Source organism: Colossoma macropomum, unplaced genomic scaffold (assembly GCF_904425465.1).
Source record: "Colossoma macropomum unplaced genomic scaffold, Colossoma_macropomum, whole genome shotgun sequence".
NCBI classification, from domain to species: Eukaryota; Metazoa; Chordata; class Actinopteri; order Characiformes; family Serrasalmidae; genus Colossoma; species Colossoma macropomum.
This window is the reverse complement of record NW_023494787.1, coordinates 19,069,806-19,130,753: the sequence shown is the minus strand read 5'-3', so window position 1 is coordinate 19,130,753 and position 60,948 is coordinate 19,069,806. Positions and strand designations below refer to the sequence as shown.

Here is a 60,948-nt window from a genome sequence, read left to right as displayed (position 1 = left end):
CTCCATTTGCACTACACAAAGGACCGGAAAAGAAAAAAAAATGTTTGTGTTAGTTTTTCGTCCCCATGCCTGCAAATGTGGAGCTACACAAGTGAGTTTTGATGTCTGGAGTTCAGTCCTGTTGGCTGAACTCACATCTCTGGATGGTTTAATTATGGCCTGAACTAAGAGAGCCTGAACACACAGTTAGCTCTTTCAGGCAGCCTGGACCCCCATGAACAAGGATGTGCAATCTTCACCTGAAAGTGGGCATGAAGAGGGCAGAATCTTGAGGTCAGGTTTCTAGAAAGCGTCTTTGGGCATATTTGGTTATTTCATTAATGCTCACAAGGACGTTATTTTATTTTCCACTTCTTCTGTGTACGTTTTCCTTTTTAGATTTCTGCTCCGGAATGCTGGTGGCCTATACCTGCACTGAATCTGCCTTTTTGTCCATTTACATTGTGCGAATGGATAAAAAATTCGAAAAGCAAATCTTTCAAGTTTTTTTAAGTTATAGTAATACATGTTAAAGGGGTGTTCCAGTCTAAAACTAGAGTTTAATATATTACCTGTCATGTTATGCTGTATTCCATCGCATAGCTGTATCTCAGCCTCATTAGCTTGACAGTATTTACAATTTTACATTGTTTTCATGTTTTCGTTCATCAGTCTTCTTGTACTACAATACCCAGCATGAATTGTGCAAACATATCACACCAACCAGTGATGAAAACCAATCCCAACTGCTAATCTAGCCACTAAACCAAGATAAACATGTAAAGAAAATAGCATTTTTATTTTCATTTCGCACAAAATAGAATTTCAGCCAGACAAAAAGGGCCAAACTCAAGCAAAGTATTTTGATAGCCAGGTAGCTTTTAACTTGTTGTCCTCCTCCTCTGGTGAGTCATTTCTGTTGTTTGTTTAATCCATTTTCTCTATTGTGATGAGTGATTTAAAATTGCTACATTCATGCAGTTGTAATGAAATATTGGCTTCCTAGTTCTAACATTAGCTTCTCATCTGTCTTCGCTGTCCTTTGACAGATAGCAGAAATAAAATCAAATTACCCACCACCAACAATCCACCCTAAAACAGCTGCAGTTTTTCAAAAGTACCTCCCACCTACAGGATACATCATCAGAAGGGGGTTTTCTTAGTCTTTAACCTGGAAAATCTTAATTATATATTACATTTAGAATAAACTCACAGAATATTAAGGCATTGCTATATGATATAAGAAAGCTTGTTTACCACAGAGCAATGATTCAATTTTTCATTTTGGCCAGAGTGTATCGTTAAGTTGAGAGCATTTTTTGTTCTATTATAAAGTTACCATTCTGGACATACAAAGTTTTCTTACAACAAGCATGATCTGTAGATTGGAAAAGGTTTTTTGAAATTGGAAGACACAGTGGATTTGAGCTATTCACTGGCTTGATCTTACTTGAACTGTTATTCACTGTTTGAAGTGTTACACAAAACTGTTTAGCCAATGGAAAGCCTCAGTTCTTGGACAGATGAGAAAGGTGCAGGTATTTGGTGGATCTGGCAGTCCTAGTACTGCCAGGCAGAAGTAAAGTCTGCAGTGTGATGCTTTGTGATCTAGTCTTCTTTCTACTATTGTTCTGTGATTATGACATTACAGTAAATGGTAGGTTACAGTACAACTCAGACAACACTGTTCTTTACAGCTAGTTATTTCTCTCATGCCACATGCCTGACACAAAGTATTTTTAGGTTCAGAATTTTAGCACTAACAATTAAATGACATGTTAATTCATTGTATACACACAAAATGTCTAAATATACTCTTTTACTGTGATGCAGCAATGCACTCACTTGTTCCCACGTCTCTCAGAAACACAGCAGTTGAGAGTAATTCTATAACCATGACCTATGACAGGGTATGACAGGGCGAACTCCTGTGATTTTGTGGCAGTGTGGAGGAGTGGCGCACTGGTCAGTGAGTTTAAGTGTAAAGTCAAGAGCATGGAGAATCTCTCTGTGCTCTGAGGTCAGGGAGAGGCTTTTCCGTCAGGCTGAAGTGAGTTATGGCTTTGCATGGTAATTCTCAAACATGGGCCTAGTAATTACAGATCTACCTAACAGCCTCTTTTGTGGTGCAGAAGCAAAGCAGTCAAGAGTGACAACTCAAAGTGAAAGCTGGGAGGGTGTATTCCTGACTCTAAAAGGCCATTTATGTGCCCATTAAGCTGACAGCACAGACACTGTGCATTTTTATTTGTTCCCCTTAAGGCATCTGTAATCAAAGTAAACCACAAAAGCTATATGTTGCAGCATCTTTAAGTAAAAAGATATGTATGTGAGTGGATTTCAAGTACTCAGTCTGCTTTTTTGTAACCAAGAGTTAGTCCAGGATGGAGAACACTGCCAAGCTCTGAGGTTGTACTGTGTAAAGTCCAGGAACATTTAGCTGGGCAGTAAGTCAGACACTCATAAAACACTACATAACATTGGAATAGATTTAGAATAGATACAAATAAATATTAACATAATAAAGATAAATCAGAAAAGAAGAATACCGGATTGGTTTGTCTTCTCCTTGATGTAGCCCAATCTCTGCATGTGTTTGTTTTACATCTGAACTTGAAGGGCCCATACAAAGAAAAACTGTGAAACTTACATTTAAAAAAAATGAATTTCAAAACAACTTTAATGGAAAACATTACATTTATTTAAATCTTCTTAAATTTAAATGTTTCAGCCCTGAATACTTTCGAATGAGGCTCAATACAGGGCTGCAAATCAGAAGAGATCATTTACACATATTTTACATATTTTAAAGGCACAGTAACAAAAACGGCCAGTTTAATTCTAAGAGGAATTATGACTGTATGTGGTACATAAAGCACAAAGTGAAGCAAAAAAGTTAACTTCAGAAAAAAAATGGATAATATTATGTCAACTATAAATGGTAATTACAAAGGTTTGGAAGACATAAAATGAATTTTATTAATGCTTATTTGATTTGTATTAAGCAGTTTTGTCCCAAGAAAGTAATCAGATCCATAAAATAAACAGGTACACAGCTTTCAATATAATATTCTCTGGTGGCCTAAGACTCCTGCACAGTATCTCTCTGTGAATGGCTGTGGAACAGGGGACTGTAATGAAACGGTGCGTGTTGTGGCTCCAGTAGGGTGTGGCTCTGTTGTTTTGGATGTCTGATGGTTCGCTGGGGGATAGGATGGGTTTTCCATGTGCTCCATAGCAGAGCTGAGCAGCACCGCTCACAGTGAAGTCATGACCCTCTGGCAAGCAATACTGAAGGCATGTCCCTAGAAGAGATACACTGCAGCTGAAAGGGAGGGAAAACACAGACACCCATTTGATGTCAGTATCTCTTGAACAAGGCCTAATATTCAATCATTAAAGGGTAATTCCAACAAAAAAAACGGTATATGTGACATTTTTTGTAGAAATCATATAAGCATAGTATGGCAATGTTTAAAGCCCTGTATTTAAAAATAAAAGATTCACAAAAAAGTGAATAAAGCATCATTTGCCTTTTTAATTCTCTAGAGTGGAGTCTTTCACATCTAAACAGTTTAAATGACTTTGTTTACTTACTTACGCTCAATGATTTAATCACGCAGATATTTTGAAAAAATTCCTCTTTCAGACTTATTATCCACTATCTACTGTGCATTATTTAGTAACTACTACAAAGCTACTAGACACTGCTGGACAGCTATTCTGCTGATTATTTTGACCCAAAAGTTTGCCAACACACTATTTTCTCTTTTCTGGTGCCCTGTGGTAACAGAGAACCAGAGAGAGAAAGAGATAGAGAGGATACTTGCTTGCATAATGACATAATTCAGTGTCACAAATCTAGTATATGCACCTCATGAACATGTAAGCAGTTTACTCCATTTTAGTCTGCTATATAAACAGTCTGTCGTTTTATAGCTGTGCATCTTCATCTTTAACTATTACTGCACACAGTTGTCCCAAGCTTTGTTTATTGTAAATTATTCTTTTGAAGACTAAAATAAAAATGAGTTTTCATTGCATTTATTAAATTCAATATCAGTTAGATATGGCTTTGAAAGCACAAGGCCTTAGTGATATCTGCACATTGCACATCTCTCTCCAGGTCCTTTAAACTCATAGGTGGCAGAGATGCTACAAATGGCTACTTTTTATTAGACTGCAGAGAGTTGGTCAGTTGGAATGCCTGAAGACCAGTCCCATGTCTGGTCAAATGAAACAAATGAAGCTAGTAGACGAGACCAAAGGATGTTGAGATGTTTATTAAGTGATTCTAGAATCATCCCATTTACTCATATTCAAATCGACATATCCCTGCTCCGCCCACAAAAAGTCCATAGCAAATGTGGCAAAGAACGTTGATAAAAATCATATGCAACCTAATTGAATATTGTAACACACTTTGCTTAGAGTCACTACATAACGTTGAGTGTTCAGGTTAAGATGCTATGCTGCTAGATTTCTTCTATTTTTGCTAATTTGTCACATTTAAATGTTTCAGATCATCCAACTAATTTTAATATAAGATAAAGACAACATGGGTAAACACAAAATGCAGCTTTTAAATGATCATTCCACTTATTGAAGATGTAACCTATTTAAAACCTATAGCACCCATGTGGAAAAGTTATTGCCCCCCTAAACCTAATAACTGGTTGTGCCACCCTTGGCAGTAACAACTGCAATCAAACATTTTCAATAAATTTAGATGAGTCTACATCACTGTGGAGGAATTCTGTCAGAATTCTTGTCTGCAGAATTGTTTTCATTCGGCTGCATTAAGGCAGCTTAGCATTCGTTCTCCTTCAGGATTTTCTGATAGAGAGCAGAATTCATGGTTCAATCACTTCAAGTCATCCAGGTCCTGCAAAAGCAAAGCAGCCCCTCACCATCACACTACCTCCACCATGTTTGACTGCTGGTATGAGGTTCTTATGGTGGAATTTGGTGTTAGTTTTACACCAGATGTAACAGACCATGTCTTCCAAAAAGTCCCACCTTTGACTCATCAGTCCGCAGAATATTATCCCAAAAGTCTTGGGGGTCCTCTAGATGTTTTTGGAATACATGCCTTTGTGTTCTTTTTGATCAGCAGTGGTTTGTGCATTGCAACTCACCCATGGATGCCATTTTTGCCCAGTGTCCTTCTTATTGTGGAATTTTGTAAAATGACCTTGACTGAAGCAAGTGAGGCCTGCAGCTGGTCTGGGTTCTTTTGTGACCTCTTTTGTGAAGTTCTCCCCATATGTGGCTAGTGAAATTGAGTGCAACAGTCAGCTGAATTTGGTTAAATGGTTGATTTAGTAGCTAAGGGGTAATTGCTTTTTTTCACATAGGACCAAGTAGGGCTGAACAGCAAGGAAGTAGTTTGATTTTCTGAAGCATTGAAGTGTGACAAACAAAAATGCAAAAACAGATGAAAACACTTTTTCACTGCACTGGAGTTATTTGATACTCATAATATGTAGCTAACAAATTACACAACTATTAAAATATCAATAATAGACACTGTCAAGATTATACGTAACAAATATGGTAGCTTTATCTGTTTTATGATATGTGTTAATTACAATATATTATTGATTTTTCTTGAATGTGTAGAGCCTCTCCACAATATTCCACTTCTTTGCCTTAAAAAGTCTTGGGTTGCTTTCTCAGGATGCCTGATTGATGATTGTCTCATCTGTTCATAACATAACAGGCTTTTTAGATGTTGTTTTGGCAAAATCTAGTCTATTTGTCCTGTTTTTGACGCTTAGCAATATGCTGTGGCAAACAGAGTCACTTAATTAACGTTCAAACGTTTATAGTCTTGAAAAAAATTCTTGAAGGTGGTCTGTAATGCGTCATGGAACAAAACCTTTCAACTGTTGTTCTTAACATTTTATGCCTTTCTGTGACATAACCAGCTAAGAGTAAACTTGTACAGCAAGTACCCACACCCCTTATTCACCAGTCTTTTACCCCCACCCTCTCAACACAATGCGCTTTAATGAGATGCAATTTGTTTGTTTTTCTGTTATTGTTGTCAGGGACAGGAAAAAAATTGAACAAAACATAAATAAAGTTTGATTCGGTTCATAGACGTGCATGCCACTTACTGAGCTTGGCTGAATTGATTCAGTGTTTCTTTGTTCAGGTCACATCCCACACAAAATATCTTCACAGAATCATGTTGAAGTATGTATGGCAGGCAGTTATGATGCTTATCGTCTGCCTGAAAGGCTTCTTTATCACTGCCATCATCACTTTTCATGTGTTTCATGCATCAGGTCACATTGTTTCAGAGAATGTCACAAGGTGTGGGTTTTTAGACAACCTTTTCCAGTGCACAGACAGAAATGTGTTAAATAATTCTGAAAGAAATCAGTAAGACAGTCAGTCTTCACCATGAAACATTTGCTTAGCAGATAAATTATCATCACAGAGTACCACTCTAAGGGGTTTGTTTAGACAAGGATTTGCTGATCTCCAAACATCACTGAAACAGGAGATGGAAGACCGAAAATAGATGGCATGTAAACATTCTAATAGAATTATGTAATGTAAACTTGGCAGTAAACTCAGTCAAAATCAGTTTAATACTGAAGAACTTGTTTCAGGTGATTAAAAGAGCCCATATCATAGAAGACTAAGTTTTCCTCACTTTCTTAAATGATAGAGCTGATAAACATAAAGTTTCAAAACATACCATTCACTTTTCAGTGCATACAGGCCATATGTGGGAACTACGCTACTAAAACAGCCTGTTTTTCTTCATTGTTTTTGTGATGTCATCACATTTACATATATCCATCCATTCAGCCTGTTGCAGTTTAGCCCTGTGCTGAAGTTCTAAAGAATATTTCAACCTGGACTGCTTTTTGAATGCAATACAATGCAGCCAGTCAAACACAGCTCATTTGCATATAGCAGTCTTAAAGAACCTTTGAACCTTTGGATTTTAATATGAATACATGCTAAATGGATATTTATCTGATACCTTCTGCATTTATTTAATTAGATGCTTGTTAATGTGTGGGTGATATTAATAAAAGGTCTGAGCTATTTTCCATAAAGAAAAGGTTTAAAGGGGAATTCTGATGATTTTTAAATGTTTAGCATAATTCAGTCATTGAAGTGTAAACAGTATCATTCAGAGAGGTTTGATGTGAAATTAGATTGTAAATCTGAAAACTAAGTCTTCTATTCTGCACTAAAATGCCTGGCATATATCTCTTTGCATATACTTAAAATATGTACTATCATAAAACAGCATTGTATATGTGTTTCATGTAAAAACTTTCTTTGATGTAGTTTTTAGAGAAGCATTAAAACATTAAATGCTTCAGACATCTGGTTCCTATCACTACCACTGTTCCAACTTCCAAATTCCAACTCACTAAGTTTCTCTAGAATGGCACATTTCACATCACGCCACTCAGAGTTTGTTTACCACTGTATTATGCAGAAATTTTGCAAAATTGATGGATTTCCCCTTCAAATAAAGCAAGATCAAAACACCTTGTTCCTAAATCTATACCACATTACATTCAGCACATTTGCAAAGCATAAGCTTCTCCCATACTATGTGAGAAAGTGCTTGTGGACTGCTCAGGCCTTCTGTCTGCGTACCTTGGTAACCTGTATGTTATCATGTTTTATGTGTTCATTATGTGCACTTCAGGACTTCACTTTATATTCTCATGGGAGAATGTAGGAGAGACTGTGTGTTATTACAAAAATCGAAACATTCATTTTAACAAAAGATAATCTCGCTATGATCTGCTGTGATGAATGTGACGTTCTCATTATGAAACACATGGCTTGGATCACTGAGAGCGCTGAGCTCATTCTGCACTTCAAAGACGCAGGTGGCAACTTTCTCTTCACAATGATGGAAATGTAACTTCAGACACAAATCAACCGTTGCAAGAAAAGTACATGCGGTTCTGTACATAAACTTTACAGAGTGAATTCTGCTATGATGAGCTAAATCTTTCATCAGCTTAGCCACAGTGGATATTACTGTGTTAAATCAGCTACAGCGTCACTCAGCGCAGGCTTATTATTATACAGTTACAGTGGCTCTGCATTCCACAGGGCTTTTCATTACTGTGTCTGTCTCAGGGAGAGAGCAGCGGACTCACACAGACTGACCTTAATGTAAAGAGAGAAAAACACAAAAGCTACACAGCTTCTGCTCTCATACATCTCTGCATCTTTGAACGTACTGGGTAGTAGTGAGGCAGTGAGGAGGGTCCGAGACCACCAAGAGATCTGCTATGCAAAGGAGGGGGCACGCTTTTCAAACAAGGCTACATTCTTACAGAGAATGGAACCGTCCTTATGTCTGAATCTCCATGGAGACGGAAAGCAGAGAGGGGAGGACTGAGATTTGTAGTGACTTTTGGGTGGAATGTGCATAGGAAAATAGGAAAGCAAAATACAGTTGGATATTACTACTGCTGTTATTATTATTATTATTATTATTATTATTGTTGTTGTTGTTGTTGTAAATACTTTTTTACTTATAAATGAACCTATGTGTGTGGTTGAATTTGATTATGGATGTCCATGTGACTGCAAAAGTGTGATATTTCTGTTGTCAACTATGTTACAAAATACAAATTCTTTATTTTAATAATAATAATAATAATGTTAATAATAATAAGAATAATAATTTGTATTATTATTTTTTTATATTAGTATTATATGTATTTGTTTTATATTTAACATTATTTTTATTTACATTTATTATTATTCTCACTAATTTTCTTCTCTATTCTTCTTCTTCTTCTTCTTCTTCTTATTATTATTATTATTATTAATTTCTTTATAAAAGCAATGAATTTCATTTTTATATTTTATGTATTTATTTGTTTTTTAATTATTTATTTGGGGTTTTTTTTATTACTATTGTATTTGCATTTTATTTTATGAACAGTTGCTTATATTATCCCCGCGACCCTGAAGGATAAGCGGTTTAGAACGTGTGTGTGCTTATATTATTATTATTTTTTAATTTTTTTACTAATTGTTTTATTTTTATATTTAGCATTATATTATTTATATTTATTATTTTTTCTCACTAGTTTTCTTCTTCTTTATTATTATTATTATTATTATTATTATTATTATTATTATTATTATTATTGCATATTCATAGTTTTCTGAGGCAGTGTTCAGAAAATAGAAGCTAAGCAGCACCCCCTTGTGGTCATGATGCAGAAGCACAGCTGGGAACAAAGAAGTAAAATTAGGTTACAGGAAAGCCCCTGGAAGTCAGTGAGAGCAGTCTTTTCCATTTGCTCATGTACACCTGTTCACTGCTCTCAGCGCAGCTTTTTGCAAAACTTCATACAAGACAGAAGTTGGTTTGAAGTGTTTTTGAGTTTGATGTAAAACATTGCTTTTGTTCAACTAATGTAAAGTTTGCTTTGCATTGTTTCATTCAAAGCATTTATCTGAGTTGAATAAAACTACATTGCTTGTTACTACATGAAGTACTTTTTGAGGTGGAACTGACAAACCATTTTAACAGTGCAGCTCATAGTTTGGAGCTTGGCCCCTGAGAGAATGCATCAGTATGGCTTTGCTATACATGCATGTAAAGGTAACTGGGGCTGCGTTTTGATCTTAGGAATACAGTCATATACTATAAACCATTTCAGGCAGATTTACTGCGACCTGTACTAAAAGGCTCCTGCACAAAATTGTTTCCTGATGGGATCAGGACAGACTCAAGATGTTCTACCTCTGGTCTCCTTACCCTCGGTACTCATGCTGCATCAATCTACACAAGATGACGATGAGAGCTCCCTCTAGTACATCACACGCCGTGCTGGTATTCACACAGTCTGATTCATTTCTCTGCTCAGCTTTGACGAAGAGCAGACCAAGAAGAGTCTTTATACAATGACAAGGAGATCCTTTCCTACATAAATACTGGTGTAACTGATTTAACTGACTTATTAACCGTCTTAACTGCCTTATAAATGAACTTCACTGACAAAAAAAGAAAAGAAAAGAGAACTATTTGTGATACTGCAGTTTAATCAGGATATAGCAGTATGTCTCTTTGTGCAAAGTTTCCCTTCGGCCTTACATTTTCAGTGCTGGCCAGGAGCTTTCTTCTTTCATATTGTACGTGTTGTTAACATACACTCACATATTGAACATCAGGTTGGCTGGTATATGCAATCTATCAAGTATAAAGTAGGCCCAATCCCATCTCACCCCTTGATCCTACCACTTTGCCCTTTCCCCTCCATTTTGAGAATTCATGCCTATAAGGGTAGGGTGTCCCGATTTTTGTTGAGATAGAGGGGTAGGGCGAAGTGTTAGGGCTACATGGCCCTCCAAATGAAGGTTTTCCAGAGGCACACTCCAAACAGAGTGTTATGAGAAAAAGAAGACCCGGCAAAATGGCTGCATAAGCGACCAAAGAAACTCACAAATGTGAATATTTTTTCCGTTAAAATCACAATAATCGAATGATCTTAGTTTAATGTCGTTTCAGTGTATTATGGACCTTTTCTTCTTAACAAGAACAAAAAATCACCAGTAGTATGCTGATGTCTCGGTAGCTAGCTAGCTAAATTTCCCGTTCCACCTTAAATGGTGCAGCAGTTACATTCTGACACCTAAGGCATCAGAACTGCTGCGCCATTTAAAGTGGAACAGGAAAATTCGAACAAGAAGCTGTGAATATCTGACTTCAGCTTCATGTTGTACCCCCCTCATGTTGTATGATTCCCTATATTTAACTAAAGATCAGCAGCAGGGTTGCTGAACTTTACCCTCCTCTGCTTTCACTGCAGACTGGCAGGATTGCCTACAGAACACCGTGAGTAGCCTGTGAATGAAGTAATGTTCTTTTTATTTGAGGGTCCCATTTCGAAGAGGAAGATTTCAACCACTACTCTTTGTAACTCAATTCCAGTGGGCAAGGTGACACTAGAAAACAAGGAGTAGGGATAAAAATAAGAGATGGGATTGGGCCTTAATCAGAGACATACAGAGCCAGAATCTTCTGATCCTCAAAGTCTTCCTACAGGCCATGTAAAGTTCAATGCCTATTTACAGCATGCGTGGAAGTGTGTGGTGGGAATTCAACACCGTTGCTCCCACTACAAAACACACACTGTATGATGTTCTACTTTGTCTTCATGGCTCCTCAGGCCTTTGATTAGCTCTTTGCCCTCATTAGATTTCAGTCTCCCTTACACTTGATGATGCCCAGGCTTTCAGGCCATGCCAGAATATAGGTCAGTGTTGTTTGGAATAGTTCAGAAATGAAGTCAAAGTTGTACAGCTTCTCTCCCTCCTTGGCTCCCATTGGCCAGAATGCAATGTCACTCTCTTTTAACTGTCCTCACTTGAATCCTATTTGGTAGTTCTGCATTGCCATGCATATCAGACCCCTACAGTGTGTTCGCCTATTGGATATTGATCATGCTAGTTTGCATAAAATATTCTGTCAGGAGCCTCATTGGTCAGGTTATCACCCAGTGGGCGTCTCTGTACATGATTAGCTTAAGTTAGGGTCTATGTTTAGCTGGCTCATATTTCCTCCCTCCTACTGTTTATTAATAAAGGTAAACAGATTCTGAGTTGCCCTGGTGACTCAGGGCAGTCTGCTGGAGCTGGAAGACAGAAACCAGACAGGCTCCGTCTCTCCCTCTCTTCTCACACTGCTTGGATATAGTGAAGTCTAAAAAGGGAAGAAACATTATGAGTTCAGTGAGTATTTGGCTTTTTTTATTTAACTTTAGTACAAAGATATACTGAAGTATGAATGTATATCACTACAGTACATGAAGTATATACAGTATGTGTAGCACTGTAATATTGTGATGGTGGTCTTCCATGGTTGTTTTAAGAATCTCTGAAAAGGAAAGTTCAAGCAGAAGCTAGTACAACATATATTATTCATACTAAAGCACTTTTTATTCAGATGCTGACGTGCTGTAGACAAAGATAAGAAAGACAATGGAAGTGTACATTTCAGACGCCCAGTAAAATACAGTGTAAGCACGAGCAGCTGTTCGTAAGCACGAGCAGAGTTTGTGAGAGTGTGCCAGTGTTGGAATGTGCCCTGCCTGTGCCCATGGCTAGCAGCTGCTCTCTCTGAAGTCCCCCCTGAGCCTGTCGTTATAACTACTGACCCTATTTATCAGGGACATGGAGCCTCAGACCATTTAAGGTATCAGAGCCAGTAATATCACATTTTCCCCTAAGGGTTCAAACGAAAAGAGCACTGCACTGCTGATCTACACCCTATAGCTGGGAATCAGGTTCGTCCCAATGTGCTGTGAGTGGTGATGGGTCATTGGTCCCACAGCAGAACAATGGCAAGGTCTTTTTGTAGGCTCTTGTTGTTGTGGTAAGTAGCAGTATGGCAGCTATCCACTGCACTTACCTTGATGTAGTAGTACTCTAAAGCACTACATGGGCAGCAGTTACAAACTATGTTTTGGAAACCTTTACACAAGGCTTATATCTGCTATCCTTCACCTCTCCAAACTCTACAGTAAAATAGGGGACCTACTAACCCCATTTACCCCTTCTATACCCTTCTTAGTTAGTTCAATTAGTTCATTCAGCTATTTTAAGGTACACGTGGTACTGACACAGGTGTTAAAATCCGCAAACTCAGACATAGAATCTCCATAGAAAAGCACTGCCAGTAGAGTGAGGCACTCTAGAAATCACCATGCCCACTGCCAAGCATCAACTAGTGGGGTGTAAAGCTCCCTGGCACTGGACTCTGGAGCAGTGGAATTACATTCTGTGGAGTAATGAAGCACCAACTTTATAAGTGCCATTTGCAAGCCAGATCTAATCAACTAACATCGGTACCTGACCTCAGTAATGCTCTTGTGGGTGAATTCAGTCAAATCCTCACAGCAATGTTCCAACGTCTAGAGTAGCCTACTGGAAAGTTACCCTCACCATTAGTGAAAATGCTTATACTTTGCATTCCTTTCTCATTTAATACAGTAGCTTTTCATTACAAATTCTATTATCAGCATAACACAAAGTGAAAAGTGGAATCTTTGAATATTTACCTGAATGTTATACCTGAGCTGTACATGGACTCCACAAGTTTGTGCAAAAGCTTCTGATGAGTAGATCAAATCCACCTGAGAATCATCTGAATGTGTGCTTTAGTGAAAGGGATGAGACAAAAAATCTGACCTTTTGGTCCAAGAGTTTTAATATGGTCAATGTCAAATTGTTTGCTTAGAAATAGTGCTGAATCGCAAATATTTCTTTTTCATTTACTTGTTATAACTTTTTATTTGTTTTATAGTTTTTGAAATAAAAAAAAGTATTTGTACACTATATTTAATATTAAAATCTTTTTCTACTTTGAAGTTGCATTTTTGAAGCATTTTAGTAACACAATATAGTGCAATGTTATGCTAAAAAAAAAGCCAATCTGATTTCTACCTTCCTTTCTTTATTTGTATAATTTTTTGTCTTTTTGACAATTGGCCTCCACAAACATGCCACTTTGGCCGCCACAACAAAAACGTTGAGCACCCCTGATCTAGTGTAAATCCTTCCTAGAAGACGGGATGGGAAGGGGGACACAATTCATATTAATACCCTTGGTTTTGGAAGAAATTGGACAGTGCAGCTAGGATCTCTTCATTTAAAAATGTATTTGTAGTTCTGTGGTTTATTCGATATATTAGCAGTCCATCAGTTAGTTGGTCATTAGGCTTGAGCAGCTGCTGCTCAATGACTTGCATGCCCTTGAGACACCCTGGAGAGTCCCTCCACTTACCTTCACCATGTACTACACACTGCACAAGAATCTCACACCCACAATGCACTGCACATACAGACAAACAGTAAGGCTGTTTAACAGGGCCTCTTTCATCACTGAAGCATCAAGCAAATGGTTCAATGGCACAAAGTACCTCACTGAGTTCACTAAATTTATAGCTGAATTAATGATATAGAATAGAAAATTATATTCTACCCTTTTTGCAATTGATATTCACAGCAGGTTGATTGACAGAACATGGAAGACGAAGATACCAAATTTGACCAAGCCTATGGGCCTCTCTCAGAGCCTGAGGGAAAGCTTGACCCCTTGTTCATTGAGGAAGAAGATGAAGACTACTTTGAAGACTGCTTGGAGGAGCTCGAGGCCGCCTTTGCTCTTCCCGAGGAATCCTTAGCCTATTCACAAAAATGTCGGGAAGCACTGCAAGCTGAATTTAATGGACTTATGAGGCAGATGTTGGCACAGCTAGATGACTTTGATGCCACCCATGAGACCAAGTCTACTCCATCAGCTTTCTTTGCAGGAAGTGAGCATATGTTAATAAGAAATGGCTTTGAAGACGCTAACAGGTATGAAGACTTTGTTTCAGAGACAGAACTATCCATGGCAATAGATGAGCCTGAAGGCTGCAGTATTGAAGCAGCGCCAAAGCTGTCTGCTGCTACCATGAAGATAAAGGAACTTGGGACATCATTTGAAAGTTGCATTGAAGAGGTCACTCAGTTTGAGCGCAGGAAGGAAGAGCTGGTGCAAGAACTTCTGGAGCTGGAGAAGCCCATGGCGCAGGAAGTGGAGGCTTTGAGGGCTGAGCTAAGGGATGCCAAAAGCCTCCTCTCCAAGGCCAGAATGGAAAGACAGGGTTTGCAAGAGGAGATACGGGTGGTCAAGAGACGCTTGTTTTTCGCTGCTAGGGACTGTGCACAGAGTCAGGTGGCCTTGGCAACCCAGCAGAAAGGAGTGGAGCAGTTCAACCAAGCACAGGTACTGTGAAGTATAAACATTACCTATACTGTTCAAATAAAGATGCAAGAGAGTGTTCTTTTGTTGAAAGAACCTCCACATAATGCAATGGTTCTATATGAATTAAATGATTTTCTAAGAACCATATCTCCAAGCCAGGAACCACTAAGGAACCTTTTGCTGTGCAGAATGAATTCCATCAATAGTACCATTATCTATTGCTTTGCCACAAAAACATTTAGGGCACTATAGTTTTTTTCAGCAATGTCCTCTCTAATGATTCTTCAACCTAGGAAGAAATGAAGGCCCATGTTGAGAAGCTGACTGAAGAGATTGCCCAGCTTCATTCTAGACACCAGGACCAGCTACAAGCCCTGCAAAATCAGAAGGACAACATTACCCAGGAGTCCAGCAAGGACAAGACACGCTCCTACATTTCCCAAGGCCGACGGGCCTCCGTCGACCTACAGCAGTACCTCCAAGACGGAATCAAAGTGCTAGAAGAGTGGTATGAGCCCCGGCTGGTGGCATTATTGAAGAGACGAGAAGGTAGTGCTGATGCTTTAAGCAAATCCAAGGAGCAGAGCCAGGAGCTAAAGGGCCAGCTTGGACCCCTGAAAGACGAAGTGCAGAGGCTGGGGCTCGAGAGGGCCCGACTGGAGGAGCGCATTCGTCTGATGGAGAGGCAGAGGAAAGAAAATGTGGAGCAATACCGGGTATGTATTTTGAAAAGTGCTTATTGGTAGGTAATGACACAACTACAGTTGACTGCATTCGGAATAGCTTTGCATAGTAACTGTTAACTAGATATACTGAATGCATTTGCTTCTAGGAGACCATAGATCTCCTAGAGGTGAACAGCCGAGAACTAAAGACTGAGCTGCTGATTCAGATAAACAAGATCAAAGAGATGGAGAAATTAAAGAACAGCCTGGTCAAGCAGCTATACTTCTATAGGCAAGTGTTACCAACCATATAAAATACTTTTTTTGTATTTAAAGCATTGCATTATTTGCATTAAAAGCATTTATGAAATTTCTTCATGTCATATACTGACAATTACTTCTACATTCTGTTTTATAGAGAAAGGACAGAAGGACATCACCCACAGGAGATCGAAATGATGGAAGAGAAAACCTGACCAGTGAATCTGAATTTGGCAGCATTTTGCACTGTTTAGTGATATACAAAGTCACTTTTTATTTGAATGTTATTTTTGTAGTATGTAGTATAATCACAGCTGTTTTATTCTTTAATGTAAATAGTCTGTCATTAAGCAATCACAAAAAACTAGTCGTGCATGTGGGTGCACTCTACACACAAATATTCAAATAGAGGCAGTAGGCAGCATGAAATAAACCAGCACTCAACCTCTCTGAATGTCACATCACCAAGGTATGTGTGACAGAGACTGCCCAGATTTTTATCTGCCCACTTATACTGCTCAGAACACTCTAGATGTACCTGCAGTGCTGACAGGGAAGTGAGTCAGAGTGGAGGAAACAAAGCTTTTTATATACAATAGTCTGAGTGCTAGCGATTTGTCTTTAGACCCAAGAGGTAAGACAAGAGAGATGGGAGAAAACAAGGACATATTAGGGCATCACGCTGGAACTCTCAGAACATGCTGACAGAATGATGCTGGGAAGGTTTAGATAAGCAGCTATTATAAGATGGATGAAGCACTTTATTATAATCATTTTGAACACAAACAAGGATTAAATCAAATATGTTTATGAGACGGTACCATCATAATGGCTGAGCCAGTTCAGTGAAAAACAGTTTATTCTGAATGTTCTGTACAATAACATGGACATAAAGGAGAAAGACACTGAAAAGCCACAGAAGGATATTACAATATTAAAGACGTAAAACAGATAACATCACCATTACTGAGGGGGGAAAAAAGTACAAAATAAAGAGTACACAAGTTACCCTGTGGACCCCTGACATGTGAATGATGCATTTAGCAGACATGTAAAAATAAATTTATCTCCATATTCTCCATTGACAGCCACCATTATTTGACCATGGCAAGCAAGTACTCAGACGTAAGCTGTTTTTGATGTATTAAAATGAAATTGTACTTTTAGAAAACGCATAGAATATGGAGGGCTCTAGGGAAAAGCATTTCAAAAAGGAGGGAGGGATTATAATTCTCAAATTTCAATCAAAACCATAAGAACAACCAGTTTCTCTTAGAAAAATAAACCTTTCAGAAAATTAAAACAAAAAATATTTTGTCAATTTTTCCTCCTTTTCTTGGGAAAGAATGTCCTTTTGTTCTTAACTTTGAGAATGTGTAGGTGGCCGCTGATGTGACTGATGCAGTTCACAGTTTCAGATATGGAAAAGAACATGGTCATATGGAGAAAGTAAAGTGGTAGAGGCGGGAAGTTCAATTGTTCTTCACCCTTGAACCTCTGTGTCTGCAGCTCCTTCAGGGTCCTCATCATTGTAAATGTTCTCAGCCTGAAGAAAATGAAAAAGGGATGATAGTTGTTACATTAGCTTATACAAAGTTAAGAATGAGTTTCTGTTAAAGTTACTTTTGGAAATACAAGGTTTTGCTCCAACAATGACAATGAGCTGTAAATACAGACACTCATCTTTACTAAACATAGACAAAGAACACCATCTTAGGCTTTATGGTGCACAACTCCTCTTATAGATGCGTAATGTTCACTTTTTTCCTGTCAGAAATTCACAGAATGCGTATTTTGATACTGAATGGTTTACACAAGGCTCAGTGTGTCAAACGTGCAAAGCATATTTACTCACCATCTGCCAGACTTGCATGATGTTGTCCTCAGACACAGAGCAGATCACCCATGGCTCATTGGGGTTCCAGGAGAAGTCAGAGATCTTTGCTGTGTGACCACCATGGATGAACTAACATTCAAAGAAAAAAAATGATTAACTTAAATGATTTGAGAAAGTAAGTATATTAACTCTCTGAATTTTAGCTGTCTCTAAAGCTGGACTTGCACGACCCAATTTTCGCTCTGTTTTAACCCTGATTATCCCCACATCAACCACTGATCACAGACCCTTCGATATTTTCAAACATGGTTGATTTTTATCACTCAAAATACTCATGAGTCCTGTAGTCTGAGATGGTCAGCGATGTACTCAAGCAACAGCCAATGAGAGAGCTAGAAGAGACCCAAAAAAATGCAACAAGACGCAACTGCATGCTGTGAGCACAGCAAACTGCGGAGAGGAGCTGCTTGTTGAACACAGGCAAATAAGAGCCTTTATCATGTTTATGTGTTCGTAGTGAAATATTCTGTGACTCACTGTGCTATTAGCATTTCTCAACCACAGACTCATGCTTACTAGTAGTATTCACTAAGAAACAAAGCACAAACAGGCCCAGTTATTTAACTTTGTGTCACATGAAGATGGGGGAGCTGCTCCCTGTGGAAATTTGAGTTTTTATTCGTAGTCAAAATTAGTTATGGTGTTATACTCTCTCTGCCTTATTGTTCAGCGTGCAAGCAAAATTCTGTGAAAGATGACCAAGTTTGTGATGCCCTCCATTTTAGAAATCTGTTGGGATTTTATAAGTTGTGTAGTGCACGCCCAGCCCAAATGTCTAGTGGAATTTTCAACGTCTCACCAGTAATTCAGGAGGCCCATCTTCTGCGTCTTCTGGTGACTGTTCCTCACCAATTTTACTGCAAAAAATGAAAAGTTAAGATTAACAAATACCCTTGACAACTTAAAAGTGCAAATAATGTATCTCCATTCCTTGCCAATGTAAGCTGAGTTTGAAGAAAATGAGTTAATTCACCTGAGATCCCAGACATTGAGCCGTCTGTCTGTTCCACTGGAGGCCAGGATAGTCTCATTATGAGGTGACCACTGAACCTATATGTACAGTGTGAGCATAAGAGAGGTTAGAGACTTGATTGCTGTTTAGTAATTCTAAACAGCTGAATAAGTATTTATAATGTAAAGGGAGCCATTCCCACACCTGGAAGATTTCGTCTTTGTGTGACTCAAAAGAATGCAGCTTCAACTTGAGGTTCCTCAGATCCCACAATGCTACAGTCTGACAGTGAAAGAGACAAGTATGAAAACAAGGATAAGAACTGCAACATAAAAATGATCACCCTGGAAAAAAAAGCTTGCTTTAACTGGAGACAACAACAGCAAACCACTATGACTAGGCTTCTCACCTTGTCAGCAGAGCCAGTAGCCAGGATGAACTCGCTGTAAGGGTTAAACGAAAGGCAATTGACCTCTGCAGTGTGGGCATCAACTGCATGACTGGGCTTGGATGTGTTGTTGGAACGTGTATCCCAACTAAAACAGGACAAAGATATATAGGTATTTTGGGGCTTGGATGTCTTGTTGCAGCATGTATCCCAACTAAAACAGGACTAAGATAAATTCAGGTATTTCTTTACCTTTCTTTACTAATTTCTTTATTTACTAAAACAACTTCTCCACTACACTTTAGATTTTAATCAGCAGATATTCAATACATGTACAAATAAATCAGCAGTGAGTAAAAAAACAAACAAACAAACAAACAAACAAAACACACCAAGACAAATGTAGACTTACATCATAAGTTTCTGGTCATCAGCCACTGATCCAAAGAGGGACTCATGAAGTAGATGCCACGAAACGTCCTCTACCACAGCAGTGTGACCAGTGAAAATGGTCTTCGCATCAACTATCTTTCCCTCCTTCGGCACTGTGCTAATGTCCCAGAGACAGATCGTCTGAAAAAATGAAGAACTCATTAGGCCTCCAGTATACTACAAAAATCAGCTGCACTGAATACAATTGTTTTCTACAGAACATCTGCAATTGCCAATCACGGAAATCAGCAAAGCAACAACAGCATAGTGAAATTCCTAGAGATACGTTTTCTTTAAAATGGTGACACTCAGATCCAGGAAATGACTAAAACAAATGTCAGGATGTGTCTTACATGGTCATCAGACGCACTTAATAGGCAGCCACTCAGGTTGGGGTTCCAAGACAGGCCATAGCCCTCTTTCTGATGCCCCCTTAGTCTCAAGTCAGGAGTGCACTCACCAGAGGGGTCTACAGGGAAACAAACAGCACAGTACAAAGGTAATAATTATTAGCATCCATTACCAAAACTGAGATAAAACTGCTTGTATGCGTTTCAGAAATAAGAAACAGTAACAAAGCACTGAAACTTTTGTTGACAATTTGTTGCAGGGGACATACACACATAGAACACAATTTTGAAAAGCTTCATACCTGGTTTGGACGGGTGCTTGGTGTAATCAAAGACTAGCACATCACTGGTGGGAGTCTTGGTAGCAATGATGCAGGGGTTTTGCGGCATGTAGCGGGCCCTGTTCACCTCTCCTTCATGGTTAATCTTAATCTCGATCTCAATCTTACCACTCACTGAGCCAAAACCTCCAAACTCTGAAAATAAATAAATAATAAACATTGTAAAGCTGTTTAGACAGTAATTACTCAATAATTCTGTTGATTTTCTGGAAGCTTAGACTCTTGGTAATATCTTTACCTCCTTTCTCACTATCATAATGTGAAGCATCAAATTGGGCATCATCATTCGGGAGCTGAACACTGGCGATGACCAGGTGATTTTGCTCATCAGAGGTGTGGGTGCCGAGGACCAGCCTGTGGACGCTGTAATCCTTACCCTCGGGCCTGCATGAGAAACAGCGGTACCAGCTGTTATTTTCACAGGAGCGAAACATTTGTACTGCACAGTGGTGCAGTAACCATATACAATATAGCGGATACCCAACATTCTTGAGAACTTCAATTCCTGAAAAACCTTTTCAAGAACGTAAAGCTCCTTGTAGCAGTCTATAGCAAGAGTTCTAACAGTAAATCAGGTTATGCTCATGAACAGAAAAAGAAAAAAAAGGGATGGACTTCACACATGCAAGTATTTCAGAGTACCTGGTGACATCTGGTAACCACTGAGCAGTGAGGCTTGGCCACTCAAGTGCATGGGTCATCACTAGGTCGTACAGAAACGGGGTGTTTTTCTTCCATATCTTATATTCTTCGTTAATCACCCTCTCTTCAACAGCATCATCGAAAGCAGCTGCAACACAACGGGGCAGGAAAACTTAAAATCAGCTCTGAAGCAAGTAAACAAAATGAGAACTGTCAAAACTCTTTCAGGCGGACTCAGGAATACCAGTCATCTAGCAAGCAATGTTACAGCTCCATATCTAGTTAGCTAAGTTACAAAAACATTTCCGCCAAAAAGTACAGTACCGGCAAAACAGCCTCCGGGTTAGTTTTCAACTACCGGACTTTTAAATACAAACACACTTCAGTTAAGAAGAAGCGGTTTAGTGAGCGCATCCACAAATTAAGCTATTTGCATTTCGTTTACAGTAACAAAAAAATATCTAGCCTAACTAGCCGCATGCTAACTAACCTAGCTAACATTAATTCATTCAACCGGCTGACGCCAACTAAAGCTAACGCTAGCTAGCCACATTACCAAGCCTGTAACTTTTGTCTAATTAGCTAACGTTATCTATTCGTTTAAAAGTTCACTGAATTCAACATATGCTTCCTAAGGACATTTTCTGTGTAGCTAACGGACGGATTAAACGATCCTACATGACCCTGAAACTCTGCGGCCGTGTTTATGGTGTTGATAATAATATGGCGGGACCCGGCCTGGGCCGATTTGTCAATGGCTGCTAAAAGCTACTGTATTAGCAACGCTAGCCAAGTACCCAAATAAACAGACCGCTCTGGATTTAATAAGGAAAAAACAAACATAGCAGCGTTTTCCGACTACATAGAAGCAGCCGCTTACCGTCTTTATCAGCCATGGTGAGTCGTTAACCGCCGCAAACCAGCCAACTTTCAGGAACGCAGGCGATAACGCGGCTCTTCTTTGTCTCGCGCACAGGCGTGCACGTTCGCGCCAAACTCTACAGCAGAAACTAGCGCGGCCGCGCGCGGCGCCAATGGAAAGCGCAAGACTGCCGAGATGGGAGGGGCGGTTTGTTTTCCTACCCGTATTCTGACAGGCCCCGCCCCATGCGCGAGTCCTGGCGGGTACTTCACTCGCTGAATCTCAAATAGTTCACTATTCCCTATTTAGTAAATTTGGATTTCTTCAACCAACCAGTGCCCCGTGTTTCCAGAAGGGAATAGTGCGCACCTGGCTGAATCCCAAATGGCTCTTTGTTAGACACATCATTCTCTGAATGTGTGTAGGAGTCATTATTTAAAGACCTATGTGGTCCATTACGTAGGAATTAGGAAGCCAATCAAGATTCAGCCTTACATATAAGAGACACTACTAGCCAATCACAGGGCAGGAGACGGGACACTACTAGCAAATCTAATCGACGGCGGCGACATGTTGCCCATCAATCCCAGTGAAGGAGGCGGGGTTTGTCGGAATACAGGTGGGAAACAAAAATGCAGGTTTACTATCAGGAACTGCAAAGAGGGCGCCGTTTCTTCGGCCACTGATTGGGCGACTAAGGTATCACGTGTATTGACAATGTCGGAAGTGGAAAGAGCCCCATCTTTTTTTTTTTTGCGAATAACCATTTCTACAGAGTAACAGTAGGCTGCACAAAAGCTCAACATTCACATAACAAAGTGAATTTCTTTCGAAACATCTACAGAGGAAAAACGAAAAGATTAAAAAAATTAAAAAAAAAACTAAAAAAACGATATCACTGGGATTCAGCGTAGATAATGTGTGTGTGTGTGATTAAGTTTATTATAAAATGCTCCTCGGGGTTAAATAAAGGGTCATCAAAAAATAAAAAAATAAAACGTAGTAGCTTTTAAGAGGAAGTTCTTTACTAATCTTTCTTTCCAGGTCTAAAAGAGATGGTGGCTGCTAACTCACTTGCCTTAGCAGCGCTGATGCTAGCTTCAACGGCAAAAAAGGTTTGGTTTAATAATTCTTCTTTTGGAAATGCTCTTTTCCAGTTTGGTAATACAGTCTTCTACACATTAATGAAGATCTTACATCTGCTCTTTTGACTTCGGTTTGAGGAATAAGTAACAATTTCCACCAGTGTCTCAGGAAATTGGGCAAATTTTCAGATTTTCAAGTATGCAACAACATTTTGTGATTTTTTTTGCAGAGGTATCCCAGGCATGGTTACAGTTGCTTGGCCATGAAGGACCAACTGGTGAAATAGCTTATATGGTATACAGTACAGCTTTTAAAATGTTGTTACTGTATTTTATCCCTCATCAATAAAGTTAGACATTTTTATATAATGTTAATGAAGAGACAGATACTTAAATGAGAGTACATATAAAAACACTTTTATTAATAAAAAGCAATAGCATACATACACACGTGAATTTGATAAAATGAAAATCTACTGCAGAAGCTGATGTATTTCACACAGTACCTGAACAGCATTGGTAAAGAGTGTGTGTCTGTGTGTTGTGTGTTATTAAAAGGCTGTCTATGTGATGTCTCCTGTACTCTTGACGTAGAGCCCAGAGGTCCATGGCTTTTCCCTGGGTTGTGCTTGAGTGTCTTATAACTCCTCTCACTAGGCAATACGCAATGACATGGAGACTACAGTGCACTAACAGGCTGGCCACAAAGAATAGACTGCAGACAGCAGATCTTCAGGTCTCCGACTGCTAATCCTCCTCCTTCTCGGACTCAGACTCTGCCGGAGAAAATGCCACAGTGACTGACCGTTTAACTACTAGAAAATGGTGTATGTGCAATCAAGCAATGCAGACCATGGAGTGGGTTTTTTCTATCCCACTTCTAGATAATGTTTGTCACTGTAATATTTCAGCTTTGTAAAACTCCCAGACCTCTGTAAAATCCCATACCTTCCTCCGCATTCTGAAGCCACTCCACAAACTTCTTCATCTGCTCCAGAAAGACACTTTTCCCTTTGGCAGCATGAGCATCTTTATACCATTTCAAAATGGCTTCCTCACTAAGGACATCGGCTTAAAAACAGAAAAGAAAGAAGGTAATGTAATACACTATTAATACACTAAATAATACTATTTAACACTAATCAATACTATTATAACTACATATTATGAATACTGTCACTACTAAAGATCTTGAATTTTATTGTAATTGAGAAGTACCAGTGTTAATGGGTTATTCTATCACTGGAGTGACAAATGTTGTCCCATAAGTTTAAAGCCATGAAAATAAGCTCAAAATAAGAAACCACAGAAAGTTGATGTCTGTGTACTCCTTTTTCTATTCCTAAATTAGCCAAAAAACATCATAATAATAACAGATGTAAAACAACAAATTTACCTCATGATTTTTAAGTTAACTTGAAAAATGCATTAAAATCATTGTCATCTGGTATATTTTTGAAGAATATAAATGTTATTTAAGATTTTTGTTAATCTAAAATGTCATTAAAAAACAAAAAACAAGCAAACAAAAAAGGAAAGTCAAGAATTACTTCTTGTACATATTTCTCAAAGACAGATAAACCCTGAGAAGTCCACAGTTAGTAAAATCTCTTTTTATAATTCTGATGTATTTGGCTAAAATCCTGTCAGCTTCTTGTGTCACAAAATGATACCGTCAGTGGTGTTACTTATATAATTGAAAGAAAATGAATGCAATATTTGGCATCTTCTACACACAGTGTGACTTTGAAACTAAAGTGTCAGTGAACTATAAAAAAGCTCAGATTTTAGCCATTTTGCCAGTAGTGTTACAGTCAACAGTGTTACAACTTTACTGATGTTGTTTCACACAATATGAGTTTTTCACTTACATTGCATAACATTAAAACTCTGTTTGCAATCACAGTGGTAGACCCTAATATGTACCTTTGTAAAACAGCACCACTATCTTGGAGAATGATTTCATGAAGTGGATGTTGTCATAGCAGTACTCCTGAATCTTCATGAGCAAGATCAGTTCCGATTGGCCCTGAGTACTAAACATGGCCAGCAGAGGAGCGTAGTGCTACAGAGAAGACAGCAACCATCAGACAGTGGCTAACTGTATGAGGAAATCACGATCATTGAAAATACTTAGAATACATATAGAATATAACAGTATCAAATATGACCATTTAATTACAGAAGGTACTAGTGCTGTTTATGTTGAAATGGCATTTTGGGTCTGAGGCCACAATTAATATTAATAATAAAAAGTTCATCAAGACTGTGGCAATACCTTTAGGTGTTTGAGGGCCTGCTCAGTGACCAGCTCCTCCTTCTTATTCCACTCCACAGCATTCATAAGGCAGGCCCAGAGTAAGCCAATCACAGCCTGCTCCTGCAGATCATTCTTCTTCATCTCGTCCTTCACATACACCACAATCTGATAAACAGTGTTGATACCTGGTTAATGCTTGTGTGTGACTGATAGAAGGTGCCTTGCTTTTCTTTCCTTTCATTTCCTTGAAATGTATGACAGTACTGCATAAAGACAGACACCAATTATGCAATCCAACATAAATGAAATCTGAAATCCATCTTTGTGACTGGTGACTGAACACATGTTAAAATCAGATATAATCAAGGAATGAGATGTCAACATTTCATTAACAAGTGAATGAATATGGAGCAATGTTCACTTCTCTGATGGGACACTCCTGAGACAGACGCTCTTGAAGTTCTTTCTGCAGCTCCTTACGGGTGCCCAAAGATTGCTGCACACGCAGGAAGTCTGACAGCTCTTTCAGGCCAGCCTCATTAAAGTACTTAGAAAAGTGCTCCACATTCTGCTTGTTGGCAGGGAAAAGTTCCTAAGCAGATTACAATACAGGATTCATTAGAAGCAGAAATCCATGGGACATCTAGCTTGTTTTAAAACAGAAATATCTCATGAGGTTTAGGAATAAAATTGGATTTTCGTAATAATAATAACCAGAAGTGATGATGCAAACAAATGTATAATATTTTTTTACTATCAAACTCTGAGAGGATTTAACATTTAGAAGTTAACAATCAGAAAATAAGAGACTTTTAACAAAACAGTTAATTTCTAGACAGAAAATCTTCCAGTAGAACATGCCTCAAGGTCATGAATGTTTATAGGTGCTAAAGCATGACAGGCAGGTGATGAAGGTTTCCATGGAAACATCACCACATTCTGCTCATAGTCTCACAAATTCCACACATTTCCAATATCATATATCATGCATCCTCCACAGAAACAGAAGGCAATCTCACATATGTACACAGCATACCAGGAGTTTCTTATCCAGGCTGGCCTTTCTCAGGGCTGAGGTCACTGCATTGGCATCTTTCTCAGCCATCCATGCTTTGAACAGCTTTACCGCAAACGAGGCAGCAATGCCTGCATAATAAGATAAGAATAAATATGAGTGAGAAAATGCACTGAAACATATTAGACCAACACATGCAGACATACGCAGATATCTTCACTACACTAAGCAAGTAAAACTGAGCATACAGCAGCTGTGAGATGCCTTGAATGTCAATTCAGTCCCAAGTATGGAAGACAATGGTTTGCTCAGATAGTTTGCTCAGTCTAGCCAAATGTTTAAGGGGGTACTGAGGCAAACCTTACAGGGAACTCCATTCCGTTATGCAATGTGAAATTTTGAATTTTTAAAGCTGCACTATGTAAGGTTTTCTGTAAAAATTGAAAGAACAAGCATTACTGAGTCAGAAGAAAAGAAACTATAAAATACAGTGTCTATGTGCTGCTATGAATCACCCTGTACTCCCAGATTTTGCAGAGGTTTTTTCAATTTGTCATATGCCACATGCACAGGCTCAACAAAAAGATCTGCCTCGATGTTTAGGTCCCAAGCACAACTGACATTGCATACAATTACACGTTTCCAACAGAGAGGTCTCCAAATCTGCAAAACTTGCATAGTGTAGCTTTGAAAAAAAACTTTCTTGCTAGTCAAACTGCATGAACACCAAACATATAATAAAAGTAATATTGATAGTAACTGAAAATAAGTAAAAATGTCGATGTTTATCTAGCAACTTTAGATGTGTAACTAGCTAACAATGCCAGTGATAGTTTCTAAGATCAGTAGGTCTTAAATTGGTCCTCAGGGCACTCCAGATGGTCCACATTTTAGCTCAATCCTAATACCCAACACATAGAGACAGAGCAAAAATGTGGCCCTCTCTGGGGTGCCGAGGGCAAGTTTGACAACCACTTTCTTAGACTGTAGGAAAGCAGCCCATGACCATCTTTCAAGTCTTGGGAGTCAGCATAGGATCATTAGAGGAAGCAGTCTGATGTTTAATCTGATTTTACAGATTTTAAGTGGAAAGCAAAACACTAATTTGCATAGTCTCAAATACAAGACTTCAAGAATGAATGTAAACCATCTGTGTTCTACAAACCTTCCTTTACTATATTATCACTGAAGAGGCTGGTAAGGATTTGAGGTGGCAGTGTACTGTTTGCCAACAGGATGCCCGTCAGCATGGCCAGCTTGGTCTGCTCAGACTCACTGAAGGCCTTCAGGAAAAGGAGCAACTGTGCGAGACAAATTATACAGAATGCATAAGAAAATGCACCTGGTAAGCAGGATATGAAGTACACAAGTAAGTGGTTTGGGCCCTTCAAACCATCTTTTACTATCAAAGGCAGAAACAGAAATTTCTACCCTCAAAAAGTTCACTTCTTAATCATACAGCAACCAGTGTCATGAAGATAACAACTACCTGCTCACTTGCACATCAACAGTCCACAATTATGTGGTTTGATCATGAAACACCTTATTCTGAAAAGCAAAGCTTACATGTTGGAATTGCCACGCATCTATATTGTACACCACTGTCTGAGTCTGAATCGTGGGGGTTAACTTTTTCACACACCCCACAAACTGAGGCCCACAGATCCAATTCATCTACAGTTTAAACCTAATATATATACATATAAAAATAAAGAGAGAGAGAGAGAGAGAGAGAGAGAGATGGAGAGACACATACACAAACAGTATAAATACTAGGGCTAGCACGTAAGCCTGGCTGTTCTTGTCTACTGATCTGTTGTCTGTCTCTGTATAATATGCTCATTAGCAAGACAGTTGTGGGCAAAATTAAATTTTACTTCAGATGTGGCCAATTTCAGAAATACAGCTTCTCATTATAGAGGGCAAAACCAATATAATTAAAATGACGAGTACACAGACAACAGAGTGAGTCATCATGAAGAATGTGTCTGGTTCTGTCGCCGATGCAGTACTTAAGCTGGTGTATCGTGAGTAATGAAAGATGCAGACAGAACAGTTTTTTTTTCACAATACAACTCCATCTGCTACAAACACAAGCTTAGTAGCACATCGCATCGTGCAAATGAAGCAAGTACCTTTTTGATTTCCTCCTCAAAAGCCTTCTCCAGATATTTGTATCTCCTGATAAGTTTATTGAAAACCTGCAGATAAATGATCATCACCAGTTATTACAAGTGAAAACATATCTCATAAAGGAACACATCCTTCTGACTTTAACTGTCAAAGTGTTACAGCTCTATGATTGGCAGATGTACCAGCACTCTGCAAACCTGGAGTCATACATATACAAAGAGTACATGGTGTTGAAACATCACCCTGGAGCTTATTTAAAATGACAGCATAGTTGGCATTCTGGCTCTACCAAAGGGATTTTGAGGATAAGCAGATCTAATTCCATTCAGCATCAAGATAAGGTGGTAGCGGTGGGAGGGAGATCTTTACCTGAGCATAGCTGCGAAGAGCAGTTTGATTTTCCTCTGCAGTGAACACACAGTGCTCTGTCACCTTGGTCTTGTCCCCGTCATCGATGCGTGTTCCCCCGGGAGCTGGGACAGAAAAAGAGGGGTTAAAGTAGGCCACGATCATGAAATTTTAACTGTCTATGAATTGTCATAAATAATTGCATTTAACAGTTTACTTGTCCTTTTTTGTTCATTGTATTGTTGTCAACTATGCAAGTACTAGCTTAAGTGGCCAAACTGACAGTTTATCTTGCTTCCTAGCTGTCAATACAAAGGCCCTGTTTCAAGACTTCTTTTAAACATACCCTCACCCACTCTGAACTCACTACTTGGATGTGTGTCAGACGTGCAGTACACAAGTGGTCAGTCAAGGCAGAAGAGGAACACCCTCGCTCTCAGCAAGCTAATCAGTAAGCCATGCAAATCATTGCAATGCAAAACATTTTTTTTGAGAAGTTTAAGCAAAACATACATAAAATTTGTGAATAACTGCTTTGTCCGAGCAATGTGAGAGTGTTGTGACTGTTCTTAATTTTTGCTGTTAGCTGTGTGGCCTTTAGCATGTTAACTAGCAAACTAGCTGAGTAAAGTGATGAGGTTGTATCAGCCGTCATGTGTAAGACATCGAGTAGTGTGCATCCTAAGGCCCAGCAAATCAAATGTTTTGTTTTTGACATATTAAATATTTTAAAGTATTTTATTGCTGTGGCTTATAAACAGCTTTGTTCCCCATTTTTTTTTGGGGTGGGGGGGGGCTTATAAGGGAATTGCATCAGATCACAATAATTTCTGGGCATGTTCTGCTGCTACAGTTGATTTGTGTTTACTCTCTCCTCTGAGGGCTCGTCTAATACATTTTACTCTAACTAGTAAAGAATGATACCTAAGTTGGACGAGGGCTTAAAATGGTACTAAACAGTATTAAAATGGGCTGTTTAGTAAAACAGTATTAAAATGGGCTGTTTAGTAGCTCACAACTGACAAGAGAAACAGTCCAAAGTCAATTAAACATTAATCACCACTGCTCTCTAAAGGTATTAGAACTGTTGTTTTCGTAAATGCATTTGTGTTTTCTACCACCCTTATTTATATATATTTGTCATTATCCAACAGATGTTGATGAAGTAATGGTTTTCACTATGAATAGAAAATAATTCAGCACTGAAGCGAACCATTAAAATCTTCATTGCATCTCCATCAGATTAATATTTTAAAGGTCAACTGGACAAATACACTGATCCACTTTTGTAGCTCAGTAGTTTGCAACTTATTTCATCTTTCAATCTACCTCATTGTTTCTATTAATATTTGCAACTTCTTGCAGCATATTTGCAAAATCTGCACTACATTGCTGTAAAACCCTCTATTGACCTAGACACACTCTGATAGGAAATGCCATAGCACTGAATTTATTGTCTGAACATCATAATACATACAAAGAGCTCTCTGCAGGTGCTACAGCTTGAGACAGGATGCGCCAACATATTCTTCAGACTTTCAAATGTGCTCTACAACCAAGTAAAACTGGATCATTGTCAACAAAAGTATATAGAACTGCAACATAGGCTTTGGAAGAGCTGTAGTAGCCCTTCTAATGGCTTTCCTTAAACCAGAGTTAGGGTTAGAATAGTGCCTTTGTTTCATGGTCCACTGTTCCACAGAGTCCTTCTTTTTGCACTTATAGCAACTGACTGTTTAACAAGACTGTTAAACATGGCAAAGCAGAATGTATGGAAGCATGTGTACTTCAGGTTTGCAGTAAATCATGCTACTGTTTCACATGCTTGGTCCATAAGGGAGGTTAAGCATTTGTAGTTGCTCATGGTTCAATAGCTTGTCAGTGCCTGGTGGACAATTGTTACCTTGTAACATGATTATACAACATTACCTGGTATTAAAATGTCTATGATATTAGGAACTAAAATGATCATGGTTATGACAGCTAATATAAAAATATACTGAAAATGTTTAAAAAGCACTGAACATTAAAATCCTGTTAACAGATGTATTAGTAAAATTCTCATTTTTCTTTATATGATAAAAAAATAAACAATTTAAATAGATATTTAAGGATCCATATGATGGAAACCCCCTCCCTGTCCTGAAACAAAAGAGACTGACATGGTATATAAGCATATTTTAAAACATAGCATTTACTGCTCAGTCCACACGGTCCATATATAGAAACTAAGCTGCAAAACAGCCTGTGTTGAACTCACTGTTTTTGTGATGTTGCACAAAGCATCATATTTATGTTTGTACAGGCACCTATTCAGCCTACAGCAGTTTAGCCCTGCCCATTCACACTGCATTTACAAGGGGTGTTTTAGCCTGGACTGAATTTTGAATGAGGCACAAAACAAGGCAGCCAATCAGAACAGAGCTAATTTACACCTATCCTAAAAACCAGCCGGGCATAAAGAGAGGATGAAAAATGGTTATAATATGGACAAAATAATTACGACCATTGTTGGCACACGAAACCAAACAAGTGGACCTCAAGGGAAAAAATAAAATACAAGAAAAATGCAGAATATGGGCCCTTTAAATTATCACCAGCACTGCTACTGTTTACTATTCAGATCATAACTATGTAAAAACGCATTGTCCTGACATTTGTGGTAGACGATATACATACAGTAATTGTACCTGGTTATCAAAATTATTATTAAATATGATTATAATTTAATTTTATACCACAGTATATCATTAAACTGGAGAACCACCCAATCCACATTCAGACAAAAGTTAAACATTTGATTGAGAAATGCTTCAGGTGAAGAAAGATGTGGCTTGAGTGGATTGTCTCGTCCACAAATACCATTTTCCAGGATCGCTGCGCAGTGTGTAATTATACTGTGTTTTCGTAAGGGTATATTAAGATAAAGATTGTACTTTTAAAGAATAAGAAAATTTATACTTCCATCAGACATCCTGTTCACCCTGGTACTTTAGGTAGTGTTGTGATTGCTGATTGGTGACTTGGCTAAGCTGCTCTCTCTGTGTCTCATGTGCTGCCTCTGATTAGTGAGGAGCTCCAGAGGCTTTATATAGACCCACAGTAAACCGTTTAGCTGCAATTGGGTTGACAGAGACTGCCTGGGCAGTGCCTGAATGTGAATTCAGAGACTCCAGAGAGATTAAAGAGGAGTGTACAGTGAGTGCACGCATGCGTGTAATATGTCTATGGCAGATCAGCTCAACAACAACAGTGACAGCGTTCATCTAATGGATAAGGATAATCTAGCATCTAATGAGTATAGGTCATTAGAGGTCAGTCATGCAATAATCTGTCCACCTCTAGAAACACAGGCACATTAACAAGGTTTCTATTCATATTATGCCATGTAGGTGATACTTTTGCCTAAAGCAATTTACACGGGTGGTATGGTGTAGTGGGTCTTCACCTCTGCCTTCTATGCTATAGACTGGGGGTTCAATCCCCCACCTGGTCAGCACCCTATACTAATAAGAGTCCCTGGGCAAGACTCCTAACACTACCTTCACCTATCTGTATAAAATGATCAAATTGTAAGTCGCTCTGGATAAGAGCGTCTGCCAAATGCCATAAATGTAAATGTAGTATAGTTTAAAGGCACAAGAGTGAACCATGTGAGAAGCTGAATTGAATCTATGAACAAGTGCTGCACACAGTCATGTACACTACAACCCATATATACAGTTCTATGCAAAAGTTTCAACATCCATGTTCTGCAAATTTTACATTGATCTATTTTTCTTATTTCTAGTTAAAAATAAGTGAACACATTCTCTACAGGAAACAAATTTAAATATGTCAATTTTCTACACATTTTTGTGCACAGCTTTTATTTATTTGCAGAGTTTAACATATTGGGAACAAAAAACATAAAATATAACATGCTTTTTCCCCATATATGTTAAAATCAGCAAACAAACAGTAATGGTGTATTAAAATCAACAGAACAAGTCATTTGACCAGAGGTGCCCAAACACTTATATCCTTCCTTGAATGTTACTAAACTCAGCAAGATTAAAGCACTGCAAAGACTGCACTCACTACCAAAGACACCTCAGGATGAGACCTATTAACCCACACATTTTGCTAGGACAGAGCACATCTTTCAGAAGAATTTAACAGTGCACCCAAGGCTTTCTTTTCAGACATGATAACAGTAGCAAATGGCAAATCAAAGAGTTTCTCCATCTCTAATGAAGGAAAGGAAATATCTTAACATACAGATCTGAGGAGAAATGGCCATCAAGGTTCTGAATGACACTCCTTCTTACCAAGCATACTCCCAGCAATAAGGATGTCAAACAGGGTGTCAGCATAGCGACGGTAGTCCAGTCTCGACCCGGTGACATCCAGAAATTTGGCTACAGCATCAAGATCACCCCCCGCTTCGTTGAGGCCCTGAATAATTGTGTCTCGGAAAACTGTGGGCTCAAACTTCTCCTTTTCATCTGCAGAAAAGCATTAAAATAATACTGACATCAAAGTCAAAGCCAATTCAATTGTCTGCACAAGGTTTACACTAGAAATGACAACACTTAACACTTTACAATGGGACACAACAAGGACTTACAGTTCTATGCAAAAGTTTGAACATCTCCTGTTAGATTACATGTTTAGTTGACCTTCTAATTGAAAATATTGCATTTTTCCTGCAAATATTAATGCACAAGTTCTATTTATTTGCTGAAATTCCTATAACTTTTGCACTGGCCACATTTTTTCCAATTCAGCAAATAAACAGTAACTGTTCTCGGTAGATGATGTATTAACTTATTTTCACTAAGAAAAGCAGCAAAGCAAGTACTTTGACCAGGTGCACCCAAAATTTTGCATACATCCATACGGGTCCAGTACAATTCAAATGATATCTGACCCCAGTATCAAACCCACAGTGTTCTAAAAAATGCTACCTTTAAACCTATCTTTAAATCATACAGCAAACATGATTAAGAGTCAGAATTGTGATAGTACAGAGTAGTGTTCCCCAAATCGGGACCTGGGATAGTGCAATATAGACTGGGTTAGGAAATAGGTACAGATTTGTAATGTTCATTTGTAAAGTAACTTTGCTTGGTGTGCATTCTTGTGTGAGGAGCACACTTTTCAGTGATACTCCGCAGCTGATGGAGGATTGCTGTACATGTTTTCACAAAAATGTCACACCAAAACAAAAAAAAAAGCACACTAACCATCTTGCTGTGACACCCCTCATTTGAACTGTCAATCACACCTACAGAGTAAACCCTTGAAGTGTGACGCAAATGTCCTGTTATGAAAAACACCCTCACATTTGGCAGTCACAGGCCACTGAAAAACATTTTGCAAGCAAAACCGTTCTGAGTGAACCCATTTCCTTCACTCCACTTGATCTTTGGTAGCACTAATGTATTTAAATCATATGGAATACCCTGAGCGTCACGTCTCTGAACCAGTGTGGGCAGTTTCTGTGCTGCTGCTGTGGCTGCTCTGCATGCGGGGAAGGCGAAAGGCAGTGATAGTGAGGTGGCAGGGGACCTGCACAGGGCCTAGAGTTGTGTAAGAGTCAGTGTACACTGCTGGACACAAGCAGGCTATTAATGGAAAGTAGAGAGCTGCCACAGGCACCTTTGCCATTGCGATGGTGAGTGAGAGACTGCAGCACATGTGTGTTGGTGCATGCCTGAGGGGTTTGTGTGCGCGTGCGTGCGCCTGTGTGGATAAGCTCCCAGATGAACTTGAACAAAAGTCAATTTGTTGAAAAATGTCTGAAATACATTGATGGAAAACAAGTCTTAGTATTGTTTTACAGGGTGGACAGTGGGGGTGTTACAATAAACATAATATCATTTTTTTTCAATAAGGTGGGTTACAAAACAATACCATTAGTTTTTTATGCTATGAATAATATTTGAGACATCAGACATAATGGTATGGTTTTTACTGTTCATGTAAATGATATTCCTAAAAGAGACAACTGCAAAAGTACAAAAAACTTTGGCTTTGTTTTGGCAACTGAACTTCGATCAATAGTGCTGAAATGTTAATCATTTTTATGTCGGAATTGTAATTTAATAGAGTGCTATTTTTAAATTGCAAGAGCTGCAATATTTATTATAATCTACATGATCATATTAAGCGTGGAAATTTAACCTAATAACAAAGAGCTTGTGAACTGCTTGTAGATGAGTTCGACCAATCAAAAGCAACCAAACACCTGTGTGCTGTGATATCACAACCACAGCAAAGTGGCAGCCATTCAGTGTTCAAGTCTTAGGACAGAAAAAGTGGATATGCTGGTCTGGACCTCAATTAATTTAAAACAAATCACAATTTAAATCACAACCACAATATTGGCAACAAAAATCACAGTTAGATATTTTGCCCAAATCGTTCAGCCCACTCAAAGCCAAATGAATGTTGACATTACCTGTATCAAACTGTGACATTTCTTATTTACTTCTGTTGTTAAAATGTAATAAACTGTGTAACAAAATTTACAATATATATCATATTAAGAAATCTGTGTACTGTTAAATTCTTAGTGGATAAACTCTCTGCTAAAGAAGAAAGTAAACTCACCCCTTTTCCTGGTCTTAAACCGTTGGCCTGTGAGCACTGGCTTCTGCTGCTTACCGGTATTCATAAAAGTCCTAAAAAGACAGTAAACAAATAAAGAGATATCAATAAACACAAGAAATCCAAACCTCACAGTCAGACACTGGTAAAATTTATAACAACCCAAAAGAGATAAAGTTGCATTTAAATGTCATGTCATAATCCATCCAAATCTCACAGTCAGACACTGGTAAAATTTATAACAACCCAAAATAGAAACAATAACATCTCATTTCACGCCATAATCCATCATCAAGAGAGTGGGAAAGAGCAGCAGCAGTAGATGAATAACACTGACCCAGTAAGCTAGGTGTTTCCCATGCATTATCACCACAACGCTTCCCTGAACACACAGCTTATCTGAACTAAAATAGTACAGAGAGAACCAAAACTTGCTGTTTGAAAAACTTACCAGCGGTGAGGTCTGCGCTACTATAGAGTTTGTGTGAACTCTGTGTGTCTTGGTGAGTGTTCCAGCAGAAAGTGACTGCTCTGGCTAGGCTCACACTGCACTGTGCTAAATATAGAGGGGCTCATCCCCGACAGTGTAAACTTCAGTCACCCAGGCCTGGGACACGTGTCGTGTTACAGCAAGGACATGTCTGATCACTCACATAGACACTCACATTGAAGCAGATGGCTCAGACAACCATCATGAAGTTAAGGTGCAATCACAGCAATAATGCACTGTCCATCAGAGTCTTAACTTAGCCGCGATGTCTTGATAAAACACAACTAACAAAGATTCTCAAATTTTCTGCCAAATCATCCATTACTATTCTTACATTTATGAAACGTATGTAGCATTCAACTCAATTTCTTTAAGTGTACTGTGGTTCACACTCGCAATCAGTACTCAGGAGAATTTTCCCATTCAGATTCACTTCTTTAACACAGAGAGTCAAAATACAGCCCAGAAGTTATGTCTACGTCTATAGCACGTTGAAGAAGGCACAACTGAACGTGCTGTACTTTGGCTGCCCTATGCCAAACTACAAGAGAGTATCCTGAAGGCTCACTGCGAGTGCAAATCACAGTATGTTGATTTAACAGTTTTGCATCCTGAAATAATTTGCTTTTTTGTGGAAGGTATATTTTTGATTCTGTTTTTTGGCTTATCGTTGCACCTTGGCTTCACATCCAAAGTCTCCACCCCCACAATCAATCCTTCATTGCGCCATTTGAAATGACTACTTCCCACACAGCACAGAACTACTCTAAAATTTGTGGGGGCACAAAGACAGCTATAATGATAACCAAGCTTCACGACTGAAGTAGCTGCCACATCAACAAAGGAAAAATCCTAATGAGCAACTGAAAAGACACATAACTCATATCTTAATAGAGCCATTTCCAGAAATGTTACGCTGCATCCAATGGTTCAGTATCACTAAAGTTTAATGCAATAATTTTCAACTTGGAAAAGCACATTATGCTTCTGTATGCACACACCCCGGAGATACTTCCAGTGAGTGCAAAATGATATCAGTCAGTTCTACACTAACAGCCTTGCCCGGTAGTGCAGCACAAGATGCATAACCTCCACAAGGGATCATTAACCTTGTTTCATCTCTTATTGATAAAAGTTTATCCCCTTAAATGGCCATAAGCCAACAATGTGTCTAGCTTCTATTCCTCTCTCCTACAACTTATGAATAACCCACTGTATATCTATATAGTTACTCAGTAATAAGCCATAAGATATAACAAGGCTGTGAATTTAAGGGGTTAAACAGAACTTTGTCAGGTATGCACAAAAAACATCCTACACACAAGCCTTGACAGTATCCACAAAGGGGGTATTGCTTTTTCCGGAAGATGCTGCGACTAGTGTTAGCTGCAGTTTCTCTATGGGGTGATTTACACAGTGAGAATTAGCTGTGAAGCTGAATCACCCAGAGAGAGAGAGAGAGAGAGATTACACTTCTCGAATGGAAGAGGAGTCAGAGTCGTGCCTCACCCTCAAATTATAGCAGATAGGAGTCCCTAAGCAACACAGAGAGGGACTCCAGTCCTTCACAGGTCACAATATCTCTTGTATTATTATATAGTGCACATCCCTGCTACTGCACTACAGCTTTAACTCTTTTTTAATGCCACCAGCCTTTTTATCTTTAGCTGTGGTAAAGCACAGACCTCTGAAGACATGCATGATTTTGCAGCCTGCGTCACATCTATATTAGGAACTCCGGATAGAAGCTGTTTTTTTCTATGGGAAAAATGAAATGGAAATCTTTCAGAAAAGCATTGCCGTCACACCTCACAGTAAACTAAAATATTGCAAAGCTGATATGTTTTGTCCTGTGTACATTTTCAGTGTCAATGGATTCTCTGATTTATGAGGTTGTTTAGCTGTCTATTTGTGAATAATGGGACATACATGCTAACACTCCTATGCAACGAAATGACATCACATAAGAGTAAGTCTACATTAAACTTTAACACTATTATGTACAAATACTAGCTATTTAAAGTGTGGGCTACTACTGTCAAAGCAACTTAGCATATTTGACAAAACTTGCTAGTTTTTGTGGGGTTAGCAGTGCAGCAGTGTTAGCTTGCAATATTCATATGTTGACTTCCTAATGACCCCATAATTCAAAGGATCCTGTGACATTTGGAGGACATTTTTACATACAGCAAATGTGTCAAGTTTTGCACATTTTTGTTTACCACATCACCACACATTTTGTTTACTGCAGGGTTTATCACCCCAAAAATGTACATTTAAAATTACAACGTACAATTTAATCATGTTACAGAAGCAGGCAAATGTAGTGTTAGGAGTCGTACCCAGGGACTCTCTGTATAACAGGGTGTTCTGTCTGATATAACCTTGATGGTTTACATTAAAATTTGCCTTTCTAATTTAATCATATTACTGAGGCAGGCAGTAGTAGTGTTAAGAGTCTTGAACACAGACTCTCATTGGTATAACATAGTATTTTGCCCAGGTGAGGAATTTAACCCCAGGACAATGTGAGTAGTTTCCCACTACACTACTCTATACCAACCAAGTGCCAGGTCCACTTCAAGTCTATTTCTGCTCTTCGTTGGTCTAACATGCCCCTGCCAGGTGGTAGTATGACTGCTTGATTATGGCAAAAATCATAATCACTGACTTTGGAAACATAATGCATTTATTGAACTTTAAAAAAAAATGTCTTAACAGGATTTCCTTAAAATACACACACATTTTCTAAATCACTTATCCTTCTGGGTTGCAGGGTGTGCTGGAGCCTATCCCAGCAGTCATTGGGCAGAAGGCAGGATACACCCCGAACAGGTTGCCAGTCCATCACAGGGCAGAATAAATAAAATAAATAATATATGATATATAAAAATATATGCTTTCAAATAAATAATATAAAAACAATTAAAAATAGATAAAAAAAAATAAGATCGCACTTCTTCAACCTACTAAAAACTACTAAATATACATAAAAATACTAAATAAAAATAAATTGGTCCAAAATAAATGAGATGAGTTGGGGCTTTTAAGGCAAAAGCACTGCTGTAAAGAAAAGTGGGGGTGTGCTGGATTTATAACAACACAAAATGAGAGCATCATTGTCAAACGGAATAAGGCACAATCATTTTATCTCAATTAACTTGTTTTCATAATCGTTGGAAGCCAAATCTTAATTTAAAATAAAAATTTCATTAACCGCCCAGCCCTGTGTGGTAGCAACATTTAGTCAGTTCTACGTACTTATATTTGTGATACAAATCTACTTTTTTTTCAGTTCTTTTTCAGTCTCTGACGTTCAGTTTCTAATTCCATTTTTTGGGGGTTTAATTTCATTCTGTTGTGTTGGTTCAGCACTTAACCTCTACATTTTATTTTACATCAGGATCCCAAAAAAGAGAGCAAGAGCATCTTACAAACTTCCTATGCTCCAGTTCCTATGCTAAATGATGTTGGACAGGTTCCACTGCAGTTCTACAGGGAGCTCTGTGTTTGAGAAGGTTTTGGCCAGATACTGTTTCACTCCTACTCAAGTAGTTTTATAGTAGCTACTTTTACTTCTACCCACCTCTGGCAGCCACAAAGCAGAACTCCACTCTCCTCACACATACACATGTATCCTTTATCCCAATTTACACCAGCATAAGAAAGAGCCAAAAGATACGAGATGGTGATAAAGGAATGACTATGTGGAAACGAAGAACAAAAAATATTATATTCTTATGAACACGTTCGTAACTGCAGTCCAACTACAGCTGGACACTGACTGAATTACTTCCAACTTCTTGAGTGCACGCCTGGAGTAAACACTTGGTTGCACCAGATCAGGCCAGCTTTGCGTGAGAAGATAAGCACACCTACCGGATAAATGCACAGCGGCTCAGTGAAGCACACATCCAGTCATGTTCCTCTCACAAGCGCCGCAGTACAGCTTGTTACAGTTAATATCAGTGAGTAAAGGCACTCAGTGTGAACTGAATCACTGTTCTTCTGTCCATCAGTACCTTTAGCCTACACACTACTGCATCCTCAAAATGCTGCCTTGAATAACAATAACCTTTATTATAACTGCCCATGCAAGATTTAAACGGATGAGTTTAGGACAAGATTTGTCTGATAACTGCTGCCAAACTTTATGACAACGTGGGTCGTGGCTCAACAGATTCATACCCGTAATGGAACAACATTTAACTGCAACTTAACTTGTTATGCCCTGTGTAATGACTCATATAACATATTTCAGTAATTAAAGTCAAAAACGACCAGACTTTCTTCATTCAAAGCCAAGTGGGCCGACCTTGTGGTAATCTTTTAGTCTGCTGTTTCATTATGGTCAGTCTATACGGTTATAGCCTACTTCATGTTTAATAGCCTAAAACATCCAGTCTGCTATACTCATTTCAAACAAGAAGCTCTGTAGTCTAAATAAGGTGACGAAAAATGAGACAGCAAGAACAAATCGTACACTCATATCATATCTGCATATTCATAAACTCGCTCGTTTAAGCGGTTAAATTACCTGGCAGTGGCTTTGCCTCGTGAAGAGTTTTCAGCTCTGGTGGCGACTGCAGACTCACTCGCTTCAACTTGAGGAGGCAAGTGACATGCAGCAGCCAGCGTGGTCCAAGTTTGACAGCAGTAGTGTAGAGAACATTTTTTTTTACCAAAAAACACTGCGATATTTCAAGAAAGACACAACTATACACAAAGACGCCTGATGATTTACTAAGGAAAAAAATAATGTTGTAATGTTTACATATTTCAGCGCATTTTGAACCCCCTCCCCCTTTTGTGTGCTACAATGGTATGATCCAATGACAGGCTGTTCTGCCATGACTACTGTGATATAAACTCAGGAGCTCTGTGTTTTTTTTTTTCTTTCTAATTAGCTTGGCCTGCGAAATGAATCAACGTGTTTGAAAGGAGGAGAGGGAAAAGGCAAAATACTCTTATTTGCAATTCAAAAAGCAGCTAATCCAAAGAGGGGATCCAACAGCTGCTGGAAGAGAGAGACTGCAGGTTGCTCAGGTATTGTTTTGGTGGAAAAGCAACAGTGTCATTATATATCCAAAAGCAAAAACTATTATTTCAGTTTTCATTGTTTTGCATGTGAAATGTTTTGTATTACATTTAAAATATCATATTCTAAACTGTGCCAATCTGATGTGCACAGTTTGCAATTTACATGTTACATATTTATATTCCTTTCCATGCAGGGGGTGTACGGCTCATTGCTTTCTCAGTAGTGTAGAATTAAGTCCAGTGAAGTAAGGAAAATTCACTCTATAGCACAACTTTTTTGCTCAGTGTTCTGTATTGACCAGAATTTAAACCGCTTTATCGCATGAGCGAATTTGTCTTTGGTAAACTGGTAAATTAACAATATAGAATGCAAATAGCAACAATATAATGCAAAAGTGCTAAACACAGCCACAATGAGTATTACAAATATGTACATGAACATTATTTCTCAACATTTCTCAGTCAAATCCGTGACTTCTTATCTATGGTATACGATTCATTTGATTTAGAGGTCGTAGGTCATTTGTCAATTATGTAATTGCTGAATGAGCAGCCAAGTCATTTACTGTCTGATGGACTGAGGCGACAGCATATGTTCTCCATTGTTAGGCAGGCAGATGGTGGAGACTCCTGAGAGGCGAACATGCAGCTCAAAAGTGTTTCGATAATGCAGAAGCACCACTAATGTAGCCTACAGTACAGGCTTCTTCAGACTCTTTTGTCAGAAGGCAGAACAGTTAAAAACAGCAAATCACAAGAGCCCCCCTGCCTGTCAAAATCAGATGTGCTGCTTGCACTCTGTGCCACCAACGCAGTTGTTCAGCTCTGGCCAAGAAGCAGCACAGATTATGAGTCACACAACTGACGTTGTACGAAAGCATTAAAGCTTGTTATAGGGAAATGCCTTGTCTACAGACAGATTTTAAATCAGAACTGGTTGTTATATTGAATAATCAAACTATAAACTACTAAAGGGTGCTGTTTCAAGTAAACCCTTACTTTGATGTACTTGAATGCTGTAGTGCATGAATTTTTAATGTTGACCTCCGTCCAGAACTGCAAGGCTCCTCTCATGCATGCTGTTTATAAGTAGCAGCTGAGTGCTGATTCTAAGTGTGAAAGTGCCCCTCATCTACATTAATTTATTCATAAGACACTTTTATCCAAAGTCACTTAATAGGTAAATTTAACATTAGAGGGCTTGCTCATGGACTCTTATAGCTTAGGATATAGCAGTGCCTGAATGGGGAATCTTTTACATCCCAGGGTGATACTGTTATCCACTGTGCTATCCAACCACTCAGGTGACAACAAAAAAGAAGCAAATTTCTGGCCTAACATGAGTATTCTTTTCATTATGTTTAATAGGCAAGAAGTGACACACAAATTTCACGATACAATATGTATTGCCATTTTTGCAACTCAATACGATACATTTTCGATTCAGAATTAGGAAAGAAATATTCACATTTATTTATTTATTTATTTTTTAGTGTCTCCATATGATTTTTTTTTCCCTGAGAAGACAACAGTGCTTGTGCAAGTGACAACTAGCACAAGAAAACAAAAATAATATAAACAAAAGTGCAAGATATACATGCTGCACTTCTGTGTGTTTGGTAATTATGTTTATTATTACTAATTATGTCTCATAATAATAAAAGTAAACAAACAGGTGGGCGATAAGGCTACATCTCAAATTTTAGAAGTTCATTTACAGTCAGATCTTGTGTTCATTTGCAGTCAGATGTTGTGTCAGTATGGCTTTTTTGGGCGGAGATGAGTGAGAGTGGAGTTTCTAACATGACTCAGTCACTCCCAGCAAACTGCAGAATCCAGGTCTCTCCACAACCGAGCAGCTATACGAACATTTAAACATCCCTGTTGGTGTTAATTCCTTTGCCCATTCAGAATCAGCACTTGCCAGCTGCTTGAATCCTCTGGGCAGTAGCTGCTGCGACTCACTTTTTCTCCTCGCTCCAGTAACTGAGACATTTGGGTGATGTCTTCACGGATGAGTTAGCATAGTTGAGGTATTAGCAGCAGTACTTCCTCAATGTTGGCATGCTGTCATCGTTCAGTCTTCTGCTCTTTGCCTGTCATTATTGTACTCAACTGTGAAACCGAACTGCTTACAAAACTCTGCTCACCATTTCAAACAGCTTGGTTAATCATCCATCCAAAATAGACATTCAAATTTTCCTCAGGCTCCAGTGTGTAACTATGGCACAATTTAAGGACAAACAGAAAATTCTAAAAGCTATGTTCATGGTTAAAATTTTCAGAATATCATGGATTGTGTTAAATAGAACTTACATTTTATAGCATGAAATCTAGCTGTATTTTAATTACATTGTGTATTGTCTTGCGACCCCCCATATAGAAAAAAATGAATATAAACATGCTGATCGTGACACACCTAATGTTTCATGGTGTCATGCTTAGGCTAGTTTCAGCCTCAGATGCTCTGCCCACACATAGCTGGAGCATCTGATATCTGTTGCTTGTTCAGCCCAATGGGAAACACATTTTTGCAAGTAGCTACCTGCTCTGCGTCCCATGAGCTTCTCTCAACAAAATAGTCGCTGGGTTGAAAAAAATCCTGTGAAGTTCTTAGAAATGCATCTAAAAAGCATTTAGTAGTTTTCACTTGTGGCGTTTGTCGATCCATGTCACAGTTTTGAAAATTGCCTGAGTGAACACATCATGCAAAAACTCAAGTCTGTGTTTGGTGATTTTGCATGTCAGTCAAGCGGCTCTTTCTTACCAAAGTATGCTGTTTTTAGCCACATTTAGGGACAGAATGCACCAGACTCTCTGACAATAGGCAGAAGTCTGGCTTGCGAGAGACTGTGATTAGGCATTGTTGAGATTAAATGGATGAGGCTGGATACTGGGGCAGAGACAGAGCTAGACAACTCAATTGGATAGACTCAAAATATCTGTTCACACACATACACACTCACTCATACACCCACGTACATTCACACGCTGCTCTGAAAATCTTAAAATACAAGCAAACCAGTGAGAAGATTTTCTCTTTTTTTGCAAGGCCAATATGACAGTTTGCTATCAATAACTTCTTCTTTTACATAGGATCAATAGAGTACCACACTGCCTGTGGGACCTTTCCATAAAATCATCGTGATCATTTGCAGAGACCTCTTATATGCGGATTGCACTGACCCAACTATGACTTCAGGACAAATTAAAGACAGTTATAGACTTTCTTAGCATATAATACACTTAAAAATTATGGTTCTCCAAGGGTTCTTTAGTAAAGAAAATGGTTCTACATAGAACCATGAACACTCAAAGAACCCTTTGCATGATTTAAGGGTTCTTTGCATCATGAAAGCGTTCTTCAGATTGATGGAGAATGTGCTGTAGATGGTTCTGTATAGAACTCTTTTGAAAAGGGTTCTGTATAGCACCAAAAAGGGTTTTTATATTGTTACAATGTCAGGCTTGTTATAGAAGAACACTTTTTGGTGCTATATAGAATCCTTTTCAAAAAGATTCTATATAGCATCATGCAAAGGGTTCTTTGTGTTCATGGTTCTATGTAGACCCATTTTCTTTACTAAAGAACCCTTGAAGAGCCATCATTTTTAAGCGTGTAGGATATTGTTGGGTGTAGATGCAGCCAGTGATCTGAGCTATTATAACACTGATCCCTGATAAGTGAAGGGCACGTAACCAGGTCGTGGCATCGGTTTGCAGCAGCCAACACCCATGCTACATTTATGTTTGACTAAATATATATTGTAGGACAGAGCTGTGATGTGCTCTCTGTAGTAGGGCAGAACACTTTTGAAGCAGACCAGAATGTGCAGGATTTATCACTCTTATCCTCAGTCATTTCAACTCTCAGCTCAGCTCAGGACAACTCAACTTTATTTTTACAGCGCCATTTGTACTTGTAAAGAACCCCAAGGCAGCTTTATAAAATATATAACAGTAAACAATGTAAAATCAAATGCCAAAAGAATATGAATAGGAGGAATTAAAGGAATTAAATATATATATATATATATATATATATATATATATATATATATATATATATAAACCTTGCAATAATAATAATGCAACAATCAAAATGTAAGAAGTGTAAGCAATGTATTACAATATATTTTTGATTTAAGATGATTTTATGATGATATTCTTATGTATTTATTTGTTTGTTCATTTGTTTGTTTGTTTTAATTTTGTGGCTTTTTATGCAAGTCCCTCTCAGTTCCTAGACAAAAAAGCTTTTTGTGTGAAGAATCTTTATTGGCTGTGTAGTTTAACTTACATCCAGATAACTAACCCATAGAACACTATGTGCTGGTTTCCTGCACAGGGATTAAGCCTAGACCTGGCTACACTTGCCATTCAGTGGGGAATCTGCATTCAGAATGCTGTATAGTCCAGGACTAGGCTGGCATTACGATCTGAAACAAGCAGTTAATACGTTATTTGTCATGTCATTTAATATTCTATCCCTCAGTCTTATCAGTTTGACAGAATTTTCAATTTTGTATTTATTTTGTGTTTTTTTGTGTGTCCATCAATGTTCTTTTACTACAATACCCAGCATCCATCCCCAGATATGTCATACATCCAATGGAAATCCCCCTTCATGGCAGTAAAGAAATCCTGACCGCTAGACTGGCCATTGATGTAAAGACAATTTAATACAGACATGATATTTGGCTTCCTAACAGTAACAGTATCTTTCATCCTTCTTCATTACCCACCAAAAAACAAACAAACAGAAAAAACAAAGGCTGTCATCAAAGCAGTTGTAGTTTTCCAAAAGTTCCTTCCACTTTCGAGACACAAAGGTTTGGGTGCTTCTGGTTATTTTACATGTTTGGTTGATTTTCTAAGTGAAACCAGAGAACACAGTTTCACAATTACTGTTTATGTACTAAATTTAATATATATTGGAAAAAATAAAAAATAACATGTGAACTGTGCAAAAGTTATGGCACATTTAATATTTTCTTTTAATTTTTTTCCCATTATATCAAAAGCAAGCAAATAGAAACTGTGCACTGTAATTTTGTATTTTTATTGTATTTGGAAGGAAGTTTTCTTAGCCTGGTATACAATGAGATAATGTGAAAACCAGACGATCTTGGTTTAGAGACTACTGTGGTAATGTGGCTGTAGAATACAAGGAAGCATATTTACAACAAAGACATTGGTTACATTTTTATTTTTGGTCAGAGTGTCCCTAATAATAATAATAATAATAATAATAATAATAATAATGCCTCTAGTTATAAAGCACATTTAATGCAGGTAGCTACTCAAAGTGCTTACAACGAATAGTAGGTGTTAAAAATAAAAGCTTAAAAAAATAAAATTCTTACAAAGCAAGTGTTTATGGAAGCACAGTGTAATTTGATCTGTCGTACAGCTTTGGCTGCCACAGAATGTGCCTCATGGAAGTTGGAACATGGCATGTGAAATATCTCAGATGTCTCACTCACTGCTTTCTGATGGGTAAGCTTCTCACAGTGACTGTCAACTCGTCCTCAGTCCTCGTCTCTTCTTTGGCTGAGTCAAAGGAATGTGAAATGTGATATGTGGCCAGTTCTTGGAAACTTGCTAGATGGGTCAAGATGGTTCTGTCCTCCTTCTCTGAACTAGTTCACTGTGATGGACTTTTTTCCTTGTCACCTTTCTGCCTCTTTACCCCTGCTTCTTCCCTCTTTTACTGTTCCCACACCAGCCTTCCTGTCATATGATCTTAAAAATAAAGGTGGCAAAAAATCTCTTTGGAACGATGCCATTCAAAAATCGCTTTTGGTTCTGTAAAGAACGTTTCAGTTGATGGTTCTGTGTAAAGAACATTTTTAAAGTTTAAAGAACCTCCATGTAATGAATAGGTTCTATATCAATGAAAAGGTTTCATAGAAGCCTCTATTGTTAAGAGTATATTGTGGTGTTGCTGAAGAAAAATCTGCTTTTAGTGGTCACGGTTGCTTTTGATCAGTTATATAGGGTAATTGAGTCTGTGAATTGTGCTGCATCAGCTGTGTGCTACAAAAGTGCTTGGCCCTCCTACAGGAGTGTGATGACCAATTAAATGCTCTCCTCAAGAGGTGATGTCATTATCGAATGCCAAGCAGTTTTTCAACACCATGCAGTGATGCAAATGGCAACCTTTAGCTACAAATGTCTCTGCAGCAGCTCATACAGTTCTGTTCTGTAAGCATTCTGACATCGTCTTGCACTGTCTGGTACAGCAACATTGACCCTTTCACTCTACTACTCTTGAGTAAACCCTCAAAAATCATCAGATGTGATCTCCCATGAGTGCCATTCCTGTACTTTACTTTGTTTGTTCCACATGGACAATACCCACAAACCATCATCGTTTTATGAGGTAAATGTGCCAAACCCAGCCAAATTACTATAATCTTCATTGTACCAGGACAAGTTAATGGTCCACACACAGGCAAAACAAAAAGCCACAGCATAAAAAAGATTTACTCACAGAATACATAAAATTAGCAAATAAATCATCAAAGTAAGCATACACAAGTCTCATCGTACATTTTAAAAAGAAATTATGATACTTTTCAGTATAAATCAATTGTTCAGATGTAAACAAGTCATTCAGTGTGTTTTGATGTGAAGTGTTGCTTCTGGAGAGGCTTATCAACTCTGATATCTTTACAGTGGTGGTGATAGGAACCAGGGGTTGCCATTTTATTTACTCTTCAACTAGTGAACCTACACGTCTTCTGGGTTTTTATATATAAGGTTGATCATGGTAAAATAGTGGTAAATCTGGGGGGAAATTGTTCTCTTGTGGGAGTATTTTGCTTCATAACACCATGCATGTATCTCCTCGCAATTAATTAATTTTAACAATTACATTACGTATAAATCACATTTCAAATTACACCTCAAAACTATCGTAAAAAATGTCTCAAGTATCAGGTATCATATTCGTAACCATTTTGTTTAATAACTTTTTTGTGAGGGAGCTTTTAGACTCATTAAATACTTCAGAATTCTAGTTCCTATCAGCACCACTGTGAATAATCCTGGAACAGAGCAATTCACATCAAACCAATACAGTGACTTTGTTTTATTACCAATTAAATTATGCAGAAATTTTGGAAAATCGGTGGAACTTCCCATTTAGCAGTCATTCGTGTTTCTAATTGTGGTTCTCCAGCATATTTTTAGGTTTTTACAGCAAGCGCACCAAGAAAAGAGAACAGAAATCGCCCATGACCCCTCTTCCACAGCACACCTCAGATTTCAGCTCCTCAGTTCTGGCAGGCGATACAGACTCTGAATTACCAAAAGGAGCCTCTTCAGGAACATTTTTTCCGTCAGCCCACAGAGAAATTTAAGTGATACTTTGAGTGACTGCTGCACTGGCTACTTTTAATTTGCACTATTGAAATGCACATAATATACTGAATCACTTTGCTGTATTTACTTAACTCAGCTCAACTCATCTCAGCTCAATGCAACTCAGTGAAACTCCTCAATATTAGTTTACAGTTGTTTGCAGAAGTTGGTAGAGTAGGCTGAAATAAAAATAAAACATCTTTCCAAAAAATAATTGATTAGAAGTATGAAAGTACTATTCATGAAGCTAAGTACTAACTTAAAGATCTGCTGCCAGACAGTACGTCCAGCACCTATCAGCATAGGAAGTGAAGTTGGTTACACTCTATTCTTCTCTTGTTGATGCACTAAAATTAATAATACATTTCTGAAGTCAGTGCTCAGAGGTAAGTGTTTAGAATGCGATCATATTTACAATGGAATAATTGTAAATAGTTACTACCCACCTTGTCTTCTGTGTTGCGCTTCTGCACCTCTTTGGCATCATTATCTATAATCATAAGTAGTGTTTCAAATGTCTACGGGTTTGCACCTACATTAGTTTACCTATTGTTCAGACGTACGCAGATGTACCAAATCCAAATACCTTACCACCAACGCCCAGCGATAATGGTTTGTTATGGTTTTTTAAAAGGATACAATGAAGACGACTTTCTGCATTACCTAGATAAACGTATTCAGGACTGCATCCAGTTGTTCCTTTTTTGTGAGGCCACATTGCTGCAACAGCTGGTCCAGAACACTGTTCCTGTGAATTAAACTTTATAAGTACTTCCTGACATATCATCTCCACTGTACTTTGTTGGGAGATTGGGACAGATTTCAGAATCTCTCTATTTTTTTTGTGGCAGCAAAGTGATTGGAATGCTTTAATCTTTCAAAGCCAACTGTACATGTTTCTAGGGGAACGACCTGACAGTCTTCTCAGCTCTGACCCAGGCAGTAACAGGGCAGATGGCTCCTTAATGAATGCCAAGTCTAAATGTGGAGAGATGGGAGCGACAAGAGGTGTTCCTTCTGTGAAATGGTACTGGTACTTCCTGTCATGTAATCATAAGTCTGTGTTTTTTTTTTTTGTAAGCTTTTTTCTTTTTTTCACTGATACAAAATATTTTCAGGATTCACTGAGCAGATAGGCACATACATGAAGTTAAAGAGTTCAGTTCAATCTCTGTAATCAAATGTACTTATTATGACTACATTTGAAACAGAACAGTGGTTTATATCATGAACTGTGGATGTGGATGGGAGAACTTCTCAAAGAAGCCATCTAGCTCTTGCCTGTCACCTTGATGGTCTTTGTTCAGGTCGTGTACTGTCGTCAGGCATGTCAGAGCCTATACTTTTCCACCCTTAAGAAAGTGTGCAAGGCCTGGCAGAAGCAGAGAAAATGCCAAAGTAAAAACTCTCACTCTGAAAGAAATCTCTGACAAATGGTAAAGCACTGACATTGTCTTCATGCTGTAAATGTGTCTCAGACATTTAGAAGAGTTCAACTTGGGTTAACAGTTGGGTTCCCATTTTGAGCTGACCAGCTGATCATAATCTGTAAGAAATGGTAGAATAAATGGGTTAAATAGTTTTTTTTCCAATAATCTAAAATTCACAGTGACAAATTAGTAAATGACCTTTTGTAAAATATAATAATAAGTCTTCTTTTTCCAATGTGAGAACTAGTGTAGTTACACTATAGACAAAGCAGAGTCTTAAAGTATTCGGACAGTGAAAAAAAATGTCTGTTGTATTGGCTCTAAATTCCACTTACTAAATTTGAAATGAAACAGTGACCATAAGGTTAAGCTGAAGAATATCAGATTTAATTTAAGAGCATTTAAAGTGAGTTTAAAAATGGCCATTTATACTGGATGAAGCACACAGAAAACCTAGTCATTATATATGTTCCCTGGAATTCGGGGAAGTAATTGCTTAGTTCATTTTTAGCCAACTTATTGACTCATGCACAATATATAAGAAAAGGCCTAGAGTTGGTTCTTCATGTGATGTTTGAATCCTGGAGTTGTACTGCTGTTGTCTCACAACATGAGGACCAGACAGTTATCAACAGCTTTAAAGCAGGCCATCATGAGACTAAAAAATCAGAATTAATCAATCACTGATATGACCAAAAACCTTTTAGGCTGGTCTTACATGTTGAAATGTTCTTGCATCTTTAGTTTCTTGAAACCTACAATAAACTATATTCTGGTTGAGTTTCATAAATAAACCATCCTGCAACTCTTTTGAAACTCAGTTATCAAATTGAATCAAATGTGTTGCATGCAACTTTTTAAACGTTTTTTTTAATTGCTACAAGTTGCACAGAAATTATGTTGCATGCAACTCAAACATGCAACTTGTGTGTAAATTTCACTGATCAAGTCTTTGCTATGTTGTTAAGCATGAACATATTGGTAGCAATTATTAAACTGACAGAAATTAATACTTATCACTGGATAATTTTAATCACAATGAAACAAATTAAGTACATCTAGGACGTAGGTTAGATGTAACAAAGATCTCATGAACAGAAAGGCCACATTACAGATTACTAAAAACTACAAAAAAGCCTTTAGAGTTCGGAAACAAAGTGTCATGGTGAAATGATGAAAATGAACCTGTACTAGAATGACAAAATGAGGACAGGGTAGAGAAAAAAAGAAACTCCCTTAAAATTCAAAGCATACCACCTCATCAGTAAAACAGAGAAACGTGGAACTGGATCACATGTCTTCAGGTGATTGGAACAGCAAGCAAATGCCTCAAAACTCACAAGTGGATGGTGCTACTTTATGGCAGAACACAACATCCTAATAAAGCAGCTGTTTTTTCAGGATGACTGAATAATAGAAAAAGAAAGCTGACCATATGGTGCTGCTCAGGTATGCACAGCAGTCATAAATGTATCTGACAGGAGATGCTTAGTCTGATTTCAGCCTCTGTGGCATGATGTCAGGTAATAGTTCATGTTTAGGTTAGTGCTCCCTCTGGTGTCCACTGGTGCCTCTTCACATGATGATGGTATGGCTGTAGAAGACAGCAGCTACTTTATGCATTGCTTGGTTCTTGTAGTGCTTGGATCTTCACAGGCTTCCTCTGAGGAGCACCTTGACCCCTCTAAGGCTGTGGCAGGCGTCTGGTTACCAGGACTAGTTAGACAGAGGGTCCAGCTGTTTGACTACGTGGGCTCCACTTAGTTGTCAAAAGTTTTAGCCAGGTTGAATTGCCCACCAAAGTCCACAGGATGTTTTTCTGAAGTGGGCCCCTGATAAAACTGGATCTTTTGTAGTGTAGGAAACTGTAAGTGTCAGCATGAACAGATCGTGAACATTATCACAAGAACAACACAGACATACAGAGACAAAAAAGGTTTTTTTTTTTATATATAAATTTACATAAGCTTTTCTTCCACTTTTTCTGAAGAGACAATAACAAAATCTGTATATTTTCTGATAATATTTTCTGATGATAAGATGGAACAATACCACTTTTTCTTTTCTAACCTGATAGTGATATTGAAACCTTGAGTATCAGTGTAAGGAACTTCAGTTAACATGTGAGAGTAAGCTGCCGTTTTTAAAACACTCAAACACTCCCTCACATTCCTGACATGATATCAGGAATGCATGATCATGAAATTACTTTACAGCAAAATTGGCAGCTGGCTGATTTTATTAGCCTATTTTAGGGCAAGGCAGGGCAAATTTATTTATGTAGCACCTTTCATATACTGGTGTCATTCAAAGTGCTTTACAAATGAGAAAATAGAGTCATTTAAAGAGTAAAGAGAACAGAAGCTCAAAACATGATTAAAACATGATTAAAACTACAGATTTGAAAGAGAAAATCGATTTTGTAATTAAATAGGGATAATTAAAAATGTAAAAAATAAACTAGGATAAATAAGTGCCATTACAGAGAAGAAGGTCTAGAAACACTAACAGTGTTTTATATTGAGCTGAAAAGCCTGCTCAAATAGGAACGTTTTGGGCCTGGATTTAAAAGTGTTCAGTGTCGGATCTCTTCTTTATGATTTATTAACAAGAAGCAGTATTTTGAAGTCTATTCTGAAACTGACCGGGAGCCAGGGTAATGCTCTGAGTGCTGGAGTGATTTGTTCATATCTCTTTGTTAGTGCTCTGGCAGCAGACTTATAAGTACTTTGTGACATCTCACTGTTTTTTTGGGGAGGCCAGTAAGGAGGCTGTTATAGTAATCTAGCCTGCTGGAGATATATGCATGGATGAGTTTTTCTAGATCTTTAATATGAATCAAATCTCTAAATTTTGCTGTATTTCTTAGATGATAAAACGCTGACTTTGTGATGGATTTGATATGGCTGTTAAAGATGAGTTCTGAGTCAGTTTGGACTCTGAGGTTTGGATCGGATTAGTTCTTTTTTTCCCTCCAATATCCAATGCAGCATTTTCTGATGTTATTGGCCCAATAGCAATACTTGGTATCTGATCGGTGCCATCTCTAGATAATCATCTCAAACCTTATAATTTCAAACATTATTTTTTCTTTATTGCCTTTTTTGTCTGTGAATAAACATTTAATCAATATTATATTCCTTTTTCTCATTCTCAATGCATGATAGGGGATCTATATAGTATTAAAAAGCGTTGTTTGACTTGTAACAATTGCAGAACTCTTTCGGTGCTATATAGAACCATTTTAAAAAGGCTCTTTAAAGAACCATATACAACAGCCTTTTCATAATAGAAAAGGACCATGTAACCCTGCAAGGGCCATTTACACATTCAAATGATTCTTTTCACGATGTTATCATGGGTCTATCAGTTACCTTTGAAGAACCATGTAGCTTATTTTGAATGCTTTAGTTTCTTGCAAGTTTATTACTTCATAACATATAATCCTAACCCTGACCATGCTGAGTGCTGAGACACTGTAAAGGTTCTGAGGTTTATGCAGTAGTTTAATGGTTATGACAGTAGAGGGCAGCTTTTGTCCAAATATGTGTCATTACTAACACTCTCTGTGCAATATAGTTATTTCTATACTGATATTTACAAAACACTGGAATTGCACTTTTTGGAACATGTACCCTTTTGGAGTGATTTTTAGGAACTGTTGTAGGTTTTCAGTGCAAATGCAGTTTAAACACAAATGCAACCATTGTGCACTGTCAGTGTCAATCATGTATATCATCATCACTGTCCTCATCACTATTGCAGTAAATAGTTTAGTAGTAGTACAGTTGCTATTTCTGTTATCTGTTCCATCTGAACCTGTATTATATTGCCTACTTTTACACTGTGTGTGTATTGGTATTTTGTTAATTTATATGTTGCAATATATTGTCTGTCTTTTTGTGAGCAAAGCATTCACAAGAACAGATTCCTTGTGAATATATACAGATTTATGCAAAGGTTTGGGTGCCCCAAGTCAATTGATGTTTTGTTGATGTTTTGTGATAACAAGTACCCATCCTTGACACAGATCACACTTTTACGTTTTAATGCACAATTACTGCCTTTTGCTGAATTTACTGGAAATAAAGAAACGTGAAAAAGAAAAAACATTAAATAGCCTGTGCAAAAGTTATGGTCAATTTTATTTTTTAGTTTTTTTTTTCCTAACATGTTAAACTCAAAGCAAAAAAAAAAAACAGAAATCATGCATTAAAATTTGCAGAAAAATGCCATAATTAAGTGTGTTGTCTGTAGAAGATACTCACTTATTTTCACTTAGAAAATCAGCAAAACATGTAATTTGACCAGGGGTGTTTAAACTTTTGCATACGGCTGTACTTAGCTAATAAGTGATTCTGATTTGAATTCTGAAATTCCTCAAAGTAATTGAGAAACTAAGAATTGTTTAGATCTCAGCAGTAAGCTGCAGCCAGGCACTGCTGCACAGTAGAATGTAACAGAAGGGATCTCCACTGTGGACTTTCCCACACTTGGCCCTGTCATATACATCCTAAGGCTCTCTACCAGAATTCTATTGAGCTCTGTAGCTGTTCCTGAGTGCTTTGTTCCCCATGTCCCTGGCCCTTGTCCCAGGGGAGCATCTCACCCTGTAGGCCAATGAGGGTCTGTTTAGTGTTCTCTCTTGCCATGTCGCATGTCAATATGCTCATAATTCAGTGCTGTAACCCCTCAGTGTCCCCTGAGAGGTATCCCCCTCCTCTGTCTCCATCTATGACTTTGTCACAGTCATTACAGTAGCATAAAGGGAATATCTCAAAAATCCGGTTTTCAGATATGAAGAAATTAGCAAATGCCACCTCATATCATATGGCTTTGATATTAGGCTTTCAAGCCCTGAGGTTGAATATTCTGAGTTTCCTAATAACTCAAAAACCCCAAATCCTCCAACCCTAAACAATATCACTAACAGAGCTTTCCAAGTAACAAGAGATCATTCTGACAGCTGGCTTTCAGAAAAAAACCCATGGAAAAAAGGTATTATTTAACAATACAGCAAGATCTGCAAAATATTAATGCCCCCTCTCTAACCTAAATCAAAGAAGTCTACCAGTGGAGTAGTAAAATGAATTGATAGTGAAAGCCTGAGGAAAGAGTGAAATTAGAGCCTTGGTTCATTTAGAGAGTTACACAGTTTCGGTAGAATAAAGAGAGCATGGCTCTTTGTGTTGCCTCCACACCATTTGTGTCACACATTCATTTCATGAGCTCATCGGAGACACCTGTTTGGATAATTTTGGGGTAAAATAATCCTTCCATATCCTATTTCGTGGGTTTGTTGTACATACTTCAGTTTTACAACAGTGTTTTGGAGTAGAACGCACCAGATTCCACTCTGCCAGAGTCCAGAAACAGACTATTCATGCTTAAAATTAATCTTTGTTCTGATTGAACAAGAGCAAAGTTCATTACAACTTATGAAGTGGACATAATACAGTGTCATAAACATTAAACAAGTATATGGATAGAAATATTGGTGACGTTGTACAAAAGCGGAGCATTCACGAGGCTTCACAAGACCTACATAAGCCTGAAATACTGAAAGACTGAAATCTATCTATCTATCTATCTATCTATCTATCTATCTATTCCAACAAGCATCAGTTGTCATAATACTTACTGTGGTGAAATGACATCAAACTGGACAAAAGTAGCCTTTACAGTAGCCTGTCATTAAAAGCTTGTGTAGGTTATCTACCAAAATCAGGCCCATTTAGGCAAGACGTTACATTGACAAAGTCAGTTGTCATGCTTTAAAATGTACCTGTTTTTTTTGAGATATGTCAATACAATAGCAATTAAACCTGTAAAATCGAAATGAAATCTCATATAATCACTAATACTTATCTGTGGTGCAAGAGTGGTTAAAAATATAAGAACATGAAGACTTTTGCCTTAAATATTAAAATGAAGAGATCCTGTGGGAATAAAAATAATTTTGTCTTACAATACTCAGGTAAGATTCCAAGAAAAGTGAACACTGAGCAGCCTACTGTAAAGTTCATGTGATTACGGTTTCAGGAAATAACATTTCAAAGGAAATGTCCACTCAGTTCTCCTTTTTAAATGTCTTCACTTACTGACTGATCTTTGTCCAAAAAACACAACTTTAATTTGAACTCATTACTATACTGACTGGACCTGGAGTCTAAAACTAGTGCTCATGTAAAAAAAAACTAGCATCAATACCGACAGAGCAGCCAAAAAACTGTATTTGATATGCCGACCAGACAGTCGTGAATGTACAGGATTTCCAGGGACATAAGAAAATAAAGAGAATTTTAAACTTTGAATCAATTGTTAAGATGTAAACAAAGTAATTCAGGGTGGTTTGATGTGAAACACAACTGACAGTACTAAATGTATTTCTGCATGTTGTGTGCAATAACACATTTCGACCAGAGAGGTCTCCAAATCTTCAAATCTTACATAGTGCAGCATTAATGATCAAAAAGTTATATTTGCGCTGTAGACTTTGCCACCTCTGATTCCTATCACCACCATTGTAAAGAAATCAGAGTTGCTGAGTTTCTCTGATGCACCATTTCACATCAAACCACTCTAAATGATCTCAGCAGTTGAATTAAGTATAAAATTTGGAAATTTCTCTTTAACAACTTAACCTTTTTCTTTTTACTGAACAAACATTCTTGAACTGTGCATGACAATAATGCCTTTGACCTACGGACCAAAATATATGTTTACACAATGGAAACTAACCGTGTGATTCATCTGATACTTTACTGATTCAAAAAGAGTGGCATTAAACTAGTTTGAAGTAGATCAAAGCACAGGATTCTCTAATTATGAGTCTTATTTATCAGAACAAAAATTTGACTTGAAAACATATTGCATTTCTGCACCTATTAATTTACGCCCACACTCAGGAAAGAGATTCCTCAGATGTGCATGCTGTAGGCTTTCCAGATTAAACATCCAACATCCAGTAGGCTACCAGCCACAACTGTGCACATGTTTTGATATGGATATGGGGAGGCGTGCTGAAATGTGAGTACACTCCCTTTTCTTGCACACTTCAGCATCCAAACACTAACTGTAAACCTAAGGAGGGGTGAAGGAGGGAGGGTTGTATATATAAACACATGAGCACCAGGTAGCATCACGTTGCTTCTGAAACCTTCAATGACGCACTGAACCCAAAGTCTCCAAAAGACTCTTCTTATGAGTGGATCGGCATGGCCGTGGACACAGGAGGTTGCCAGCTGCTGCTTTTCTTTTGTGTTGCGCTGAAGACCTGTGGGAGTCTCCACAACGATGCTACTGAGCTGCTCAGTGCCCATGTGGCCTCCACACTTCAGGAAACTCCGAGCAACGTGTCTTTAAATGGAGCACGGGATGGTGGAAGGAGCGTGGATGACCAAGTGGAAATTGGTGCGTAGCTAATTTACCTGAACACATTGGCTGCGTTCAAAACTGCATACTACTGTAATAAAGAGCATACCTACATGAATGTACTGCCATTAGAAGTGCATTCATTAGTATGGTATGTATAGTACAGTAATATGTGTTTTTGAGGACAGCCGCTGTCTCAAACAAACCTTTCTAAACATTTTAGGGGTCACCCAATGTAAAAATGACCCTAGTTCAGTCCAGTAAAACTTCAACTAAAGTTTTAACTGGCATGCTGTGATTGCACAGGTAATTTTTTACCATTTTTGCTGACCTTTGATGATGTTTCTCCCCTTATTATTTAACTCACAATGCACTGCAATATGGCTCTATATCTGACACAAAGTTAATCTGCTATACGTATATCAATGCAATCTAAGGTAATTCAGAGTGCATTTCAAATCGATTCAACCCTCCACACAAGGACCAAAATTTTAATTCAGCTTGACTCCAACATTTTACAAAAATTTACTTTTTTTTCCAAGTTAAATTCTAAGGTTTTAATTTTGTGAACACATAGCTTCTAGATCAGTGGTAACCAACTCTTGTCCTGGAAATTCCGCAAAGTTTAGTTCCAACCTGCTTCTAACATGCTGCCAAACTCCCTTACCTAACACTAATGCATCTGATCAGCCAATCAGGAACTTCAGAAGTTTAGCTGGAGGAGGTGTGGCAGATTGTAGTTGAAACTACACTCTATAAGGCGCATCTCCAGGAAAAGGGCATCTGTCCACTGTTCTAGGTCATTTTACCGGCAGTTATGCAATCAAAGTCGGACATGTAGTTTATGTGAAACATTGGACATTTTCCATAACAACTAAGTGGCCCAGTGTTTTAAAGGTCAGCTTTTCAGGAACTTAACGAAGCAACAGCATCACAGATTATGAGAAACGACCTATCCAAAGACAATGTGTCGGTGGAAACTACAGTTTTGTTAATGAGTAAGGAATTAAGAGTAGAGGTGGTAAATGAGCTGTGTGACATGGTAATATAATTTGATACGTCTAGCTAGCTAGCCAGTAAAGTTGGATAATTGTACTCTATTACACCTAAAATCTGCATGCGTTGTCATTTCATTTTAGCACAAAAAGTACTTTTATGACCAAATCAGATCACTGATGACATACAACATTGAGGGTTAAGTTGACAAGGACCCAAACATGTTCTCACCTAAGACCCCCAACATCTCTCATTAATCTCTTCAAACAGGCAACTTTTGTGGTGTTTTTAGCCCATAGTCCAGTGCTGACCAATCTTACCCATAAAGGCTCAGTGTGACTTTAGGTTTTCATTCCAAATGAGCAGGAGCACACCTGATTCCACTTGTCTATTAATGCTGCTTTGTTGGAATGAAAACCTGCAGCCAACACTGCAATACTGCAGATAAGACTGGAGACCACTGCTGTAGTGCTATTCTAAGCATTGTTTCACACTTCATTTTTTAGCCTTTCTAGTACACCATCTGGGTATTAACAATACACTACTCCTGCTTCATTTTCAAGTGTAAACCCACTACTTGCACTAAAGTCTGCTAGTACACTATGGAAGAACTTGATTTAAGACAGTGTTAGTCTCTTTTTTGAGTCCTTCTGGTCTAAAATAAAATGATAAATGAAATGACTCCCATCAAAATTACAAAAAGTAAGTGACTAAAATGAAAGTGAGTAAAAAGCAGATTCTTTTCCTCAGAAAAGTACCCTGCACCCTTCCACCCAACTTGTACAAGTACATGACACAGAATTTGTTTGAAAGTGTATTTAAAAATCACCTGAACAATGTGAACAATTCTAAGAGATATAACGATGATATTTTTATATTTTCTAACAATAATAATGATGATAATAATACGTCGCATAATAGTTACTACTGTGTGTGTGTGTGTGTGTGTGTGTGCTGTGTTTTGGCAGATCGGTCTCAGCTGGGCTGCCGGGAGCTAAGGTCCACTAAGTACATCTCAGACGGGCAGTGCACGAGCGTGCAGGCCGTGAAGGAGCTCGTGTGCGCCGGGGAGTGTCTCCCCGCCCACCTGCTGCCCAACTGGATCGGGGGGAGCTACTGGGCGCGGCGGGATGCGCGGGCGTGGCGCTGCGTGAATGATGGCACTCGGATGAGGCGCGTGAAACTGCGGTGCCGCGATGGCAGCACGCGCTCCTACCGCATTGCTGCAGTGACATCATGCACGTGCAAGCGGCTAGCGCGCCGCCACAACGAGTCCGGGCCTCTACAGGACAGCAAAGGGGAAAAAATTGAAGACAAAAGTTAAAGCCCCCGGCTCTGAACTGAAACATATAATTTAGCTCTACTGGAGGGCTGCTGGCCTCTGGCTGGTGAGGTCAGACAACACTGAGGTGTGATAGCCTCTTGGATTATTGGATTGATGTGGTATACAGTACTGTGTGTGTGTGTGTGTGTGTGTGTGTGTGTGCACACCTGGTGTACAGTACTAGGCAAAAATCAGAGACCACCCTTCATTTATTTAATTTCTAGTCTGTTTAAAACTAGTCAAGACAAAACAGCCATTAAACAAAAGTTAATTTGGAGCATCAGGAAAAAAGTAAAACAAATTATTTCACAAAAGACGCAGGATCCTCAACAGCTAAATATATCAAATGTTTTAGTATTTAGTGTGTCTGACCTTCATTACACCTTTACCTCTATTACAGCTTCCATTCTTACAGGAGAGCTGCTTTTAGAAATCTGGAGGGATATTTTTCTACATCTCCAAAGTTCAGTCTTAGAAGTTGGTTGCATCTTCTGCTTCTCATGATCCAACTAATCACAAACACACTCTGTCATTTTGAGGTCTGGACTCTGGGGTGGTCAGTCCTGATGTTCTGACAACACCAGCAGCTTCTTTGTTTGATTTAAAAATTTTCTTCTTTTTTTGTTGTGTCCTTTTCTCCGTTATCTCTTCTTGACAGCTACACATCCTTGCAGACCCATAGTGTTGAGTTATCTTCTTTGAGTGCTATTTATCTGATGGTGCCAGCTTTGGTCGTCTACCAGGTCTTGCATGGTTGTTAAGCGTCCCAATTTCTCTGTAGCTTTAAATAATTTTATTAACTACAGTTTTGGGAACTACTGTTATTTTAACGTTTTTTTTTTTTTATTATTATTTTCCTTTGATTGTCCTTTCACTGGAAATTGAATAACTGAAGATCGGTCTCTGATGTATGGACAGCCCTGTACATATTGACAGGCTGAAGAGACTAAAAGCAAAAGTGTTTGTTCAACATTTTCAATGTCAATGTAAAATATCTGTATAATATTTGTATGTTATATTCAATATTTTATATAACAGGAAAATGTACTGTGGTTACTTGTTATCTTCACATAACTGCTGTTGTTTTTGCATAAACTCTATTTAAACTCATAAAGCTTTACATAAACTCTTTGCTCATTTAACAAACATTTATGATTTAGATTCAGTAAGTATGTGAAATAAATCAGGTAGCTTTATTTCTCTTGTTATGGTTTGTGTTGTTCATTCTGCAGACAGTTGCTGCTACTGTGATGTTCTAATATATTTGAACTCTAACAAACGTGAGGAATTAGTCAGAGAGGAATGGCCTCTCTCTCTGTGTGAGAAATCTAATGCTGCACTGCGGTGAGGGAGACCCCTAGCTCCAGGCATAGCAGCCTCACTTTGTGGTAATGTGTTACTGGAAAAGCTTCTTTATTGTATCATCTGTTCTTTCATTTTACATAAAACTATAATGTTTTGCAGTTGTACAGCAACTTTCCCCAGTCAGGTAGCAGATGTACCTGATGATTTTGATGGGATTGGAGATTATCATTATCATTAAAAAGGTTGCAGGAAAGCAGAAATGCTAGTGACATGCATAAATACTATTATGACCATTTAAAGGAACCGTAATCCACATTTTCTAGGTTTTTTATTTTTAAGGTCCACTTATGATATTAAAATTTCTCAGCCTCTCTTTGTCTCTTAGACATATAAGCAAGCCGTTTGTGTCACTATGCCTTTAAGACTGATATATATAAATGAAATCAGTTCTGACGGGCTACCCTGTATTGTGCCTCATTAAAAAGCAGTCAGAACTAAAACAGTCCTTTTAACTTCAAGATGAAAGAGTGGACTTAGTTTCCTATGAACTGGAGAGTGAATTGTACATTTTGAAACGTCAACAGTGTTTACACACTGCACCAAACATCCCCCCACACACACACACATACACACATACACAAAAAAAAGGTGAG

General features: G+C 38.2%; 4 protein-coding genes across 5 annotated transcripts; 2 read left to right on the top strand and 2 right to left on the bottom strand.

Annotated features, from left to right (window-relative positions):
• Nucleotides 1-11,591: 11,591 nt before the first annotated feature.
• sync (syncoilin, intermediate filament protein) lies at nt 11,592-15,976 on the top strand. 2 transcript variants are annotated; one of them, XM_036566348.1, is made up of 5 exons: nt 11,592-11,724; nt 14,000-14,764; nt 15,037-15,459; nt 15,576-15,700; nt 15,827-15,976. In XM_036566348.1, the coding sequence occupies exons 2-5, from the start codon at nt 14,018-14,020 to the stop codon at nt 15,882-15,884; spliced, it is 1,353 nt and encodes a 450-aa protein (XP_036422241.1). In that variant the 5' UTR covers nt 11,592-11,724; nt 14,000-14,017; the 3' UTR covers nt 15,885-15,976. The 2 variants fall into 2 exon arrangements, with proteins under 2 accessions (XP_036422241.1, XP_036422242.1); XM_036566349.1 differs by having other exon boundaries at nt 11,626-11,724; nt 14,003-14,764.
• Nucleotides 15,977-16,497: 521 nt separating this feature from the next.
• On the bottom strand, nt 16,498-21,688 carry rbbp4 (retinoblastoma binding protein 4). Its single transcript, XM_036566350.1, has 12 exons — nt 21,552-21,688; nt 20,672-20,819; nt 20,268-20,413; nt 19,991-20,164; nt 19,692-19,807; nt 19,319-19,479; nt 18,928-19,054; nt 18,723-18,800; nt 18,540-18,616; nt 18,366-18,423; nt 17,525-17,635; nt 16,498-17,215 (listed from the first exon to the last, which is right to left on the bottom strand). Exons 1-12 carry the CDS (start codon nt 21,565-21,567, stop codon nt 17,153-17,155), a joined length of 1,275 nt encoding a protein of 424 aa, XP_036422243.1. The 5' UTR covers nt 21,568-21,688; the 3' UTR covers nt 16,498-17,152.
• A 1,325-nt stretch (nt 21,689-23,013) lies between these two features.
• On the bottom strand, nt 23,014-35,520 carry bzw2 (basic leucine zipper and W2 domains 2). Its single transcript, XM_036566347.1, has 12 exons — nt 35,420-35,520; nt 34,972-35,042; nt 32,685-32,861; nt 28,396-28,499; nt 28,029-28,094; nt 27,059-27,194; nt 25,915-26,024; nt 25,300-25,470; nt 24,897-25,043; nt 24,545-24,683; nt 23,567-23,689; nt 23,014-23,394 (listed from the first exon to the last, which is right to left on the bottom strand). The coding sequence occupies exons 2-12, from the start codon at nt 35,033-35,035 to the stop codon at nt 23,366-23,368; spliced, it is 1,266 nt and encodes a 421-aa protein (XP_036422240.1). The 5' UTR covers nt 35,036-35,042; nt 35,420-35,520; the 3' UTR covers nt 23,014-23,365.
• A 20,884-nt stretch (nt 35,521-56,404) lies between these two features.
• sostdc1b (sclerostin domain containing 1b) lies at nt 56,405-59,160 on the top strand. The gene is made up of 2 exons (XM_036565656.1): nt 56,405-56,709; nt 58,635-59,160. Exons 1-2 carry the CDS (start codon nt 56,514-56,516, stop codon nt 58,988-58,990), a joined length of 552 nt encoding a protein of 183 aa, XP_036421549.1. The 5' UTR covers nt 56,405-56,513; the 3' UTR covers nt 58,991-59,160.
• The last annotated feature ends 1,788 nt before the right edge of the window (nt 59,161-60,948 follow it).

Bases quoted from the DNA above. Each gene is read 5' to 3' on its own strand.
- sync (XM_036566348.1), top strand. From the start codon at position 14,018: ATGGAAGACGAAGATACCAAATTTGACCAAGCCTATGGGCCTCTCTCA. The intron at 14,765-15,036 runs GTACTGTGAAGT...TCTTCAACCTAG, and splicing joins AGCAGTTCAACCAAGCACAG to GAAGAAATGAAGGCCCATGT. The intron at 15,460-15,575 runs GTATGTATTTTG...ATTTGCTTCTAG, and splicing joins AAAATGTGGAGCAATACCGG to GAGACCATAGATCTCCTAGA.
- rbbp4 (XM_036566350.1), bottom strand. The intron at 18,617-18,722 runs GTGTGGGAATGG...CTGTACATATAG, and splicing joins ACAAAGACGAAATCTTCCAG to GTTCAGTGGTCACCTCATAA. The intron at 18,424-18,539 runs GTGAATTAACTC...CATTTTTTGCAG, and splicing joins CTCAATGTCTGGGATCTCAG to TAAAATTGGTGAGGAACAGT.
- bzw2 (XM_036566347.1), bottom strand. From the start codon at position 35,035: ATGAATACCGGTAAGCAGCAGAAGCCAGTGCTCACAGGCCAACGGTTT. The intron at 25,471-25,914 runs GTATGCTGTGTA...TAATCTGCTTAG, and splicing joins GCCTGGATAAGAAACTCCTG to GAACTTTTCCCTGCCAACAA. The intron at 25,044-25,299 runs GTGAACATTGCT...ACTGTTTATCAG, and splicing joins AGGAGTGTCCCATCAGAGAA to ATTGTGGTGTATGTGAAGGA.
- sostdc1b (XM_036565656.1), top strand. From the start codon at position 56,514: ATGGCCGTGGACACAGGAGGTTGCCAGCTGCTGCTTTTCTTTTGTGTT. The intron at 56,710-58,634 runs GTGCGTAGCTAA...GTGTTTTGGCAG, and splicing joins GGATGACCAAGTGGAAATTG to ATCGGTCTCAGCTGGGCTGC.